We start from the raw sequence: 72,089 nt of genomic DNA, 5'->3' as shown, positions 1-72,089 counted from the left end.
GTTCCGGCGCAAGGTCGCTGCCACCGGGTTGGGTCGCCTCAAAGTCTCTGTCCCCCAACCCGGAGGCCTCGGTGGTCGGCAATGAAGGAAAGTCAGGTGTGCCGACTTGGCCTGTTGCTCGCTCCCTCAGTTCGGGTGGTGGTGACAGGTTTCTCTGATGATCGCCGATTGGACTCTGGAGAGGTGACTGGAGATTCACCGGAGTCCTTGAATCTGCGTTGGTGTGGACGCTCCGTCGCCGCCTTATCTGGTCCAGGTGTCTGCGCCAAACGCGTCCGTCTTCCAATTGGACCCGATAAGATCTCGGACCTGTGACGGCGATGATCTTCCCTGGAACCCACAATGGATCTCCGGCGTAGTTCCTAGTGAACACTGGGTCCTGCAACACAAAATCCCTGACCAAACTGTCAGAATTTAGAGGGGTATCAGGGCAGTAGTGGGGGTGTAGCCTGTCTAGCACAGTTCTGAGGCGTCTACCCATTAGGAGTTCTGCTGGTGATTTGTTTGTGACCGTACAGGGAGTCGTGTGTTGGCTTAGAAGGAAACGGGAGAGTCTCGAATGCCAGTCTTCCTGGTTGAACCTGGCCAACGCCTCTTTCGCTGACCTAACGGCTCTCTCCGCTAACCCGTTGCTGGCAGGGTGAAAGGGGGCCGTGAGGATGTGCCTGATACCCAGGTTGGTGGCGAACCTGCTGAACTCTGCCGATGCAAATTGTGGGCCATTATCTGACACCAGGGTATCTGGTAGGCCGTGTGTCACGAACAGACAGGTCAGGGCTTTGGCAACTGCCTGGGTGGTGGTCGTGGGTAGGAGGGCCACATCAATCCATTTTGAATACGAATCCACGACCACCAAGAAAGTCTTGCCGTGCATTGGTCCGGCCAAGTCAATATGTAGCCGTGACCAAGGTGCGTTGGCACTTTCCCACTTAGTGGGTGTGGTGATTGGCGGTGATGGTCTGGATTCCTGACAGGGGCGACAAGAGCTTACCCACTTGATGATCTCGTCATCCATGCCGGGCCACCAGACGTAGCTACGGGCCAACGCTTTCATCCGGACGATGCCCGGGTGGCCCTCGTGCAGTGCTCTTAGGACGGCCGTTCGCAGTGTGGTTGGAATGACGACTCTGGTCCCCCACAGCAGGCAACCCTGTAAACTGGAAAACTCCTGTTGGCGAGTCTTAAAGGGAGTGAATTCGGTTGCAAAGTTAGTGGCCGGCCACCCCCTCCTTACCCAGTCCAGGACCTGGGCGATTGTTCTGTCCTTCTTGGAGTGGGAGGCAATGTCGCTAGCGGTAACAGGTAGATTAGGTTCGGTAACGTCAAAGATGGCATGGACCGGTGTGGGGTCCTCCACGGGAGCAGGCAGAGGGCAGCGGCTGAGGGCATCGGCATGGCTCAGAGTTTTTCCCGGGCGGTGGACGAGTTTGTAGGAGTAAGCCGCCAGGAACAAAGTCCATCTCGTCATCCTGGGTGACAATACTTGAGGGGTTTGTTTGTCCCTGGATAAAAGTCCCAGAAGTGGTTTATGATCTGTGACTAGTTCGAAATTGTGACCAAAAAGGAATTCGTGAAATTTTTTTACCGCAGCAACTGCGGCTAGGGCCTCCTTATCAATTTGGCTGTAATTACGCTCGGTAGATGAAAAGGTTCTGGAAAAGAAGGCGATTGGTGCCTCGGAGCCGTTGGGCAATCTGTGGCTTAAAACAGCTCCTATCCCAAAAGGGGATGCATCTGTGGCCAAGACTAAAGGAAGGCGTTGGTCAAATTGTATTAAGACTGCGTCTGAGGTAAGTAGAGATTTGACAGCTTTGAAAGCATAATCTTTTTTCGGTCCCCAGTGCCATGGTGCCTTATTGTCTAGGAGCCTGTGCAAGGGTTCCGCTACTGTGGCTTTGTGGGGTAGGAATGACACGTAGAAATTTAATAAACCCAAGAAGGCTTGTAGCTCTGATTTTGTAGATGGCGTGGGCGCCTCGTGAATAGCTTTGACTTTCGATTCCAGTGGGTGGATGCCAGAGGCGTCAATTCTATATCCCAGAAAGTCCACCTGCTTAATGGCGATGGCACACTTCTCCCTTTTTAGTTTGAGGCCATGCTGTCTGAACCTGTCTAATACCGCTCTGACTCTTCGGAATAGTTGGGGTCTGTCCCTGGCTGAGACCAATATGTCATCAAAATAAGATACCACGCCAGGGAGGCCCTGAAGAATTCGTTCCATTAGTGACTGGAAGATACCTGGGGCGACACTAACGCCAAATTGGAGACGCTTGCACCTGAACGCCCCCCTGTGAGTCATGATAGTTTGTAGGTCGGCTGTTTGACTGTCAACAGGGAACTGCTGATATGCTTGTGACATGTCCAATTTGGCGAAAATGGTGCCAGGCTCAAATGTGTGTAGAAGGTGCTGAATGACCGGGACTGGGTAAGCGCTAACCTGTAGGTAGCGGTTAATTGTGGTCTTATAGTCTGAGCAAATTCTCAGACTGCCATCTTTTTTGAGAGGCGTGACAATAGGGGTCTCCCATTTAGCAAAATCCGTGGGCTCAATTACTCCTTGCTTGAGTAATTTGTCTAGCTCCGCGTCCAGCTTAGGGCGTATAGCAAAAGGGACTCTACGTGGTTTTAAACAGACGGGAACTGCTTGGGGGTCTACAGAGAAAGAAATGGGTGTGCCATTGTAACAGCCTAATTCACTGCTAAATACACCAGAGTAGTCAGAAAATAGGGAGTCGATATCAGAAGCTGAGACAGCATGGATACCCATTATACTAAGGCCGAGATAGGGGAACCAATCCAACCCCAAAAGACTAGGGAGGGTACCGTCAACAACCACTAAAGGCAAATGGCCTTCGAAGGTTTTGAATTTAACGAGGAACTTGCCTTTGCCGAGTAGAGGGATGTTCTTCCCTTGATAATCCCTCAAGGTGAGATGGCACTTTTGAAGTTGTTTCTTCGATAGGCTGGGTTGGATTTTCTTGAGCGTGCCCCACGAGATGATTGAGAGCGCTGACCCCGTGTCCACTTCCATGCGGCAAGGTTTACCTTCTAAATGGATAGAAAGTGTGATTTTATTAGTGGTATGAAAAGTGTGATTGGCGTGATAGCAAGTGTAACAGCTTTCTACTTGCCTTTGGGGCCTAGAAGGAGAATAAAAAGATGACCTTTGTGGCGTGTTGTGTGTTGCTTGGCAGGCCCTGGCGATATGGCCCTTCTTGTGGCAGTTGTTGCAGGTAGCGTTCCGGAACCTGCAAGTTGTCCGGGAGTGGGAACCTCCGCAGGATAGGCACAACAGAATGTGTTTTGGAGCGTTGCTGTTATCCTGCCTGGCCCCTACCTGTGGCTGCCTCGATGAACTTCCGAGTGTTCAGTAGGGTCGTCCTCACTCACCACCTCCTCGGAGTGAACAGTGGTGGTACCGGTTTTGGGTATCATGCCCTGGATCTCGGCGGCTGACTGGGATGCTAGCTCTGCTGCTAAGGCTTCCTCAACGGCTTGGGAAAGGCTGAGGTCTTTTCTGGCCAGCAAACGCCTCTGGAGCCTTAGATCCTTGACCCCGCAGACGAGTTGGTCAAGCAACATGTCATCTAGGTAATTCTTGAACTCACAGTGGAGAGCTGCTGTCCTCAGGGCGGCCATGTATTGATTGATGGACTCCCCTTCGGCTTGTTTCCTCATTCGAAAAGCAAAACGCCTCGCGATCCGCGATGGTTTAGGGGAGTAATGATTAGAAAGTGTTTCCAGCAGCTCTGGCCACGGAACGTTCTTGATTTCTCGTGGAGCAAAAAGAGCTGTTGCGGTATTGAAGACTGCAGCCCCGCAGTAGCTGAGGAAATATGACTTTATCCGGTGTTCCGCTGCATCAGCCAGACCGATGGCATCAATATAGTGATTGAAGCAGTTTCTGTAAGAGTCCCACTTTTCTTCATCCGGCTTAAAGGGCGGAAATGCTGGGTTAGTGTTCATAATGGTGCCTCAGTCTTGGGTAGACTGCTCTCTCTCTCTGGGTATACGAGGCCCAATATGCGCTAGCGTGAGCGCAGGCGGCTGTGGCTGCAGCAACTCACCTGGCTCAATGACTTCAGCTCTGTGCTTGTGAGCGTTAGAGGCTATTGCTGTAATGTCGTGACTGTCAGCAATTTTGAATCTCGCACTCCCGGAGAGCATTGGCGGCTGCAACTGACAGAGATTCAAATTTCGCGCTCTCTGGGCACGTTGGCGGCTGTGGACACAGCGCCGAGCTTTGCTTGATTTTTCGAATTCAAACGACAGCAGTTTGAATTTCGCGCTCTTTTCAGAGCAGGGCGGCTGTAGCTTCAGCGCCTGACTTCACTCTCACTCTGTAGCTTCCTGTGCGAGCGGCTACAGACGCTTCACTTTCACTTAGCTAACTAGCGAACTGACCGAGCTCTCTGCTTCGCGGCTGCGGTTCAGTTGCCGATCGTGACTTTCAGCTCAATTGAATGCTTCTGGTTAGCCGATCCCACCTTCGTCGCCAGTGTTATGGTTCAAGAAATGAGAGGCTAGACCAGAGCATTAACAAGGAATGGCTTTATTCAACGGAATAAAGGGCTGTTGCGTCTGCAGGCTAACAAGCAGACATGCTCAGTGAACAGCGGCTGGCTCAACCTTGCAGCCGGCTTTTATAACCGGCTGTCGAAGGGAGCCAGCCAATGGGAGCTGCAAACGCCCCCGCAATAGGAACGGACCTGGTTGGGAACTTCGGTCAGTCTTAAGGACATAACAGTAAGTTTAATTATTTATCTTTTTTAGAATTATTGAATTCTGAGGCTCATCTAATATTTAGAAGGTTTTTGTTTTGTTTTTGTTATTTTCTTCTATATTTCTCAGCACCAATAAAAAAAAATGAATATCAGACTACTTCTGTAAGTAAAGTAAAATAGTTAATAGTTGCATTTAATCTTTTCACTAGCTACACTACTGGAAGGATCTAGTTTAGTATTTCTGAATATCAGCAACTTTAAGATGTGTGGACATCAACTCCCCAACACTTCGGGCTGGAAAGTTCACACATTTTAAAATTGCTGAGATTCAGGAACACCGATCCAATTGAATGGCAGTTAAGACTTCATATCATCAGGAGAGTTATCCTAAAGCCCTAATGGTGAACCTATGGCACGCAGGCCCAAAATGGCCTGCAAAGCCATGTCGCCTGGCATCCACGGCCTTGCCTGTTAGTCTTCTGGTTTTCTGGTGTGCATGTGCGTGTGATGATCAGCTGTCCTTTGTGTGCATGGCAGTGTCAAAATCGGTGTGCACATGCACGCTGGCCATCTGATTGTTGGTGCACATGCATGTCAGAACCTGGAAGTTTGGCTTTTCCAGAACACAACCCCTTCACACACATGGCAGTGCCGAAAACTGGCCTGCGCATGCATGCCAGCCATGCATGCTTGCTAGAACCTGGAAATTCAGCTTTTCTGGAGCATGGCCCCAACAAGCGTGCGTGTGCCATGTTTTCGTGTTTGTCATCACTGTCCTAAAGCAATAGGAGGTTTGCCTTGTGCTGCACTTATCATCTCTTCCTTGGAATCAGTGGTGTCTACTGCTTGCAACTTGAAGCCCAGTTACACCCAGTAGCAAAATGCAATACCTTAAATCTCTGCCCTATTTGGCAGTACAATCCAGAGTTATTGTTTGCCCAAATGGCAGAAACAAAATGTGACAAGTTCACCCTGCCAAAATACACTAAGCTGTATTGGCTGATGATTTAACATCCCCTCCCTGATATGCCACTTTTAAAAAGGTGCCAATTCCCACCCTTTGGTTGAATTTATCTCAGCTTTCATTAAGTTGCACCTAAACTATTCTTTACATTCTTTTGAATGCATATCAACACCTCACCACACCCATCCCAGTACAGACTTATCAAATGAAGCATGACAGAGTCCAAATTTTTGAAATAATGTCTTTTTTCTGTGGAACGTCTCCCAACTGAAGTACAAACTTTCTGTACACATTTCCATTTTCTTTGTCTTGTTCTTGTTTGTTCCATTGCACAGCTGAGCACTGAAGTTAAATGTTGGATCATATTGAACCCATGGAGATGGTAAATGGTTTTCCATAGCACTAAGTTTTGTAGCAAACATAGGCTGTGCTTTCATAGTCTGAATTCAACCAAGAGATCCCTATCTTGAGCAAGAGTTTATCAAGAAGAAAGGGAAAGCAAGTTGTAAAAAAAAATAATAAATGTGAGCAACAGTATTTTCAAAGATTTCAACTTGTTTGCACATGAGGATGAAGTCTATGTGGATTAATAACAGATTCTTGGAAAAGGAGGGAGGAACAGAGAGAGGTTGTACAATCTTGTTTGCATTTCATGGAGATTTGGACTGATTTCTGAATTATTTTTGCCCTTGAGGAAGAATTAAAGCACGTGAGAGACAAGCAGCTGTGTTTAGCCATTGCCAGCTGATTATTTTACTTTTCCCCATCTGATATACCATGCATGAAAGCCATTCCTGCTGATGACAGGCAATCAAAGAAGCTTCTATATAATTTTAAATCCTCCTAGAGTAGAGGCCTATAGCTTCTACAATAAGAGTGGCAGTATATACATTATATCTCCATCTCTATCATATCTATCTATCTATCTATCTATCTATCTATCTATCTATCTATCTATCTATCTATCATCTATCTATCTATCTATCTATCGACACATACCCAAGCACACACAAATCATTTCCAGTCTATCCAAATCATACTGAACTCTGGATAATCTTGAAACACAATGAACATTATGATCTAACCAGAGTTCTCTTTTCACACTATCAATTGGAGCCTGCAGAAAGCATAATTTAATCAGTGCCAGATATGGAGCAAGAAATAATCCCTCATCTCCAAATTACACAAAAAAGGAAATGAAGTATTCCTTTCTTCAGGCTTCAATATATTCCTTCTTTAAGGCTTCAATATATATTATGTGTATTGTGTGCTCATTTAGTTAAAGAGCTGAGAGTTTGTAACATTTATGCAACTTTTTATGCCTCAATCCCTTTTAACCCTTTACAGTTTACAGCCAGCCATACATATTTCACAATGCATAATAAAATAATATGTTATAAAATGACCACAATAAATAATTGTAATTTCATTAAATATTGGTTTGATGTTCAAGACATTATTGTGCTTTACCACAATAATGTAATTGCCTAATGTCTTACTAAATATCTAGACATTTACTGATTTTGGAGGGCTTTAAGGAAAGGGATCATTGTTGCCTCTAGGGTAGGCTGTTCTATAAGAGGGGAAGTCCCATAGATTTCAGAACTGAAAAAGCTTCTTGGATGAAAAGCAAAATATTTCCAAGGGAAAATACCAAGAAACTTCACTTTTTTGGAAGAACTATCTTTGGCACAAACATCACCTGGATGATTGAGAATCTCCATAGACATTCTCCCAAAGAGAAAGCCAATTTTCATGCTTCCGCTTCCACTGAACATCTCAATAGGTAGGGACCCTCAGCAGGATTTCTCTCCTTATGGATATTGAATAGGAAGATTCTCCCAGCAAGGGTAGTCTCAAAAATAGCTAGGTGCCTAACTCTATAGGCTTTTAAAGTAATGACCAACATTTTGAATTGGATTGCCATAGCACCGGTGGGATATGACAAAAATGGATCTGAATTGTAACCATATGATTGGCCACATTTTGTATTAGTTGAATTTCCTGAATGCATTTAAGAGCAGTTCAAACAATCTGGGACCCTCAAGATCTGGAACTGTTTTTGAACTAAGAGAGTCCTCTTCAGAAAATGCCAAGAACCTCAAAAATATTTTTTTTCCAGATATGATAATGAATTTTAGACTAAAATACAGTTATGATAGCATAAATAAAAGATGATGATGATGATGATTATTATTATTATTACTATTATTATTATCCCCCAAAACTTTAACCTTAGACTGTCTACTATTGACCTCACCCCTTTCCTAAGAGGTCTGTAGGGGGCGTGCATAAGTGCACCAACGTGCCTACCATCCCTGTCCTATTGTTTCTTTTATTTTTCTTATATGTACCCATTTCATGTATTCATAACTATGTATATACTTATACCTATTATCTTGTAAGCAATTGACAAATCAAATAAATAAATAAATAAATAAATATTCCTTCAGCTGTTGATGATGGAGTTGTAATGATATCCAAAATCATCCTCAATTTAGTACCTTTCAGAATTCTTAATCTTCCAGCAGAAAACTGAAAGGTTACAGAAATTAATATCTTCATTAGAGGATGAGTATAAAGGACTTGAAAAAGAGCTACAGAAAATGCCACAGAAAAAGGACATTAAGTTAAAAATAGGTCTAATGGAAAATGGGTCTAATAGAAAAAGAAGAATTAGCACAGAAAATTAGAGGTGCTAAACAGAACTACTTTGAAGATGCAAATAAACCAGGTAGATGGTTAGCATATAAATTGAGAAAGGAGAAAGAATCAAGGAAAATATTTCAATTAATAGATGACCAAGGCCAAGTTTGCTATGGTAGTAAAGAGAAGAAGGAAATCATTCGAGACTATTATGGGAAACTATACACACAAGGGAATATTGATGAGGAAAGAGTCAAACAGTAGCTACAGAATGCTAAGTTACCTCAGATACCTAAAGAGATTGAAACAATTTTAGAAAGCAATATAACGATGATGGAGTTAACTGAAGCACTCAAGAAGCAAAATAATGGAAAGACACCAGGGCCAGATGGACTTCCGGCAGAATTTTACAAAACATTACAAGAATCATTGAATCTTCCATTGCTAGAAGCTATGAATGAAGTTATGTTAAAGAAGAAGATACCTAAATCATGGTCAGAAGCCTATATTACACTTATTCCAAAAGAGGAGACCGACCCATTACAAATTAAGAACTATAGACCCATTTCTCTACTAAATGCAGATTATAAAATTTTTGTTTCAATATTGGCAGAAAGACTTCAAAAATATTTAAATAATTTTATCCATCCTGACCAAAATGGATTGCTGCCAAAGAGACAAATTAAAGACAATATGAAAGTAATCTTGGACACTTTGGAATACTACGAGGCACATCCTGAAAAACAAATAGCTTTGATATTTCTAGATGCACAGAAGGCATTTGATAATGTGAATTGGCGACTCATGTTATTACTGCTGGAACAGATGGGGTTTGCTAGAAAATTTATTCAAGAAATAGAAGCTATATATCATAAGCAAACGGCAAAGGTAATGATAGAGGGAAAACTGACAGACTCTATTGATATAAGAAAAGGAACAAGACAAGGGTGTCCATTATCACCTCTGTTGTTTGTGTTAACTTTGGAAGTGCTAAATAGAAATATTAGAGATGAAAAGAATATAAAAGGGTTAAAAATTAAAAAGGAAGAATTTAAGTTGCAAGCATTTGCAGATGATCTGCTTTTTATCTTAGAAGACCCACTAGAAATAGCATCAAAATTGATAGAAAAGATAGAGGCATATGGAAAGGTGACTGGTTTGAAAATAAATAAAGATAAGACAAAGATCTTGACAAAGAATATGCTATCAAGACAAAAGGAAGAACTGGCAGATCTATTGAGGTCACAAATAAGATCAAGTACTTGGGGATAGACTTGACAGCAAGATTCAGGACACTAAAAGAGAATAATTATATCAAACTTAAAAAGCAGATAGCGCTAGATTTGGCAAATTGGGAAAATTTACAACTGTCATTAATAGGGAGAATATCAACAATCAAGATGAATACATTACCCAGAATTTTATATGTGTTTCAAACAATTCCAATTAGGCTTGGAAAAGACTATTTTGAAGATTTAAATAAAATTGTGTTGAAATATATATGGCAAGGTAAGAAAGCGAGAATAAAGTTAAAACTTTTGCAAGATGCCAGAATAAGAGGAGGATTTGGTTTGCCTAATTGGGAGTTGTATTACCAAGCTACAAATTTGATGTGGGTTAAGGAATGGATAACATTAAGAAATACTAGATTGTTGACATTAGAAGGACATTATTTGTTGTTGGGGTGGCATGCTTTTTTATGGTATAAAGGAACTAAAACACAGGGTTATTTTAGAAGACATTATATACGGGAGTCTCTGTGGTTAAACTGGGAGAAGATTAAAAGACAATGTTATTTGAAAATTCCAGTCTGGCTATCGACTATTGAAGCATTTTCTTATCCTATAATATACAAAAAGGAACAAACAGTTAGATATGATGAAATATTGAATGAAAAGAGTGAACTTAAATCTATACAAAAACTAGAGGAACAAGGTATAAAGATGAATTGGTTTTCATATGAGCAAATACATTCAAGGTATGATAAAGATTCTAAAACAGAAGGTTTCTCTGATAAACTGAGTGATTTAGATAAGATTTTGACAGGTACTGATGAAAAGGTGATTAAAACATTGTATGGATATTTATTAGAAATTAAACTAGAAGAAGAACAAGTTAAAGAAACTATGATTGCTTGGGAGAAGAATTTTGGATATGGGATTGATCTAGAGAAATGGCAAAAATTGTGGTCTCAAAATTATAAAATGACAATGTCAATAGCATATAAAGAAAATTTGTATAAGATGTTTTACTGATGGCATTTTCCCCCAACAAGAATAGCAAGAATGTTCAAGAATAAATCCGAAAAATGTTGGAAATGTCATCAGACACCTGGCTCATATTTCCATATGTGGTGGACTTGTGTGGATGCTAAAACAATACTGGACTAAAATCCACACCTGGTTGGAAAAAATGACAAAAAAACATATAGATTTGAAACCAGAGATATTTTTATTGGGAATTTTACCTGAAATATATAGTAAAGATTTGAAATACCTGATTGTAAATGTATTAACAGCGGCTAGGATTGTATTTGCTAAAAACTGGAAAAATGAGAAAACACCATAACAGGAGGAAATTATTAAGAAAATATTGGAATGTGCTGAAATGAGCAGATTGACATTTGAAATTAGATAACAGGATGATAAACAATTTTATAAAGTTTGGGATCTATTCTGTCAATGGTTAGATAATAAAGTATAGTAATGAAATATGTAGACTTTTAGAAAATACTAAATATATAAAGATGTATTCTTTCCTTATTATATCTACAAAATGATTTTAGGATAGATTTGGGATGATAATATGAATTGTCACAAAACAAATTAAGTAAAATATGATTATTTCCTAAAGCATGAATGAATAAAAGTATAGTCAAATGATTGATTAATAATGATACCAATGCATTTAATACTGGATTGAAAATATGAGATCATATAAATGTAATTGTAATTGAAGTCTACAAAATGGAAGCACAAAACAATTTGTAAACCAACCAGCACACTGTATGTACATATACGGAAGATGGCCTGATGTTTTTATATTTTGTTTGTTTATGTTTGTTTTAAAAACCAATAAAAATTTAATAAAGAAAGAAAGAAATTAATATCTGAATTACCTCTACTTTTAAGAGAGATTCATCTAAGGGAGATTTTTTTAAAACGTGAGCTTGAAATTCTAAAGGAAGCATATTACTTTTGATTACTTTCTGTGGATCAAGGTTTCTATTGAGGAATAAGCTGGTTTGACCTCAGACTGTTATTCCAAGATCCTTATGGCTGTGGCATTTTTACCTGTGTCTTCAGGCACCTGGACCATCTATCAATGCCAGCAAATTTTGCCTCCCATCATCTCAAACTAGGTTTCCACAAAGGTTCACTTTAAATAATAATGATTTTCTTGCATAATCAATGTACGCTGCATTTAAACCACTGACCTAGTAATTACATTTCTGTACCCAGACTCTCCTCCAGAACTTTATACAGATAAAGAATTATAGATTTACAAATTACTATTGACTTGTCCTAAGAAGGAATTACAGATGTGTATTGTACAGTAACCTCTTTCAATCACACACTCACAAGATCGTAGAAGGGTAATGAAATGTTGTGCCTTGTTCCAATTTTGATGGGTTTCTTCCAAATTAGGAACTTGCTTCTTAACAGTATTGTAATTGTGTAATTTCTTGTGTAATTCATAGGAAGCACTCTTTATTTTATTATAGGGTTTTCATCAGTGGTGGGATTCAAATATTTTTACTACCAGTTCTGTGGGCATGGCAGGGGAATGATACTGAAAAATCTCTAGTCAGAGGTGGTATTTGCCGGTTCTCTGAACTATTCAAAATTTCTGCTACTGGTTCTCCAGAACTGGTCAGAACCTGTTGAATACCACTTCTGGTTTTCATAGAATGTATTTAATAGTTTGTATTTCACTTTTCTATCCCTAAGTACTCAAGGAGGCTAAAATGAATGCAAAACAATTTTAGCAATTAAAATCCATAAATGAAGGTGAATGAATGTACATGTCCCAGGATAATATTGCAGAAGCCAATCTTGACTGGTTGCCAGGGCCAGAAGTTTTGTCTTCCAAGGAGACTCAAACTCATTGACACTGTAATGTCATCACACTGCAATGAACAAGGACATACATTCAATTTTGCAGCCACTAAGATTGTTGGATGAGCAGGCACAAAAACAGCCAGGGAAGTGATTGAAGCCTGGGAAACAGGCCCCTTGCCAGTCAACATGAGTGCTGATTTACCACCAGCCTATTAAGTACTTAGAAGGTGAGGGCTGGGCAGTACAAGCAAAAGATAGCTAATGACTTAAAAGCCAGCCATCCACACACTCCAATCAACATCTAAAAAGCCACTTACAACAGGCACTATAAACACCAAACACAGAACAGCACATACTCTGTTCCTGAAGATGGGTTCTAGCACGAGTCCAAAAACTCAGAAAACAAAACCTCTGCTCCTGGTGATTGGCCCAGATTGGATTGTGCAATTAAAATCCAATTGAAATCGCAGTTAAAAATCACTAATTCAAAAGTTTTAGGGTGAAGAGGAAGTTTTGTAAAAGTTGAAGGAATCAAAGGACCTTCTATGAGAATGTGTCCTAAACCTTGGGAGGCACATAGGAAAACATCCTTTTCCATGTGCCAGTTGGTGGAAACAGAAACATGTTTAGACATTCATAAATTTTCATGCTGACATGAGTGGTTTTTTTTATTTATTTAATCACTGTCTAAAAACACTTTAACTTTTAAAGTTGAAGGAACCTAAATTTTACCTGGAAAGCAATTGGTGATCCTAGGAACAATATTAATCCAATTCTGTACACTAGCTAAAGGCCTAGCTGACACACACAATAATTAAGCTTTTCATAAAACGTGAAGAATATATTGTATCCTGATTTCTTTCCAATTGTTCTGGTTATTTTTTCAGAAAACTGAGGGTTGAAGTAACCTATGTTAATGAAGTCTCCAGAACCTTGGGAATCATACATTTTCTACATGTATTTTGCTAACCCGGTTCATATATAAATATGATTATTTGACTTTAATAAAACCTATGAAACCAATAAATCTCAATATTACTACACATTTTTGACTGGAAGATATTTTGACAGATGTTATTAAACTGCATTAAAAGATGTATTCAACTGCCTTAGTTTGAAAAAGAGAGTTTCTGTTTTACAGTCCTTGTGAATCATTAACTGTCATTTGACCTTAATTTTGTCTTTAGAATAAGCTTTAAAAACCTGTTCAAATCTACATTTGTATCATCAATTCTGAATTCACATACATTTTTCAGCTTCTTTGAACACAGAACTTGCCTAATATTTTTTGACCTTTGAGAAGACTAACATGGAACATTGGTTTTTCTTGTGACAGATAATCAATCTTATTTTTTTTCTTTTAAAAACTATTGTGCTTATACAAAGTTGCTGTTTAATAGATTTCTGCCCCTGCTCCAAAACAACATTTTACTGATGTGGGGATCAGTGCACTTTGATTTGCACATAATCAGTAGGAATACAGGGAAAATTCATAACATGACGCAAACCTATTTTAAACAGAAACACTGTTTTACTTTGAAATTTAGTTTTTCTTCAACTTTTGAATAAAAAATATGCTTACAAAATGAATATTAAAAGCAAGTACACACAATCTCTGTGATATTAAAATTTAAAAATTCTCCCTTTTTACGGCCATGTAATCCCTTAATTTTGGTAATATATCAAAATAGGAAAATTCTTTGCAATATATTTTCAATATCAGAAATGAATATAAGCTTGGATTAGTGAGAAAATGTTTGAATTAATTGTTAAAATGTTGGAAGAGTGATACAGCAACACAATTTATATAAGGTATAAAGTATATAAGGTTGGACAAATTCAAACAATTTCAGAAATGTGAAATTATTTGCGATACATGGTAAAGCAGTTTATTATTAGGAAAACTATTTTAAAGTATATCTTCAGACAGAAGGGATAAGTGATACAGAATGAATTAATACAATATGAATTAATACAATGAAGTTTTTTAGCAGTGCACATTTCTTTTTTGCTTTTCATAATTGGACTGCCAAAATCTAAACAACTACTCAACCAGCAGATGGCAAAAAAGAGTTAGAAAGGTTCATATTTCTGCTGCCAACTAATAATAATTTCAAAGTTGGCAGTCAGATCAGCCATCATGTTACCTTGATCTAAAACAGATCTCTTCATCAGGTATCAGAGCACAATGCAATTTACCTTGGATAAAATTTTTTAGTCATTCCTTTTCTCAACATGATTTTTAAGAGCCAATTATTGGAAAAACTTTGATTTTTCAAGCTTATACTGTAGGATTAATGAACAACTACAGCTTCTATTGATTGTAACTCAAAAGGTGATGGTAACCTGACATTAACTAACAAGCTTGACGCTGAAATAATCTTGGCCTCTGACTTCAAATGAGCCTATAATAAGATCAGGTGTTTGAAAACTGGAATCTCTTGCCTTCATAAAGCTTAGAAGGCAGGCTCAAGATGGATTAAAATGGTACCTTGCTCTGCATATTGATTTTATCCCTTTGAAGTCAGTGGGATAAGCCTAAATACATGTACTCTAGTTGATGTAATTTGGAGTAAACCATCAATCTTCCTCAAAATAATACATCGTCTTAAAAGAATGAATTGTTTTCACCTACCCTTTTCCAAAAACAAATCATTGTGCAAACTTAATCAGAATAGCTATGGAAAAGATATTTTTGAAAATACATTTCCATGTTTGAAATGGTCAACATACTCCCTGATTAATCTTGATTAAATTTAATGCAACTATTTCTTGCAGTCCATTGTGGTATATTGCCTTTTAAAAAAACATTTCTTTTGAACTTTCTCCAACTTCACTGCTATGTACAGCAATACTATAATTCAACAAGATTTGAAATATGATTGTTGGTGATATTCCTTAAATGATACTATCTCTGCTTCCAACCATTCAACAGTGTAGTAGGACATTGCTGGTGAAATAGTTCATCTTCATCTGTAATGGTCTGTGGGAAAAGTCCTTGGAAGAAGGACAGAAAAGATGCTTCTAGAGAATAGTTAAATAAGAGACATATAGCATGAAATTGAATAGAGGGCAGGGCAAGGGGCTTAAAATGGATCCTCTCTAAGCCTGCAAAGTTGACAGGATGCAAAGTTGACAGGATGAGAACTTCACTTTCATACTTTGCAATATTATGATACTGTGGCTTCACTATAAAATAGAATTACCTTATCTCAGGGGTGTCAACTCAATTTCATTGAGGGCCGCATCAGGGTTCTGGTTGACCTTGGGGCAGGGCAGATGGGCATGGCTGGTGATCATGTCTGGGTGATTGCAGCGACTAGGTAGTCATGGCCAGCTCGACATTGCTCATGTCGGGGAGCACCTGTAGTGTCCCAGGTGGGATGGGGGGATCCATTGTCTCCAGCACGTACCCGGGGGGTGCTCACTGACTCCAGGGTGGCCCTGTGGATCTAAGGCTGACCATGTTTCATCCCAGATGGCTGTCACCAAGTTTTATATCAGTGCCCAGACAACCTGGGTCAGGGCTGGGCACCAACAGCCAATCCTTCACTGTTTCCCAGGGCAGCCTCATTGGCCAGATCTAACCACATTGCGGTCTGGATCTGACCCTTGGATCTTGAGTTTGACATCCCTGTCTTATCTGCTTGTGTTTCCTGTCTGGTCTACCTCATCAAAAGCTAGGCACAAAATGAAGCATTATTTAAAGGAACTAAAGCAATACTGTAAATAAACGATTATTTAACTTAGGCTACACTTTTGTTTATAAAAGTTCTGACTGCACATCATGCATTAAACTTTGCTTCGCATCATGTACTTTGGAAATATTTTTCAAAGCACGCTCACACTGTCTTCTCCAATGAAATGTATCCATTAAAATTATTTATTCCCCCATGAATGGTTCCCATTTAGTTCAAGCTCCTTCCTTCCTTCCTCTGGCAGTTATTAAAGCAATTGTTTTATAAATTCATTATTAGATGTCATTGGTCTTTAATTATAATGTGGTTTACATCCCTGAAGTTTTCTTTCTTGAAAAAATGACCAGTCTATCAGGCTAGTCCAATATATCATTCTGTCAAGTTAGAGAGCAAGGTCTGTTAAGGAGCACATAAGGATATAATGTCAACAGCAGTGGCTGTAGAAATGAAATAATACATAGTTGTTATTTCCCAGCTGCTGTACTAGATATTTTTTAAAAGTAAAGCAAGGAACTTATTTACTATGAAACATAGCACTGTGGAAATAAAAATACTTCATTCAACAAATATTGAACTACCATTCATGGCATGGGTGAGACGTATGGCAAATAAAGACAGTATACCAGGAAAAACAGAATCTAAACATCTTTGGGCAATAGCAAATATTAATAGCACGCAAGCAACTTGTGTTTATTCACCTTTCATGCCTTGGATATTTGCTTACTCATCAAGGTCAACTCTTTTTCAAAGAGGCTTTAACCTCTTTATTTTTCAGAATCGCTAATCAATGAAGAGGATGGGCATGTCAACAATAAGATTCTTAGGTATCACATGAAGAAAAATGCATTTGTGTAGAATCATGGCATTTGTTAATTTAAATTTAATTTAATAATACACGCACAGTATTTGGTAGGGCTCTGGTCATTTTGAATTTGTAGAAAACAATAGCTGTGCCTTTTACTCTGGTTTAAAGATTTAAATGATACACTTGTTTCTTCCAAGGCCCCCAAAAGCTATTCATTCAAACGTGTCTTACTAACTGTAGTGAAACTAGAATGTGTTGGACTTGTTTTTTTAGGCAATCTGAGAGTTATCTTAGTGCATTTGAAGAGCACTAGGATAAGATTGACTTTAAAAGTAACCATGTCATAAAGTCATGGTATATAGATGTAAAGGCTTAATTGTTTAGCAGCTTGAAGTTCCAAATAAATGATTTTGTACAATGCTGAAATATTGTACCCTATGTCAATGTGAATGAATACCAAACCAAAGCTGAACACATTTGGTGTCAATGTGAATGAATTCCAAGCCAAAGCTATCAAACACCAGAAAAATGGGTCCTTGCAAGCAAATTTCTTACAGCCTGGTCAGCTATTCCCTGTTTCAACAAGATACACTATTTTTTGTGTTTGCCAAAGAATTCATTCTATCTTAATCTCTAGCTTCCTTGCTGTACCATTTTCTTGTTTTATTTTTGTTTTCCTCTTAACAGATTGTTAAAGATATAAGTGTGTATTGTATGTATATCTAAATTCTATTACATTTTTTAAAATGAAGTAATGGAAACTTCTCTGTTTTCTCTTTTTCTCTCTCTCTCTCTCTCTTTTTCCCCACCCCACATTTCCCCCCCTAGCAGTGCCTCTTCCATTTTGTTGAACAGGTCAAATAAACATGTGTCTCTTGAAATCAGGGTTTCATAAACACATCCGGTGCTGCCTGACTGAAAACACCTTTCCTCTTGTTCTGAGGTATTTATACAGTTTATAGCAAGATGTCTTGGAAAGTTGACTGACATTCTCCAGCATAGCCAGGAGCATCTGTGTGCTCTGTGTATAAAATTAAAAATTTCTCCCAACAGCCTCCGTCTCTTATTTCTTACAAGTTCTTACAGGTCAGCAACATTATTCCAGAGTCTTTTGCCTCCAGTATAGTAGAAGAGATTATCCTTCATAATTTGGTGCCACTTCTCAGTGTATGCTTTTAATAACATACCACAACATTGTAGATATAAATAATTACCTGTTCTTTCTTCTTTAACACAATGTCAGCAGTATATCTCTTTCTGTTGAACTATAACTAAAAAAGCTTTATTTTTAATTAATTAAATTAATTAATATTAACTTAATTAAAAATAAAGCTTTTTTACACAATTAATATACACAATTAATATTGTTTTCTTGTGTATGTATATATATGTATATGTGTGTGTGTGTGTGTGCGTGTGCATGCTTTCACACACACACACACACACACACACACACACACACACAAATAATAAATTATCATTTTATCAATTGTCTATCCACTGCAGGATGAAGGCCTCTACTGCATGTTTCTAACCAATACGGTCAGCCCTGAACTTTCTTTTGCCAATTGGGCCCGTAATGCTTGCTGATGTCATCGATCCAGTTTGTTTTAGGTCTCTTTCATGGATACTTTTTATCAAGTGAGATCAATTCTATGACTGCCTTGGTCCACCTACCATCAGTTCTTCTTGCTATGCAATCATCTTATTTCCATTTCTATTCTTTTATTTTCTTAATGATATCCTATATTTTCATTCACTCTCTAATCCATGTACAGGTTTTTCTATCTTGTAATTCTTGGCCAATAAAGAATTCTATTCTATTCTAATGCCGAGCATATCTCTTTCCATGGCTCACTCATGGCTTTTGTATTGATTGTGAGGTTAGTGTCCATGTTTAACCAGAATATGGTAATGCACACTGATAAATAACTTTTCTCTTCCTGCAAAGGGGGAAGTTGTTCTTGTAGCTTGCCAAATGTCTGCCAACCACATTAACATGATGTTCAATTTCTTTTATTGTATCACCTTCCATTGAGATCCGTTGGCCAACAATTTTCTTTCTCTGGTGAATTTATTAAACAGACCCAGAAGAGCTACAAAGACACAAACAAGAGCTACACAAACCATCGATCAATAAAGAGCATTTTATGAACTGCTTTTTAGCATAATTGAATGCAGATTAAATTTTCTGTGTAAGTGGCTTCTAAATGAAGCATAGCCAGTTTGGTGTAGTGATTAAGGTGCTTAGAAATCAGGAAACTGTTCTGGTCTCATCATAAGCATGAAAGCCAGCTGGATGACTTTGTACCAGTCACCGTCTTTTAGCCCCTGACAGAGTTTTCATGTGGAGAAAATAGAAAGAAAAGTATTAAATATATTCTCTGCCTTTGAGTTACTTATAAAATAATAAAGATGGAATAAAAATCTAATAAATTAATAATATGTATTGATGTATATAGACATATACATAGATATATTAAACAAGATGCTAGAACAGAATTATAGTATTAAAGTAAATAAGTCATGAAGGAGAGGGATTATAAATTTGTAAGGGCAAAAATTGCTTTGTGTTTAAAATACTGATTACTCTTTGACTTGACTTTAGCATTGCATTGTATTTTAAATGATAGACATTTCTTTTCAAACTTGACTTGGCAAATGAATCATCTAATAAGGGAGCTGGACATTTGCTTTTTAAAGCAAAATCCTGCTGATACCCTTGGCTATTCTGTTCTGTAACATTTTATGTGACAGTCAAAGCTTACATTCCAAGCAAGGTTTCCAAAGAAAAGTGGCCAATTGATGAAGTTAGATAGCAGCCAGAGGCAGAGATTAAGAGAAAGAGAACCTCAGTGGGGTAGAAAGACCTGTTTCCTCATTATGACTTACTGCATTGTCAGTGATATAGGGGATGCTGTCCCAGTTAAATCCCTAGATCCATCATAGGGCTGTCTTGGATCTGAGTAGGAATGAAGAATAAGGGCTTTTAAAAATTTATTTCCCATAGAGTGGACATTGTCCCCTTATCAAATCCTACATTAATTTAACCACTCTATGCATCTAATTAATAAGCTACGGCTTATGAAAGTTAATGAGTCTTAATAAAAATGTATTATGCAGAAAAAAAAGTGCTTCTGGTACACATTTTCCTTAGGAACTAATATTGAAATTAAATCAAATTTTACACATGTGAAACTGTAAAATCTAAACCATCTATTAGTTTTCTATTGATCTCCCTATCAAAATTTGGAAGCAACAGTCCAGTGAAATTTTAAGCACATTTTAGTGTTCATACAGATGTGTCCTGTATGGTGCCCAAGGTAATACTTTTCTGTTGTGGGGAAGGTAAGCTCTATTTGACCAACTTGTATACCATGTATGTATAAAGTTCAACACACATAATAAAAATGACAATTAAAAGTAGTTAAAAGAATTACAAAGGAAAGGACATAGTGGGCAAGGATAAAAATTTGAAGGCATCAAAGAAATGCAATTTTATTGGCAAACATTTACTGCCTTGTTCTCAGGCCAGTGCCAAAATCTGGCTACATTATGGGTAGCAGTGGCCTTTACAGTTTGCTAGAAGAAAGGGGAAAAGGGGAAGATGTAGAGAAGAACAGAACAGGATATGCAAGCCAACTAAGAAAGGCTTCTGTTTTTATTATCCTTCATATCTTCATATCTTCCCTCTTGAAACATTCCCCATGAGGTCGGAATTAATAGCCCCAACATGAGCATTGTTCATTTAATTCAGTAACTATTATTTAAAAACCAAAACAATTGCTGACAAATCACAGTGACAAACTTCCTTGCTACTCCCTAGAAAGCCTTCACTTCATTTTAAACTGTTCCCGGCTTTAAGAGCAAGCAATATATTGTTCTAAAGCTACAATCCTTTATATACATTTCAGACTTATCTTACTGACACATAGAATCTCATAATACTGGCTGTTTATGATAATTATATTCTGTTGATATCGACATGTTGTTAGATTTTTGCCATTATCTACTTCCAGAAATGTTATCCATTGTTCTAACAGCTTTTTGTAATTCTCTCTAATGTGTTTGAAAGTAGTTATTTATTGAACTTATTGATAAGGTATGGCCACATACCTTATCTGCAATAATCTAAGATGGTTCACAACAAGCTATGAAAACAGAACATTTTAGAGTGATATACAAATGTAAATGGTGCTACTGGCTGAAAATCTGTGTCTCCCATCCCTTTTCATAACAAGATTTTTTAAACTAATATATAAGTGACAATATAAATTGGAATTAGATTTGTGTGCCAGTTCTATTTAAGTTTAGTTAGCTCCATATCCTTTCAGTATGAAGACTACATTATTGGTAGTATCAATATTTTATCTCGACCTGAAATTCTCAGTGATATAGTTAGGTGTCAATTTCCTGCTTCGTACTTAGTCAATAACTATTCAGGTACTGATGATGTGGTCTTGAAGAAGATTGATGAGGTTTCAAACAGAAGTTTTTCAGTCCTATCTAGTCTGGTTGTGGGTTCACCAGAGACTCTCCATGTCCAAGTTTGGGCTCACCTTCAGCAAGAGAGAGATTACATAAAGAAGAAATAGTTTCAGAATATGCAATGGTTATGTGGAAAACATAGTGATCCTGGAATGAACCATATCAAGGTTGCATAAAACAGTCTCTTATTATAGTCCTTGTTCTTTGGGTGCTGGTGAGAGCTGTAAAAACAGTAAACTCAACTGCCAGCCATCTGTAAAGCCACCGAAGCTTATAGATTGGACTTGGCTATCATGTTTTCTATATACAAGATAATAAAGCAATAAAGAGGCAAAGCAGCTGCTGGTTTCTCTGTTCTCCAGGTGTTGTTTATAGGTAGGTAGGTATACACATAGTTCGGAATACTTTGTGTTTTAAGGTCAATGTGAGTGCAGACAGTTGTAGGAGATTAAAAGCAGGCTGAGTATTGATGAATATGAACAAATTGTGAGTGTGTGCGTTCACGTATGTGTTGTAGAGACACAGTTTCTTATCAGTTCCATGAAGCCATAGGTCATCATGTATGATTAAAGAATTTATCGAAGTATTTATTTAAAAATGGGAAGTTTTTGATCTGTGGAAAATAACACAGCAATGTCTTTTTTTTTTTTTTTTTTGGCATACTGGAAGGAACATACCAAAGAACTAGCCATATTAGCCCCTTTACAGTAAAAACAACCCGGAAAATTTTTGCAACTTATAAACTTACATTTTTATTTGAGCTTATTCTGTTGATTATAGACCAATCTACCCTACCTATCTCATGAAATAGGCTATGATATATAATATAAAAAATATTTTAGTGTACTGCCTGCAAACCAGCAGTCAGAAAAATGACTGTATTTAGTAATGTTTGAATTTTACCACCTATGATTCTATGTTTCTAAAAATTCTTTAATATTGAAGACACTTTACTCAGAAATAAGAAATCAGGATACCTTGATTTTCTCCATGCCATTATGTTAATTGGGAAGAAAGTTTCTGAACAAATCAAAGCCACATATTATTCAAAAACTAGTTTTTAACAATGATCCTTTTCTCTGATGGGTTAATTTATAAAAAGGTCCCCTTAATAAATAAATAGCTAAATTCTGTAGATGTACTGCTTTGGAAATAAAGAATTTAAGTCACATGTAATTCAAAACATCGAATTATATAGCCATGAAAAATTAGGATTTTTGAACTGAATTGACAACTGATGATCAACTAAAAGCAATAATGGCAATGTAGCCATAGAACATGATACATCAGTCTTTGCAGCCTGCTGCATATTGGTGGTATAAATCACCCAGTTAAGTCAGAGAGGAAATGATGGCTCTAATCCAAAATAGCTTTTCACAAGACCAGTTATAGGAGATTCTGTTGGAATTGGCTCATTAATAATATAGTCTTACCAATGTCAGTACATTCATGTTTTTTTTTAAAAAAAAAGAACCTAAAGGTTATTTAATGTTAATATACATGGATATATTCCTTAACAAAGCTCTTATATTTATATTTCTATCAAAACAATTACACCATTGTTTTGTTGGTGAAAGTTCAAGCAATTTCTTATGCTTCTTTGTTCTGGAAAGAAAAATAGAAAATAACATGACAAATGAAAGACACATCTCCTAGGGAAGATTGAGATTGTAACACAGCCCATATCTTGTGAACAGAACCTACCACACAGCCCCATGACAAGCAGACAGGTAATAGTAATGGTGTCACACCTCCCTGCTTTTTTCTTGTTGTTCTTGCAACCTTCATACCAAATACAAAGAAAATGACACAATACTCCTAAACCCTTGGTAGCATATCTGTAAGACACACACTTAGGAAACCGCATATCAAAGTTTAGACTGTAGTGCAGGAAATATTATGTTTCTATCCTTTTAGTGGGATAGGAGGATGCTACACTGAAAAGTCAAATTACAAGAAGAGATGCATCCACTATTTCTCTTATTTCATCTGAGAAAGCAACATACACAGTTTAAACCATTTATAGCATAAAACTCACAGATTCTGACTTTTTTTTTTCAGAAAAAAATTCCAGGTTCTCAGTTATGGCAAATCATTATTTAGAAAATATTTTTATTTAAAACTGAAAACAACTTGTTTTTAAATTATGGAAAAACCAATTAATATTAATTTAAATGTAACAAGAAATAAAAAGCAGTTGATTGAAAATGCTAAACACCCAACAATGAGGGAAAAATACTACTATTAATTCACTAGCTTCAAAGGTCTTTGAAATGGAGAAAACTTTTTTAATTTTCTAAAAGCCAAAGCGAATAAACCTTGAAGACCTTATGAATACTAATGCTCACTTCCATCATGGAAACAAATTCAAGAATGAGGTTACTAAAACATATAAATTCCTTCTTCTATGGTCACAAATAAAGCCTTGCTTCTTATAATACCCTTTAGAAAATGAGGCTACCATGGAATGTGATGGACCCTCTTCTATGTAAGAACTAGTTGCGAGGAGATATGGAAATAGTAGCATCTATATTTTTGAAATGTCATAATAAAATTAATGACAACAGCCACAAGAGAAATCGAAATACAGCTGCTGTCACTTTGTCTCCGGTATAACCCAACTCCTAAAATTATATTATCATACTGACTATTTTTCTATCCCTACCACTGAAACTCATTCAAGTGAAGCAAACCCAAGAAAATATATCCATAATAATCTTGTCATGAGGCTTTGGGATACACCACATGTTATGAAGAAGAGGAGAATATGAGATGGGCAGTTATGTCTCAATTGCAGGTGGTTCTCAACTTATGACCACAATTGAGCCCAACATTTCTATTGCTATGTGAAACATTTGTAAAGTGAATTTTGCCCCATTTTATGACCTTTCTTTATGACCTTTCACAGTTGTTAAGGGAGCCACCACAGTTGTTAAGTTAATAACCCAGTTGTTAAGTGAATCTGGCTTCCCCATTGACTTTGCTTGACGGAAGGTTGCAAAAGGGGATCACATGACCCCGGGATACTACAACGGTCATAACAATGAGCTCGTTGTCATGTGTCTGAATTTTGATTCCATGACCATGGGGATGCTGCAATGAGCTTAAGTGTGAAAAATGGTCATGTCACTTTTTTCAATGCCATTGTAACTTTGAACGGTCACTAACTGAACTGTTGTAAGTTGAAGACTATCTGTATATGTGGGGAAATATGTCAAGCATGGTGCCTATCAAATTATAGTTTATCTGATGTTGACTTCATTTCTGCCTGCTTCCATGTCATTTACAAATAAGAGTGTACATTGTTGCATGCTTTCCCCTAGTACATGCATTTTGTACATACACATTCTTGGGAACATCTCCCTACCACCAATGTGGGGGCAGCTGAGATAAGTAATTACCATTATGAGCATTTAAGTTTATACTCCTGTAAAGACGGCATATTTAGGAACACCATATCTCCTCCAATGAGACAGAGCTACAGAACAACTGAAGATAACTATTCCAGGTACTGGAAGATTTTGACTTCCCAATTCACTTCTGGACTGCCTTAATTCTACATCGGTATAGAGAAAAGTGAGGAGCACTAGACTCTCATCCATCTGGCATGGAGCACGGTTGTTGTTTTACTTCCAGGAATAAATTGGGAGTCATCTTCCTTAGCTCTTTAAAACACAAAGAAGAGTTTACACCATTAAGCTCTATCATCATTTGACCTGCGGGATCTGATTCTTGATCTGGCATTTTCTCCCCTAATCTATGCCCGACTGTCATTGTGCCAATGTAGTGGGGGTTGGAGGGTTGTCTTATTCCTTTGACCTTCTGAAATAACCTCACTGGTCCCAGTTGAGGAGGAAAAGGAGAGGAGGAGATAAAGGAGAGGAGGAGGAGGAGGAGGAGGAGGAGGAGGAGGAGGGAGGAGGAGGAGGAGGAGGAGGAGGAGGGAGGAGGAGGAGGAGGAGGAGGAGGAGAGGTAGAGGTAGAGGAGAAAGATGGGGAGGATAACTAGTGTTCTCTCTGTGGAAACCTTCTTGCAAATTAGAAAAAAAATCTGCATTATCAATTTTCTTTAAATTCCTGGGAAAAATTCCCTTTTTGTCTCTCTTCCATAGCAACAAAGCCACAATGACGCAATGAAGGAGATTCCAAGGACCAAACTGCAGGCCCCTTCTTTTGAGGGCAGAGATTTCTATACCCCTTTGACACTCTCTCCAAATCCATACAAATCCATCCTAAGACCACAGTCTTGCCAACATAGAAGAACCTACCTAAATGCCCAAATGCAAACAAAATAAAAATACTCTTTTTTTCTCTCCAAATACTTTCTAAAGTTGCTTAAAAGGAGCATTTATTTAGTGTGCCTTAAACCTTGTATAGTGCATTTTACCATACTGTAATAAAGATACTGAAGATAATGTACATTTTAAAGAATTGATAAGTGATGTATCACTTCAAGGAGAGTTAGAATGGGAAAAGAGAGAGCCCGCCATATGCAGAGGGTAGATGTATGTCACAAGTGCTTTGTCCCTGACCATCCTCACTTGTAGATTTTCAGTCTATCTCTCTGGTATCAAAGCTAAACCTGTTTTCAGAAACTTTTTACAAAATAATGTTAAGTTTTATTTATAAAATAAAATAAATTATTTTTATAAAATAAAATATTAAGCTTGTCCTTGGAAATTGTGGGAGCATCATCACTTGAGACTTTTCAAGAAGAGATTGGAGTACCATTTGTCAGAAATGGTGTATGGTCTCCTGCTTAGGTGGGGGGAAGGTTGGACTAGATGACCTACAAGGTCCCTTCCAATTCTGTATCTGTATTCATAATAATCTAGGATACTACCATTTGAACTCCTTGTCATTCACTATACAAATTGGGACTTCTTTATTATGTACACGATAGACAGAAAATGTGGATTAGTTTCTTTTATTAAATTTCATTATAGGATGAACCAGGAAGACTGAGAGGAATCTGGGACTTTTTCTGTATACTGTTAACCTGGATAAATAGTTTTCTCAAACAAAGTGGGAGGAAGGGACAAGCTTGTTAATAAATGATTGCGAGGTCAATAGTTCTAGGATAAGCACTAGATAAGCCAGAAGTGAATGTCTGCTTTGATCTGTCAAAGCCTCTCACACATAAAGAAGTGTCATGATGTTCCAAGGGCTTTCTTAACATGGAAACCAGGAATGCTTAGGCCAAGAGGTTTTAAGAAAGCCTTCCACTTCTCTTTGACTACTCAGTGTTGAAATAAAAAGTCTGATCTTCGTTTTAAAGAAAAACTTGTATACTTGTATTTTTTTTTTACAAAATCTATTGACAACTCTTTGAAATAAGAATTTTGCATAGCATCTTGCCTTGCAGTCCTTTCTGAATTTACAATGTGAATAATATCTTAAAAAGAACTACTAAGGTTATAAAAAACTCTAGTCTATGGTTAATTTCTATCGGTGATCCTTAGTTTTGCACATTAGAACTGGTGCCTTCCTATCCCAATAATCTTTTGCCTATAATACTAGACAGATTCCCATGTCAATTGTGAGTAGGCTCTAGGAGATTTAGAAAAAAAAGGATTCTGTCCTACCTTTCTATCTTCAACAGTAGAAAACTGGAATTATTTTCTTCATCACTTGACCAGATTGTATAGATGATCAGATTACTAGATTGTTTTATGGTGTTTGTGTTATATATTTTTTGTTAATGAGTGTTACATTCATTCAAATCATATAGTAATGCTGTAGTAGATTATCAGTGTTTTCTCAATGAAATAGTCCTACCTAATTGATTTGTTAACTTGTCAACAATTAAATTGTTGCAGGTAATTTGCCTGGTTCAATGTATCTTGAACATTTCAAAAAGATATATAAATTATCAGAGGGAGAACTGATAATTATAATACATAGCAGTTCCAAGAAATGACATTATAGCATTTTCTGAGTAAATACAATTGACTAGCACTGTGTTCCCATTTCTTCTATTTTCACCCATTCATCATCATTTCTTTCTAATGTTCTTTTGCTGTTGAATTCCCAGCATAATTTTTCTAGTTCTGTTGCTTTATTCTTACTTTTCTGTTGATCCTCAAAATTGTATTTCCTTTCTTTGTACTGTATTAAAACTCTCTCATTTTTCTAAATGCTGTTCTCATATTTTCCAATCTATATCTCTCTGCCTTGACCTCTCTGATATCTCTGACATAGTTAACCATTCCCTCTTCCTTGACTTTTTTGACACGCTAGATATTTCTAATTCAGGTAGTGTTTTCTTCTGATTGTCTTTCCATATTTCCCCCTTTTTTACTGGAATTCCCAAGGATTTGTTCTTGCCTATCTTTAGCTCTTTTCTGCATATGGTTCTCAGTGTCCTCAACAACTCCTGTGATTTTCACAGCCCTCTATAATGGCAATCATATAGAGACACTCATTCCTTTGAAACTTCCTGCTTTCATCCAATTTCATCTAAGTACTTCTGTTCATTCTCATTTGAGCTTTACTACCTGCAGAATTTAACTGACACATTTTCTTTCTAAACCTTTTTATGTTCATAAATTCATAATGTCCTATAAGAACATCATCTTCCTTCCCAGAGCCTGGGAAAAATGTTGTATTTGTGTTTTGGTCATGTATTTAGTTCATCCTCTATAATATTATAACAATACAACCTTCTTTCATTAATTCCTTATCCAAACATATGGTCTCTATGTTGGTCATCTCTATTATCTTGGCTTGTTTTCCTCTCTGTTGCACTATCTCCACTTATCTCCACTATAACCTTTGTGACCCAAATCATTCATATTCTTTTTAGTCTGTAAACTTATACACTAATTTCCAGTCTAGTTCTGTATTAATCCCTTTCCTCTTTATGCCAAAGCTCCTTTTTGTGAGCTTTCTCTTTAGCTTTCTACTCTCGCATGATCTTTCTCTATCACTTCCACAATCTTTATATGTACAGAGAAGTTTCTTTCATCCCATTAAACCACACAAATGTATAAAAATGCTCTTCAGAAGCTTCTGTGATGATTTTGGAACAATATTTTCAGATCCTATTAGAGCCAAGCTAAATGCAAACAACTAAAATCAGGACCATTTTTTCAAATATTCTTTTTTGCTTCTTAAACTCTTTTGATTCTCTTATGTCAATTTTAGATATCAAATCTCTTGAGCTATAAACCTGTGCTGTTTAAATTGCTATGTAGCACCACTATCGTAAAACAAATATGACCTTTATTGATGATAAGTTTCATAAAGTTCCATTAAAAAAACTATTTGTACTGAAAGTCATCTGTTGTCTAAAGACATCTGATACAAGTGAATATTTATAGCTCAGGGTTGAACTTGGTGTTCTCTGAGCTTGGTGGTTTTCTTGCAGACATTTTATTACTAAACTAGATAGTATCATTTTGATGTTAATGAATGATATTAGGATGATGTAAGCTAGTTTGGTAATGAAATGTTTGCAAGAACACCATCAAGCTCAGAGAACACCAAGGACCCAATTAAAGATATGTATCAGAAGGCTATACCAACAAATTCCTCTTCACCTCAACCTGTCATAGTTAGAAAAGGATAACTTTCCCTGTCAGGGTTTCTGATACCACTCCCAGAACTTGTAGCTAAAAATGAAATTAAACCAGCAGGCAAAAAGCGAGGTTTTCTGCACTTAAGCAATATCCTGCCTTGTTTCTGGTGACAGTTGGTTTTCTGGTTCTTATAGAAAATGAAATGTTTAGGTTGACTTTGCACTTCCTGTGTATGTGGGGTTTCTTCTTGTCTGAAGATATATTTCTCAGAATCCGCTTTCACCCACCACCCAGGAATGTTTAGAAATGTTTATTTGTCTGCGTATGTATCAGCATGTCCCTGACATATGGACTCGTGTTTGTAAGTTTAACTAAGTTTAAGTAAACTTTTAGTCTGAAGCTGATAAGGGTCTGGTGAAAGTGATCAATGAAAGGGATGCTTTAAGCACTAAATTGGAATTGTTGCACCTCACATTTTCTCTTTAAATAATGCTACATTTAATTTTTAAGTATCAGTTACAGAGCTGCAATATACATTTAACAACCAATTGCAACTGGAACAGAATGTTATGCTTGAAAGGATTAATCCTAGTAAGTAAAACCTTCAGGAAAATATTTTCACAGTTATAAATTTAAAGCAGAATACTGAATGGGTTTACGTTGCAAAAGACCTCTGGATAAATTGAAATGTTTGATAAGCTTGTAGTAGTGGCAAAGTATGTGTATTTTATTTTCGTACTATAATACCCACCTTCTTTTCAGTATCGCTAGAAAAGAAAAGAATGCACCAGCAACAATATCATTGACACTTATACCATTTTTGGAAAAAAAGTTATTCTTACTACTCTCTGTAAGCCAGATATTCCAACAAAATGCTTGGCATGAAACACTCATTGTGAAATTAGCACTTAGCACTTAGCATTTTAGACTTATATACCACTTCATAATGCTTTACATCCCTCTCTAAGCGGTTTAGAGAGTCAGCATATTGCCCCCAAGAATCAGGATCCTCATTTCACTGACTTCAGAAGAATAGAAGGTTGAGTCAACCTTAAACTGGCAAAAATCGAACCTCGCAGTCAGCAGAATTAGCCTGCAGTACTGCATTCTAATCAATACACCAGCACCCAAGATGCTGAACTTTGGGCTAGTAGCAGTTTATACACTGACATGTAGTTGCAGAACTGCTTTATGAGTAGATATGAACGCCTGAAAAAAATTGGCCTCTTTTTTTCAAAATAACATTTTCACAGAACCCTAAGGATGCAGATTTTTTTTAAAGAATGAAACCACAACTGAAAAGATGCTGAACTTTGGGCTAGTAGCAGTTTATACACTGACATGTAGTTGCAGAACTGCTTTATGAGTAGATATGAACGCCTGAAAAAAATTGGCCTCTTTTTTTCAAAATAACATTTTCACAGAACCCTAAGGATGCAGATTTTTTTTTAAGAATGAAACCACAACTGAAAATATATATCTATATCTATATCTATATCTATATCTATATCTATATCTATATCTATATCTATATCTATATCTATCTATCTATCTATCTATCTATCTATCTATCTATCTATCTATCTATCTATCTATCTATCTATGGTATTCAGCTTTGTAGGGGTATTTTCCCATGTCATTATAGTTGTGCTTTTAAAGTTGTAGCAACGTTTTGGCAGAATCTCATCTGCCATTATCAGGCTTCTGTATTGTGTTTATCTGTGAGTCAGACTTTTTGAGATTCTGCCGAAACGTTGCTACAATTTTAAAAGCATAACTATAATGACGTGGGAAAATACCCAAACAAAGCTGAATACCATACATGTAAGTACCCATGAAAACTTAGGAATAGGATTCGAATCTTATGCGGGAGAAAACCCGAACAACCAAAGATCCACATACAAATACCCACGAGAACCTCAGAAAACACACACACACACACACACACACACACACACACACATATATATATATATATATATATATATATATATATATATATATATATATATGTTATGTCTCCTCTTGGAGATTCAAACGAATAAACACAAAGCAGCCGTTTCACAATCAAATCAAACTGAAGGTAAATAACAAGATAACGGCTGGCAAAAACTGTTAGAACTTCCCTTCAAAATTCAAACAAACAGAGATCTCTTTGCAGTAACGTCCTCATTCAAAATAGACATTTTGTTTCTGGCAAAAGGCACCAGCTCAGCTGTGTCCTTTTATACCCATTAAGGCAACGTGCTAATTAACTGGCTTGCCCTTCAGATTAACGTTTCCTGGTTCTGACGTCAATCCACGATTTAACAGTCATCAGATTCAAAACTCCTAACAGGTCCCGATCCTTCCAATCACAACATATATATATATATATATATATGTGGATCTTTGTTGTTGGATCTTTGGTTTTCTCCGCGTAAGATTCGCAGTATTTAGGCAACGTTTCGATGAAGTCTCATTCATCATCTTCAGGCTTCTGTCTCCGGCTCTGTGCTTCTCAGAGTAATGTGAGATTGCAGCTGCTTCCTCCTTTTAACTGCCAGTGGGGGTGGGACTTGATTGGGTGGGGGCTTGGCTGTGTTCTGATTGGGTGGGGGTGTGTTCTCATTGGTAGGGGTTTGGCTGTGTTCTGATTGGTTGGGGGTTAGCTGTGTTCTGATTGGTTGGAGGCGTGTTCTGTTCAGGTGGGGGCTTGGTTGTGCTCAGGTTAGTCTTAGTTGCTGGGGATTTGAGCTGGTGAGTTGTGATCTTGCTGTTTGGCTTGAGTTCGTGGTCCTTCTGCATCTTCATAGTGGGTGTCGGTTTGCTTCTTGTATGGCTCGGAGGGGTTTGAAGTGGGTAGTGATGCAGCTGCCGTGCAGCTTCTGGTCCATGGTCGTGTCTCATCTTCTGAGTGGGTGGGAGTCTGTTTTCTACATGGAAGTGTGGTGGTGGCATCTTGTGTGGCTCTCATGGGTGTGGGTCTGGTGTCCTTCTTCATGTTAGGTACTCGTCTGTTCATGAGGGCGGGTTTCCAAATGGCTGGAAGGCGGGAGGTGTCATCTCGTTTGTTCATGCTGTGTGGGCATTTTTCTATCTCTATGGCTTCTCTGATTATTCTGCTGTTGAAGTGTTCGGTTTTGGCGATAGTTCTGGTATTTTTAAAATCAATTTCATGTTCTGTGGCTTTGAGGTGTTGGACCAGGGAAGAGGTCGTTTCTTCTTTTTTGATTGAGTTCTTATGTTCTTCAATGCATGCACTTATTCTTCTCTTAGTTTGTCCAATGTATGTGGTAGGGCAGGCAGTGCAGGGGATTTCATATACTCCTTGGTTTTCTAATTCGATTTTGTCTTTGGGGTTTCTTAGGATGGTGGATATTTTTCTGTTTGTGCAGAATGCTGTTTTGATGTTGTGTTTTTGGAGGATCTTGCTAATTTTGTCTGTAGTGCCTTTTATATATGGGAGGAGGGCTTTGCCGTTTTCTTGTTCTCTGTCTTGGATTTTGGTTGGGGTTTCTTTTTGGATTAGGTGGGTAATCTTCTTTCTTTGGAATCCATTGGCTGCAAGTACGTTGGTGAGAGTGTGTAGTTCGGTTTTTTGGTGTTGTTCATCGGCTAAGCATTTTGTTCTGGAGATGAGTGTCTTGGCTACGGAATTGATCTGTGCTGGGTGGTGGTGTGAGAGTGCATGTAGATAGCGGTTAGTATGTGTTTTCTTCTGGTAGATGGTGTGTCCTAGGGAGCCATTGGATCTTTTGTATACCAAGACATCTAGGAAGGGAAGTTGGTTGTTGGCTTCTGTTTCCATGGTGAATTGTATTTTGGGGTGTAGGCTGTTGAGGTGTGTGAGGAAGTTGTTCAGTTTTTCTTTCCCATGTGGCCAGATTATGAAGGTGTCATCTACGTATCTGAGCCAGAGTTTGGGTTTGTGGTCGTATTTTTCTAGAGCTTGTGTTTCAAAGTGTTCCATGTAGAGGTTTGCAATGACAGGTGAGAGGGGTGATCCCATGGGTGCTCCTTCTATTTGTTTGTATTTTTGTCCATTGTAGGTGAAGTATGTATTGGATAGGCAGTGGTTGGTTAGATCTAGGATGTGCTTGGGGGGGTTGTATTTGTTTTGGATGGCTGTCAAGGCTTCTTTTATTGGCACTTGGGTGAAGAGGGATATGAAATCCCCTGCACTGCCTGCCCTACCACATACATTGGACAAACTAACAGAAGAATAAGTGCATGCATTGAAGAACATAAGAACTCAATCAAAAAAGAAGAAACGACCTCTTCCCTGGTCCAACACCTCAAAGCCACAGAACATGAAATTGATTTTAAAAATACCAGAACTATCGCCAAAACCGAACACTTCAACAGCAGAATAATCAGAGAAGCCATAGAGATAGAAAAATGCCCACACAGCATGAACAAACGAGATGACACCTCCCGCCTTCCAGCCATTTGGAAACCCGCCCTCATGAACAGACGAGTACCTAACATGAAGAAGGACACCAGACCCACACCCATGAGAGCCACACAAGATGCCACCAGCACACTTCCATGTAGAAAACAGACCCACACCCACTCAGAAGATGAGACACGACCACGGACCAGAAGCCACACTGCAGCTTCATCACTACCCACTTCATACCCCTCCGAGCCATACATGAAGCAAACCGACACCCACTATGAAGATGCAGCACGACCAGCACGAAGCCAAACAGCAAGATCACAGCTCACCAACTCAAATCCCCCAGCAACTAAGACCAACCTGAGCACAACCAAGCCCCCACCTGAACAGAGCACGCCTCCAGCCAATCAGAACACGGCCAACCCCCCAACCAATCAGAACACAGCCAAGCCCCCACCCAATCAAGTCACACCCCCACTAGCAGTTAAAAGGAAGAAGCAGCTGCAATCTCACATCACTCTGAGAAGCACAGAGCTGAAGAAAGAAGCCTGAAGATGATGAATGAGACTTCATCGAAACGTTGCCTAGATACTTTGAATCTTATGCGGGAGAAAACCCGAACAACCAAAGATCCACATACAAAGACCCGCAAGAACCTCAGAAAACATCTATCTATCTATCTATCTATCTATCATCTATCTATCTATCTATCTATCTATCTATCTATCTATCTATCTATCTATCTATATATATATATATATATATATATATATATATATATATATATATATATATATATATATATATATATATATATATATATATATATTCTAATATATATATATTCCTAATATATATATATTCCTAATATATATATATTCCTAATATATATATATTCCTAATATATATATATTCCAGGTTCGAGTGATGAGGAGGGTTTGGCATTGGGATTTGAGCCTGCTTTAATGGGAGATGCAGACATGAGCCAGGAGGATGAGGAAGTGTCGGAATCACCATCCTCTCCAGAACCTTCCTCATCAATTATGCCTCAGGTGTCAGCAGATGATCGACAGAATGTGCCGGAGTCCTTGGGTGATGATCAAGCCAATGAATGTTGGGTAGATGTAAGGACTAGACATAGGCTGATACGTCAAGCACAAATTGAAAGGAAACGTCAAATCAGGGACTGAGTAGAGAGACTGACACGCCCCTTTAAGGAATATAAGGAGGCGTGTTAGCTTGGAATTCCCATTCGGGTCAAACTTTGTTATTTACGTTCGCAGTTTGGAAAAAGTTTTCTGTTTGCTGCTCGGCTCTGATTTATAGTGCTGCTCGTTATCTGGATTTGCAGACAGCGTCTGGGAAAGCTGCCAACGACGACTTCAGCCAGAGGAAAGTTAACTCTATTGTTCCTGATATTGTCTGTTCGTGTTTTTTCCTTTGGACATTTGGACTCTCACCTTGTGGCCACAGGTGAAACAGAATATATATATATATATATATATGTGTGTGTGTGTGTGTGTGTGTGTGTGTGTGTGTGTGTGTGTGTGAAAGGCATGTTGAAGTCATTTAATTGGTTCAGTATTAATGTGTCTAGTTACAATATTCTTTATTATGACTGATGGATTCAGCCAATAAAATGCAATCCATGAATATTCCCAAATATTATACATGCACAATGCATTTCAAATGAGTTGTATAAGCAGTAACAAATTGGAGAAACGCGCTAAACTTGGAAAGTTATTTGCTTCAGTTCCAAAGGGATGATTGTTTGAGCTACCATATGTTTGCTCTGAAATGCATGTTTATCTTTTCCTTAAGGCAGCTTTTTTTTACATATATGCATATATTTAAGTCCTTGTTTACTTTTTAATGATTTTATCCTCCTGCTTATTCCATGCAACAGAGTTCAATGCTTTCAATAGATCAGCCTGAATTGTTCTGGAATTTGAGTGTTGATGTTTGCCTACAGGATGTGTTTTCAAGTCCATATGTAAGAAAATGTAAATATGTAATGTTTAATTATGAAGGGGACAAACACTTGTACAAATGTTTTCTCCTAGGCTATACTTCAATAGGAAGAGAAAATCCCCAGTTTGTTTTGAGATCTGGATATAATACTGAAAAGTGTCAATATTTGAGTTATGGGCTGGAAAGAAAAAATAAAATAAGCGATCAGTTCATTGAACTGAAAAGATTTGCACATTATATAGCTGATTTCTATGCTCAAGTAAGGGTTAATTTCCAGAATCTTTAGCAAGGATCATCTCAGTTAGAGAATAATAATAATAATTATCAAAATCCACGGTTTTGGAGGGTCCCTAAATTGATGGCACCCTAGGCTCACCTAGGTAATAGGCATTATCCAGCTTTGACTCATTATTACATCCCAATGCCTACATGAGGAATAGACAGCTATGTTTTTCAACCTTGGCAACTTTGAAAAGTGTGGATCTTAGCTCAATCAATCATTCAGTTTGAATAGAGCTTGGAAGGGACTTTGGAGGTCTTCTGGTCCAGACCATTGCTCAAGCAGGAGATCCTACACCATTTCAGACACGTGATTGTTCAGTCTCTTCTTAAAAACCTCCAGTGACAAAGCACCCACAACTTCTGATGGCAAGCTGTTCCATTGGTTAATTGTCCTCACTGTCAGCAACTCCCAGAATACCCTAGAAACTTTGGGAGTTAAAAGCCATCAATCTTAAATTAGCCAAAGTTAAGAAACACTATCTGTTCATTTGAGAAAACTGATCATCTCCTTTCTGAATTGAAACATTAGTGCTTCTTTGCCCAGGTTGCTACATAGCACAGATGAAGGAGGCACAATTCTCTACCCCAGTAAGTACCATGGATCAGCATTTAGAACAGCCTCGATGCTGCTACAACTTCTAAGATAAGGAAAGCAGAAATGTAAATGAATTCTGTTGTGAATTTCCTGGGAGGCTATCCAAAAGGAGATGGCATTAATGATATGTGAAACTCTAGTTTTCTCTCTTCTTTCTCTCTCTCAAAAAAAATCAAACTAAATCTATAGAGGGACCATGGGAGAATTGTACTATTTTAAATAGATGGGAGTGGTCAAAGGACATTTCCATTTTCAGTAACTTTTAAAATCCTAATATCTGTTGTAAATTATTTGCGCGTTGGCTTCTTTCTCTCCCTGCAGCATATTTTAAAGTTTAACGAACATGAAAGAAATCTCTTGGCTTTTAAAAAATTAAATATAATCTTTAATCTTCAGATTTATAACCATCAATCTTCAGATTTACTATATATTTTATTTCTTATTTTAAATTTTTTTTAGGAAAATGTTAGACCAGAGATTATATTATAACAGGAGACAATAGAATAATGAAGACTATTGTGGCGGAGTATTGCATACCAGAAATTACTAGTAAATGGATTCTCCACACACACCCTTATCATCTCTCCAGATCTGTCAGAAGAACTTCTGTCTTATCTTGCACAGTTTACATTATATTTATGATGTACTTATTTTTAATCATTATCAGTATGTTAAATATATATGAAATAAAGCTATTTTGATCCTACCACATCACCATTCAATCTTTGAGTAGTTTGAGTAAAAAAGAGGTTTTAGCAAACTCCCTATCTATTCCTACTGCTGATTGCCCAGAGACAAGAAAGGAAAAAAATTGATATATTTGGAAACACGCAGAGCGCAACTTTAGAAACATAGGAAGCATAACATGAAAATAAATGGTAGAATGTATATTTTTGTCAAAGGCAAGTTAAAGCAGATCTGGTTTTTAAGCCCGTAATGATAAATTGGAAAGAAAAGATGTTCTTGTATAGCCACTTAAATGCAAGATAACAAAGAAACTTGCAGAAATGTCAAGGGGAAAGTGCTTATCAAATTGTGATTACAATATCAGTTGTGTTTCTTGAAAAGAGGAATCGTTGTTTTTTGGTATAGTCAGAAAAATGACATTCTAGCTCTTGCTTCCATCCTTTCTCTCCACTGATAATAGCTTTGCAATGTTTTCCCGATGAAAGTTATTTAGTATAATGAAACTCAGGAATTTCAGGAATGTGAAAAAATATGGTTTCAAAATCTGACTTTGAGTGAAATAATCACACAGAACAAGAGCTAGCATATAGATCAAGTTTAAGTCTACCTTCATTGAATAATTTTGGCCATCACTATTATTCAGTGCAACATATACCACAAAGCTATTGTGGGAAAGATTGAAAGAGTGAATAGTACATAGTGACAGTACCACCAGCTCCTGAAAGAAAGATGAAATGTAATTAACACAATACACACACAAAGTAGACAATTTCAGTGATTAAAAACCAATGCAACATTAAATTGATGCAGGCATCCATATACTAATATGTATTATACATGTTAGCCTCACATCACTCAGTTCAAATACTGAATTATAATTGGGGAGCTGTTATAATTTGAATGACACCATCTACTACATACGATTCCCTCCTTCAATCTTTCCAACAACAGTTTTGTGATATATGTTGGACTGAGTGATAGTGATGGCCATAGTCATTCAATAAAGGTAAATATAAACTTGATTTATCTGTATAAGGGGTGTCAAACTCGCAGGCACTGGCCATGCCCAGCCCTGGTTTATCAAAGGAGAAAAAAGTCGCAATACGTCACATGATGACAATGTGACAATGAGAGTTTGACACCCCGATCTATATGCTAGCTCACAGTCTTAACGATTAGAGTAATACTGGTTTATAATCCAGGGTACCTTCTGAAATGTCCATATTAGCTGTAATAGAGAGTTATAAGTTTTGAAGGTCAAAACACTTATTTTAAAATTAATTATTTGTGCAGTATTTTGTAATGTTTCTACAGATCTTGCACTAGGTCAAATCTATTTTCTGACTTACTGCTGCCTGAAAGATTCTTTGCGGACCTGCCTTTTTGGTAAACATTACATCATCCTTTCAGGTCTTAAATCTCCTACTTCAGAACAAGAATCAACTAGTTTCCAGGGGCACTAGCAATTTCACATAAAGTTAAAAGCTTTTTTCTAAACTAAGATGCACAAATGTCTACTACACTTTAAATGCATTCATTCAGCACATAGTGATAAAAAAATGAAGACTTGTAAAGACAGCTTTGGTTAATAAATAATGCAAAGTTATTTTCATTATTATTCTTGTTAATGTACAAATTCATCTGAAGAATGGTGAATGCAAAAGGTAGGGAAAAGATAGATTTAAGATTTAATGGTTCCTTTTGCTTTCTTACCACTATCATTTTCACATATTACAAGCACAACGGAATGATATTTATCCTTATACAAAACCCTAAGAAGCTCAAAAGCAATGCACTAATCTTGGAAGTGAAATGGAAATGGGAGTTGAGTTTATTCTTTCACTATTACTTAGAATGGCCATATGCCTTTATTTTTAATGGTCCTTTACATGAAAGATTTTAAAAAAGACTTCTTTCAGTTATGTTCAGGTGCAAAATAAAGAATCTTAAGAAGGATTTTGAAAAGATCTAGTAATAGCATATTAACACTCAACATGGGTAAAGTATGGTTGGGTTTTTCAAGTACAGGTAGCCTTCAACTTATAACAGTTCACTTAATGACCGTTCAAAGTTACAATGGCACTGAAAAAAGTGACTTATGACTGTTTTCCATACTTATGACTGTTAAAGCATCCCTATGGTCATTTGATCAAAATTCAGATGTTTGGAGCTGACTCAACTGACTCATATTTATGTTGTGATGTGGTCACCTTTTGTGGCTTTCTGACAAGGAAAGTCAATGGGGAAGTCAGATTCACTTAACAGCCATGTTATTAACAACTGCTATGATTCACTTAACAACTCTGGCAAGGAAGGTTGTAAACTGAGGCCAAACTCACTTAATAATTGTCTCACTTAGCAACAGAAATTTTGTGCTTCATTGTGGATGTAAGTCAAGGATTACCTTTTTGTTTGATAGCCAAATAAAACTTAAGGGCTTCCTTAACTCTTATATCTTGCTGCACATGGCTTCTTACTAAAATTGAATGTTACTATTAACCTCACCCCATTCCTAAGAGGTCTGTAAGGGGTGTACATAAGTGCATTATCTTGCCTACCGTCCCTGTCCTATTGTCCCATTTATTCGTACCTATTTCCTGTATTCTTACTCATGTTTATACTTATATCTATTATCTTGTAAGCAATTGGCAAATAAATAAAATAAATAAATAAATAAATTAGAAGTTTTGGTATGGGCAGTATAACAGGTAGAACATGCAAAACTCGGGGCAAGCTTAAATTTATGTCTGCTGAAACAAGGCATGTATAAGATAATTTGTTTTTAAAATGTGCATTAAACTAACTGAAATCTACAAAGGATATGCATAATTACATGGGGTTAATATCAAACTGCCTAGAAACCAGTTATTTTCAGATAGCCTTGGGTCTTGCACGTAACACACCCAATTGTTCCTCCTTGTAGTCAAAATAGTACATCTGATTATATAGGTTGTGTGTGCAGCCATAATTCATTTTCAAAAAATAATGTGCTTTACTCAAATGTTATGTTTCCAGGTGCAGAATTCTTTTTCCTATCCCTATTTTTATTCATAAGGTATTTCAGAGAGGGGCAAAAGATTTAGTTCAGTTGGCGGTGCTTCTAAAAAAATCTATGAAAAAATCTATCTATCTATCTTCCAATCAATCACTTCCCCTTTTCATAAAAAAATAAACATTGATGCCAATAACAATTGACCATATGAATCTTATTCATTCAAAATATGTGTGATTGAAGAATTAAAATGGTAGTCCTGAGAAACCAAAAAATATTCCCATATATTATATGTATATTAGCAACTAAGATGATTAAAGGCCTGGAAATTAAAACATATGAAGAATGGTTGCAAGAACTGAATATGGCTAGTCTAGAGAAAAGAAGGACTGGGGTGACATCAGAGCAGTATTTCAATATTTGAGGGGCTGCCACATAGAAAAGGGGCACTTATTATTATTTTTCCAAAGCACCAGAGGGCAGGACAAGAAACAATGAACCTAATCATGGAGAGAAGCAATCTGGAATTAATGAGAAACTTCCTTATTGTAAGATCAACTGACGACTGGAATAGTTTGCCTTCAGAAGTGCTTCATCACTGGATGTTTTAAGAGACTGAGCAGCCATTTATCTGAAATGGTATAGAACAGGGCTGTTGTCACAGCTGCATCATGTGATGTATCAGGAGTTTCCCCCACTTTGCTAAACTGGGTATGGGTGTGGCCAGCCTGTGACGCATCTGGCCCATGGGCCAGGAGTTTGACAGCCCTGATATAGAGTCTCTTCTTTGAACAGGAGTTGGAATAGGACCTCTGAGGTCCCTTCCAGATCTTGTTCTGTTCTGTTCTATTCACATCAAAGCACACAAACATTAGATTTAAAGATACAGCCTCCACTTCGGGATTCTTCCTTTTTATTTTATTTATATATTTATTTTTGCTTTTCTTCTTTGAAAAATGACCTTGAAACAATTGTGGACATTTCCTGCTATAAACTTTCTGTTTTACTTATGTTAGTCTATAAAAGGCATTTCTCCCATGAAATGTGGCCAACATTCTCCCTTGTATGAGACAGACCAACACCACAGAGTGTAGAAAATTAGTGAGCTTTGGTGGTAATCCAAGTAGCATCATTTGTTTACAGCATCCTACAACAAAGTTTATTTTGGTTTCCCAAAGACATCTAAGTTCAATTTTTTTAAAGCTGTGCCATGTTATATTGTTTAATAAAACAAGTACATTGAACTATTTAGTTTACAGTCAAGTCAGCACTATTGCAAGATGCAGTTAGATAATACAGTCTTGACCTAGGTCAGTGTCTCTGATACCCAGCAATACAAATTCTGATTCTAATTGCAAAGCAAATTAATGTGGAAAAAATAAGAATATGTACAGCCATTTCCTCTAAATTTCGCTGCTCCATTTTTCTGCCCCTGTTATTATAGTTGTTTTCAGAGAAATCAAGCAAAGTTTGTGGGAGACAAATTATTGCCAAAAGAGATCACTTCTAAGAAAAGATGTTTTTCTGGCTTCAAGGACCTGTCCTCAAATTTCCTAAAGTTTTGCATGCATGGCTGCTAGCCTGCTGAATTAACACATCTAATCTCAAGGCTGAGGCTTGGTTTGTTCAGACAGAAACTGAAGAGACAATATTCACAGAGGTCAGTGCAACTATTTTATGCTGGAACAATTTGCTTTGGTTTAAAATAGGAAAAACATCTCAGAATCACATTAAAAAGCTATCAAACTTCACTTGTGTTCATGCTCATGTTAAAAAAAAATATAATTTAGAAATAAACTATGCATTGTTTGGAGAATGAGAAGTCCAAAAAAATCCTCTTTTCCCCTTATACATTTCTTATTCAATAGATTATAGAAGATTTTGATTGGCTAACAAGAGGATGGGCTGTAGAAGATTTGGGCAAATTAAATAGTAAAGAGAATGTGTCTCCTTTACTTTAATAGTTGTCTAGAAGACAGAATCAGTAAACAACTATGTGGGACTACCTTTTCTCTTCTTGGTTTGTGATGTGCCATCCAAGGAAAGAAAATCGAGAATCTTATATCTTGAGTAGACATGACTGTGAACAGAGTGATGTTGAGTGATTGTAACATGGGGAGGAGGTAAAAAAGCTGATTTGTTGTTGGGTATCCCTAGAAGTAAATAAATTGTATCTGTAAAGACACAAGGTTATCAGTAGATAGAAACATATTATTATTACCATACCATATCTGGGCTGCAGAAAATTCAGAAGACTACTAGGCAGCGACAAAGAGATTTTGAGTATCTAACTCTTTCTTCACATCTAGTAAGTGCATAAATTTTGTATGGAGAGTTTTTTTTAAAAAAAGTCAAAACTCTTCCTCCTACTGTGATAGCATGCCTAATAGACCACAGGATTATAGAAGGAGCAGAAAGACAATTAAGGGAGGAAATAGATCTATTATAGAAGATATTTTTTAACAAGAACTTGAGCAGATTCAAAGTAATTCTGCTTTAATTAAGCTAGGCAAAGGATGTGCGGGAAAATTACTTTGTTATGTTTTCAAGACTAAATGACATTATCTATTTTCATAAAAATCCAACTGTTTTTTTAAAATCTCCTCTTGATATCTACCCTGTCAATTTAACCTGGTTGCACTTAATCATGGTATAAACATGCTATGACATGGTGGAATCTCTGTGGATAATGTGTGTGTGTGTGTGTGTGTGTGTGTGTGTGTTTATTTGGTCCACTGAATTAAAATGGGTTCACATCTTGCAATGAAGAAAGCAGGAGGCAACATATGAACACCAGAAACCTTCCCTAGAATTAGATCAAGTACTCACCCTTTCCTAAATGAGTATAATAAATCATTGACTACATTGTTTATAAAGACTGCATTCAGATGAATTTAATCAGCAGCAATAGGTTAAATAGGAGATATTTCCTATCATTTCAGGCAACCTAGGTTATCTATATTCTTAATATCTGGATAAGTTGCCCAAAGTGTCATGACCAAACAAAAGAGGACGTATGAATGGAAATAATTAAGAATGGAACAAATTTTCCATAGAGAATCAGTAGTAACCTGACCGGGAACTAGGGGACAAAAAGACTTTAACACTGCATGGAAGTCTCTATCCTATGACAATAAGATATTTCTTTGCTTTGTCACATCTTTTTTCCTTAATAGTTCTTTGACAGGACTCTGAGAGATATTCATTCAAATTAATGCTGTATTTCTTTCCTCTAGACTCTTAGTTCTTTAGTTTTGTTGTTCTTGTTTCTTGGAAATCCAGTGACTGAGTTCACTTGGAGGGTAATTAGGTAACACCAACTTTTGCAGCCTTTCTTCATGTTCAACAGATCAATTAGAGTAGACCTAGTGAAGATTAGGAAAACCATTCATCAGCCTTTGAATAATGCAGATACCAATACCAACACAAGCTGTTGTTGCACTGTAGGAGGTCAGGGCAACTGTGATTTGCTTAAAGTCAGCCCACTGAAGTGAAGAGTGTCCAGCAGGGTTCATTAATTTGATAACTCAGAAAATGGGAGTGAATGAGTTGGATATGACTTGGACTAACTAGACCTGAGTCATCAAATTCTTCTCTCCAGATCAGTGATAAGGTTTGCAATTCTTGAGGAATCATATTCACAGTACATATTTTTAGTTTTAAAAAACCCTTAATTTAAAAACATTTAAATAACTGATGGGACATGTGCTGTCCAGTCAGTGTATGGGAACTGGATAGTTAGGTAGCAATTGTGAGTTGTCCCCTAGCCGCCTCTGCAGATATCTTGTAACCCTCCTTCGGACAAGGAGCCTCAACGTAACACAGAAGCATGCAGGGCTCCTCGGTAGACTGACAAACTGCAACCAAAACCAAGGATGAGTGTCAACTGCACAGCACTGTGCACCGACTCACCATGCTCTCGTTCGTGTCTTCCCATCTGTTTAACCAAAGTGTACCCTGAAGGATGCCCTGAAGATGCCATGAAAATGTATGTGCGGATAGACACTCAAAGCACCTGCACCCTGGCCAGACCTGCATTCTTCGACCTTTTTGAGGTGCGAAGGACGAATTTCCCTTCACTGTATCAACGTGCCATGGACCAAGAAGCACAGCAGGGAGGAGAGCTACTGGATTCTGCATCGAGTCATTGGATGGAAGTTCCCAATTCCCACTACTGCCTGTATTTGAATGAGATGGGGTACCGAACAACCGCAGTCAGATTGCAACACCTGAGATCATAAGTAGCATGCCTCACCTACAGCACCTGGCTCATCACTTTCCCACTCTAGATACGGTGGCTGAGATCCTATTCTTGCTGGGAAATAATGCCCCATGTGCCTTTCTCTTCTCCGAGTCAGTCAGTGGCCCTGTAGATGGCCCAGTGGCCATCAAATCTCCACTAGGATGGGGGATCTTAGGAATTGTCAGTGATGATCGGATGTAGGCTCCAATCCAGGCAAATGCTTTAGCACCACCCATTCCAACTTTCTGATGCCCTTTAGCACCATCAAAAACAGAAGAATCATATTCCAGCCTAAAAGGCCACCAGTGATCACTACACTTTTGCTAGGACACCCTAAATGGATGCCAACAACCACCAGACATCTACTAAGACGCTCTACACGGGCATATGCCTCCACAGCTTTCCAACAGCTTCCCGATGCCCTTTGACACAGTGGAAGCAAGAGTCCTGTTCCAACCTTAAAAGTCCACCAGAAGTAACCTCTAGACTTTCACGATTGGCACCAAGCTTTCCTGTCAACCCTAAAAGGCCACCAGAGGTGACCAGCAGACTTGCACCTAGAGGCCGAACTTGAAGATTGAACCTTAAGCTTTCCATGCTTTGCTTTGTTTGATGCTTTATGGCTACTGTTTTTCTTACTTATCTAGCTAACTGTTTATCTTAGTTATATAGTTATCTGCTATTCAGTTAGTATTACTGTCTACTGCTTATCTTAGTTTATAGTTAATTTTTTTTCTTCTTTTAATAGTGGAATTTACAATTCCAGATGGGGAGTGTGCTGTCCAGCCAGTGTATGGTAATTGGATAGTTAGGTAGCAATTGTGAGCTGTCACCTTAAGGGAATGCATCATGGTAAATGTAATTAAGGTATCCTGGGAAATGTAGTCCATATCACGTGACCACATCTGTAATCCTGATTGGTCACTAAATTGACCCTCGAGGGGTTGGGGGAAGTTTTCCTCATTCTTGCCTGAACTCATGGACTCGTGGTAACTCTTCTACTTCTATCGCTACAACATGAAGGAAAAAGGATAGAAGATAAATCATCTTTTTACCTACAAAACAGATATACAAAGGATTGGTCATTAAAGAAGAACTTCATCATAAAAGTGAGTTATGAGGATACCTGATGAACCAATAAAAGTACTTTGTTATGGATGTTTTGTTGAGTTATCTATCTGCATCTGTACAGGATACAGAATAGGACGTGTCATTTATCATTGAAAGTTTTTTTTTCAAAGAGATGTAACACAATCTTGCAACATTCCTTTTAACTTACACAGTTATGGTGTCACTATAGTAATTTGCTTAATAAAAGTAACGAGAAGGCCCAGTTTTAGATAGCCTTTGGAAATTCAGAGAACTATTTTTTTTAAAAAAATGTCATTTTTATAAAAAAAGAATTAACCAGGAGGCATCGTTTATCTTGTCATTGTGGAAAGGTGTCTTTCCAAGTAACCTGAACGTCTTCCTTAGATGGACTACTTATGATATTATAGCTTGGAAAATAGCCATTGACACACAGGGTAAAAATATTTTATTTTATAGGAAACTTTTGGAATGTGCTTTCTGCATAGGTGTAATCTATTTTAAGGGACAGTCAATTGAAAATAGAGTTAAGCAGTGGCTCAGATCTTCCTATTTCATCTTTTATTTCCTTCCTTCCTTCCTTCCTTCCTTCCTTCCTTCCTTCCTTCCTTCCTTCCTTCTTCCTTAGAGTCTAAACATACCGTCTTAGTGAACATGACCTAAAATAAGCAGGCTGAAATTCTGCTTTATTTTAACCATTTTGTAACCAACTATCCTTACACAAAAATCCAATTTTATTTTTCAATTCATGGATTTACAAAATAAATGCATTTTATTCAATCAATAATCCTTACTCTGGCTATGTAAGATTCCAAGAACTGCTTGTTTAGACATGCTTATACTAGGGGAAAATTACTACATGGTTTCAAATCAGACCTAAGATATAGATGAGGAACTGGAAGCCTTCCAAATTCTGCTCAACTGCATCTTCCAATATCTCTTCTGTTGTCCACATTACTTCAAAAAACAAAAACAAAAAAACACCCTGTATTAGGAGTCAGCAACCTGTATATCAGGACCTAATTTCTTCCATTTCTCTAATTTCTAATTGAAATCCATCAGGCAAAAGAAAACAAGGATACAGAGAAACCAAAAGATGGGTATAACTATCCACAAGATAAAGAGGCTTGTTTAAAAGAAAGGATTCCATATTTCTATCCTATGAAGGACAGACTAAAAGTATTTTCCATCCCTGAGAGGCTGTAACAGCATATAGTCAGCCCCTGTCACTGAAGTTCTTTTTTCTGGAACATTCGTATCAGGAAAGCAAAACACAGAAGAATCTTACTAATTAAGTTAATTGTGTCAAAAAGACAGGGTTTTACATGACCTTATCATTAATAGAGGGCATTTCTTCTTATTAAGTGTTGTACCTTATGATTCTTGATGAATGTATTTTTTCTTTTATGTACACTGAGGGTATTTGTACCAAGACAAATTCCCTGTGAGTCCAATCACACTTGGCCAATAAAGAATTCTATTCTATTCTATTCTATTCTATTCTATTCTATTCTATTCTATTCTATTCTATTCTATTCTATTCTATTCTGACAAGGATCCATGCCTGAACTTGGAAGTATTAGTTTTTCTGGACAACCTCTTTTCTGCCTGTACATCTTTTACATTCAACCAACCATCTACACAAGAATTTACATTGTTCGTATACTGAAAAGAGAATCAACTCTCTCTCTCCCTTCCTCCCTCTCTCTCTCCCTCCCTCCCTCCCTCCCCCCTCTCTCCCTCCCCCTCCTCTCCCTCCCCTGTCTCTCCCCTCTCTCCCTTTCTTTCTCTCATTTTTTATATAATATATAACATATAATATATAATTCAGGGATAGATGAGAAATCCCTGAACCGGAACCCATCTCTGATTAATGCTTTACATACAATCTATTGCAAACTTCTACTAAAAAGCCAATTTAAAAGAAATGGAACATGTTTTAAATAAAAATTAAAGCCATCTTGGTCTTTAGACTGAGGAGAAATAAAATGTTTGTCATATGGTGGAAATATGTTAAACTTCAAAGAAGGAACTAGAAATGTTAAAGATGGCAACAAGTTTCTGATTTTTCTGAGGTTTCAATGTTATGCCAGCTTTAACATTATGAAAGATTAATATGTCATTCTATTGGATAGTTAAGGGGGAAGGGAATAAAAAGTTTTCAATTTTTCCCATAACATTGGATCATTCTTTGGAAGGATAGCTCCTAACTAAAATTGCATTGCTGGAGCTTAATGCATGCCTCTATTTAACTTAATCAACCTATTTTATATTCTTTTTCCTAAGGGAACCACTTTCTTATGGATAGTTAAGGGAGAAGGGAATTAAATACTGGATAGTTAAGGAGGAAGGGAATGAAAAGTTTTCAATTTTCCCCATAACGTTGGATCATTCTTTGGAAGGATAGCTCCTTACTAAAATTGCAAAGCTGGAGATTAATGCATGCCTCCATTTAATTTAATCAACCTACTTTATATTCTTTTTCCTAAGGGAACCACTTTCTTTGAGGTGAAGCCCCACCCTAACACTTTATGAAGTGGAATGTGTGTGGCCTCCACAGTAGGAAATCAAGCCTCAAGGTAGATTGTGTTGCTTCCACTATATGAAACAGCCTTAAAGCAGAACAGGCAAGCTGTTTTGCTCTTTTACCTTCTCCTACTGTTTTTATGCTTTTCAAAAAGCATAATATATAGCATAATAATAAGCATAATATATAGCATAATAATAAGCATAATATATAGCATAATAATAAGCATAATAAGCATAATAATATATTAGGCAGTTGAAATGACAACTGTCATGCACAAAAAGAACGTACTTGTAGACTAAAAACCAGGAACAGAGGTTTCTATGTTTGAGTGGAGCAGATATAAAAAAGAAAGAAGAAGAAATACATAACAATAAAAAGTAAGAGCTCTCATTTTCTTGTAATATAATATCCTAGTTTTACTGTACTCTGACAATCCATTTTAAATATCCTCAGAGCATAATAAGAGCTGCCAGGTGAATAAACAATGATTTTAATATAAAAATAGGATAATGACATTTTCTTGGTTTAATTCAATTCTCCCTCTCCTTCTCCCTTTCTTCTTCTCCTCCATTTTCTTTTTTAAATTCTCCTACTAATGAAAACCCAAAAATGTTGCATTTGCACTGAAAAAGGATGAAGTTGAGAAAATGATTTCTGAAGGTCCTGTATTGTATGGTAAGTTATAAAGACACATGGAGTTCATATGTCTGACTGTAACACATAGCTAATCTAGATCAGATGAAATGTTACTTAAATAGCCACCAAAGATTTCTTCCTTGGCCAAAATGAAGCACCCAACTGCATCAGAACCTTTGTGCTTTATTAACTTGCAGGCAAATACAATGAACATTGAAATAGTCTAAATTAATTTAAGAAAATGACTACAAATAATTAGATTTAGGTTACAGTGGGAACTCATGTCTTTCGAGTTAGCATTTATTTTAAGACTCTCAACAGGTTTCAGTGATATATTATAGATATTTGATCAAAGAGCTCTGGTGCCACACTGGGTAGACAGTAGTATTGCAGGCTAATTCTGCCAACTGCCAAGAATTCGATTTTCACTGACTCAAGGTCAATTCAGCCTTCCATACTTCTGAGATCGGTAAAATGAGGACCCAGATTTTGTGTGTGTGTGGGGCGGGCAATATGCTGATGTTGTAAACCTCTTAGAGACTGCTGTAAAGCACTATGAAGTGGTATATAAATCTAAGTGGTATTGCTATTGTTATCAAACTGGGTTCAGTTGTGCACATATTAATGAATCAGTAGAAGGGCCTGAATTACTTATATGCAAGGAAAGCATGGGGGATGGAAGTAGGAGTTGAAGTACTAAACAGAATTCTTCTTCTCTGCAACATTTTGTTGCAAAATTCTGCTTCTTTTTAATAGTCTTTTTTCATAAACACACCCCAATCCAGATAACAGATAATCAGAATTGGAAGGGACCTTGTAGATCATCTAGTCCAACCACCCCACCCCACCGCCCAAGCAGGAGACCCTACACCATTTCTGACAAATGACAGTCCAATTACTTCTTGAAAGTATCAAGTGATGATGCTCCCACAACTTCCGAGGGCAAGCTGTGCCATTGGTTGATGGTTCTCACTGTCAAAAAGTTTCTCCTTATTTCCAGGTTAAATCTCTCCTTGTTCAGTTTTCATTATTCCTTGTCTGGTCTTCATGCTTTGGAAAATAGCTTGATCTCTTCCATTTTGTGGCAGCTCCTCAAATATTGGAACACTGCTATGTCTCCCCTGGTCTTTCTCTTCACTAGACTAGCCATGCCCAGTTCCTGTAACTGTTCTTCATCCATTTTAGTTTAAGTTGTTTGTTCTCAACACCTTGTTATTATAGTTGTGAAGTTTTCCCCACCCTAGTTTTCCATTTCCTTTTTGGGGATTACTACTACTATCCCACACATATTTTCCACATAGTATCAACCCATCCCTAATTCAGCTTTTAGTCAGGCCTACGGCTATCTAAATTTTCCACTCTTCCTCTTTGTTTCTTTTGAAAGAAAGAAAAATATGCTATGCTATATATCAAATTTTGATATAAATATAAGCTTGGAGTTTCATTACTTTCCATTGATTGGCTTAAATCCAAGAAACAAACTGCACACTATACAGGCAAAGTGATGGCAGGAAACTGAGCATAGATAGATCAAATCTGCTGTATGTCTTTGCTTGTGCCATTATCTCCTGATCAGAATTTCTCTTGCTTCTAATGCACTCATAACACACAGTATTTAAAGATTGTAAGAGGAGAAGAGAATGTTTCTTTAAATGCTCCCTTCAGACACATATCTAATTCTCCTTGTCCTGTATGCTTCGTTATTATGCTCTTCCCTCGTGGCATTTTATCTTTTCAACAGAGGTTCTAGTACAAAGGACCATACAGAGAAACTCCGCATTTTAAAAGCATTCTTGGGATCTGGTTTAATGTAAAAGTTTTACAGTCTAAAATACACATATTTTCTTGTGAGCTCAGCATTAAACCATAACTTAGATGAAACTAGGGCAACCGCCCTCACTTCAGTAGACTTGGCATAGTATGCTATTTATAATGTAAGGGTATTTATAATGTAATTCAGTTCTAGGGTTATATCTTTTACTTGTCTAGCAAAGTCCTTATTTCTGCTGAATCCTCTTCAGTAAAAGTTAGTTCTATTCCCTATTCCCATAGTGTCATTGGATTATAACGGGATACTGATAGAATGAATGAATGTGTGAATTAAATAAGTCACAGTCACAATCATTGTAAATCCATCGTTTAAGCACAATTTTGCTAATTATAGGAATGAATCAATTTTAAATTTATTTGCTTCATCTTTGCAGGGGTCTGTTTTCTAATGATATGGGCTGTAGCTTCCCTCTCTTTGCTGGTGCCCAATAATCAGTGGCACACTTTATTTCAAGAGTTTTCAAAGATACCTTCATTTGTCTAATCCTATCTTATTCATTTATCCTATTTATTATTTTATTCATTTCTTTGTACAGTTTATAGGTATTCTGATTTCCGATGACTCTGAAAGTTAAAATTACGATTTTAATACAATAATATTCTTTTAATACAATTAAAAAGTAAGAAAAACAAATCACACAGGTAAATGAAGAAGAAAGGAGTGGTCCCAAAAGCAACAAATAACAAAGCAAACCCTATCCAGTAGAAGTTCAACCTTCACTCCCAAACCTCGAAAAACAGCCATCATTTTAGTTGCTTCCTAAATGTCATAGGTCGGCAGCCATCCTGATGGATATCATTCCAGAAAAGTCACACTTCCTGGGTGCCATAAGCTTGATTTAATTAATGAAATAAAGTGTATCAAATTTGTTATAGTTTCCCACTCCTTTAGGCTCTGGACAGCTTACAAAATCCAAAAAATAATTAAAACAAACAGAGGTAAACAGACAGGACTAAAAACAACAGACAGAACAATAAGCCAAACAAATGTGAGAGAGGCTTCACAAATACAACATTAAACCCAGTAAGTCCAGGCCTGGGAACACAGCCAGGTTTAAAGGCTTTCCGGAACCCCAGGAGAGTGAATGCCATTGGTATCTCTGGGAAATGTTGTTCCAGAGGGCAGGGACAGTGACATAGATGGCATGCTTTCTTGGTCCCACAAGCTGGCAGTGCTTCTTTATTGGCCAAGTGTGATTGGACGCAAAAGGAATTTATCTTGGTGCAAATGCTCTCGGTGTACATAAAAGAAAAGATACATTTGTCAAGAGTCAAGAATTATCAGGTACAACACTTAATAATAGTCTTAGAATAAAATGAGCAATCAAATCAAACTAGGAATAGTCAATAAAAATTGTTAGGATACAAGCAATAAGGTTACAGTCATACAGTCATAAGTGGGAGTTCTGATCAAGGATCTTTTCCCAAAACAGAAATTCCAGAGAAGTCAAGGAAAATGAAAAAAATGTGGTATAAAAATGTGGTAAAACTAGGAATGCTTTGTTTGAAATCACTTTTAATTATATAAGCTAATGATATATTTTCAAGTTACTGATTCAAAAATATAAATTTTATTTTTTTATTTTTTTATTTTGTTAGATTCTTTTATTACTTTTTATTCAAGTCAGTTTAATTTCTGCAGTTTATTTGGTAAGATTTTGAAGTGGTTTGCCATTGCTTCCTATCAAGGGCTGAGACAGAGTGACTGGTCCAAGGTCACCCAGCTTGCTTTGTGCCTAAGGCAAAATTTAGAAACCAGTCTGCTGGTTACCAGAGCGCATACTAAGGAGATTAATAATGAATTTACTGCCCACATCATTATCTTGGATTTTAGGCATATAATTATATGTCTGTACATTTACTATATAGGTGCAACACTGACAGCTTTTCACCCTTTCCTTTACTTCTATTTATTTTTTCCAAGTATCTCATGTAGTTCTTCAAAATGATGACATCAGCTAATATGTTCCCAAGAATTCAGACTTAATTATTCAGCTTTAATGCATGATAGATGTAATCTCCAAAGCATTTTCTCTACAATGCTAAATATATACAAAGGAAGTAAGTACACACTGAAACATGAAAGTAATCTCCTAAAATTCCTGCTTTTTAGAAATGTGTGATTAGTCCTGGTGAACTTTTCTATTTTGTTTGGTTTTTGTCCATGATTCCACTTCAGTTTCTTAGAAAAAAAATTATTTCTATATTTTTTACAAAGGAGAAGAAAAGGTCAGTGAAATTCTTAAGGATGAAGTATGATAAGTATTTAGTTATGAGATGACAAAAGATATGTGTGATTGTTCTGCAAAACATCTCTCTAGTAGCCTTCAACTTATTTGGCTTCTTATAATTGCTAAATGCCTACAGGGAAGACAAGATGTGTCATCCTCTCATTGCTTTCTTCATAATTAAGAAGAAAGAGTCACCTGAAAAGCCTAAGAGGGATTGGGAGATGTTTAAAAAGAAACCCCTATTACCAATAGTTTCAGACACCTCACAAAGTATTGTCAAAAACCACTAAAAGTAATGAGATAGAAATGTTAAAGCTGAAGAAATGTTTAAGCAAGTTAAAAGATGTAGTTTTATGGTATAATATTATCTTTCTGCTGCATAAGCCAAGAAAAAATTCAGGGAAATTCCCCAGTGGTGGGATTCAAATTTTTTTACTACCAGTTCTGTGGGCATGGCAGGGAAAGGATACTGTAAAATCCCCATTCTATTCCCACCCCACTAACCTGCTTTCCAGCTCCATTCTCTTGTGCAGGGCAACAAAAGAAGACCCAGCCGGTCAGCTGGGACTCAGGAGGAAGAGACTAGATGGGGGCAGGGTCAGTCAGAGGTGGTATTCCAAATTACTCAAAATTTCTGCTACCAGTTCTCCGAACTACTCAAAATTTCTGCTACCGGTTCTCCAGAACTGGTCAGAACCTGCTGAATACCACCTCTGATATTCCAACTCCTGTCCATTTTGAAATACCTCTTCCCAATACATTGGGAAGCAGAATCCTTGGTGCTCGCTGAGCTTGGTAGTTTTGTTGCAGACATTTCATTACCAAACCAGGTAACATCATCAGTGCAACCCTAAGTTACAAATATTGTCTTCTAACGGAACATTCAAAAGCGCTATACCACCCTGTTATTTAGTAACATTGCAAAGTCATGTGGTTCACAAGAGTTTTTATTTCTTTTGACTTGTCTCCATTTGTATACTACCACCTTTGGAGAGAAGCATCACAGCTTAGCAGAAGCCAAAGATTAGTTGAATAACAGAGCCAAAGGATTTATAGAAAATAAAAGAAAGCAGAACAAAACTTCAGGTGCTTCCACCTACGACCTCATTAATAGTTGAAATCAAGAGTTCAGTGTTCAGAGTACTCAAATACAGTAAACAATATATGTAATTCTGACTCTCATCTTATAATGAACGCTCATTTCAGTAAAAAAGAAATGAAGTAGTATTCTATGTTATAGTTCGACAGAGGTCTGAGTAGAAATGCCTAAAGCATAATTACAAATATACTAAACAGCTCTTTGTTATTCTGTAACCTTCAACGAAATCCATAAGGAAAATGCATCTTAAGCATATGTGGTAAACAAAGACTCAAAGTATTTGGAATTGTAAAATAAGGAACCAACTTGCAGGAAGTTCAGTAATATTCCTAGCTTTACTAGAGGGCTTTTCAAACATATCTCAAGTATGCTTGCATGGGTGGTCTACCTACCACAGCATTTCCAACAGTGTAAGCTAGTTTGTTTACCAATGAAAGTATGATAACAAAGTGCATCAACAGGGCCCAAACAGATTTTATTTTGTTAGTAGAATGAAACAAACCCTGTATGTATCTGTCTTGCACAAAATACATTGTTCTTTTGCATGTATAAAAAGCTGTTCTTTTAAGCTGAGTAATTTTTGTGGAAAGACAGATGTGTACCAGTAATTATCCTCTTTGAATCAAACAAATCTGCCTGCCTCTTAATTGCAAAATAAATAACAATTCATAGCCATATGTGGGCAAGTGTGCATACTCTAATAGCTAGTTGTGATAGAAAGGAACAGAATGAAAAAAGTCATAGTGTCCTTAAAATGCTGTGGATACAAGCAGTAAATACCTGAGGGTGTACAGATGGATAAAAAGTCTACTTTACTGTAGTAGAATCTTTGTTTTTTACATTCTGCTATTTTTCATAGATTTACAACTTGCTCTGATATAGAGCTTTGAGGCACATAAGGTGTACCATCTACCTTAAAGCAACAGCAGCAGTTCAGAAAGACAACCTGTCAGACATGTCCCAATCCGATCCCTTAGGAAAGAGAAGCCCACGACTCCAGTTGGTTAAAGCAAAGGATTCTTTTACTAAGGATGTTGGTTACAGTAAAGTCAAGTCAACTCCAAAATCTCCTACACTTACTAGATACAAAAATAAGGTGTAGGTTTGCCTACAGCTCATCCCTCCCCCTATGATCAGTCCATTTCCAGACAAAAGGAGCTCACCAAGATGTTTTGAGAACTCAGAGATATTTGGAGGTTAAGCGCATATTTTTCATGGTGCCTGGCCTTGGAGTGCTAGTACAAACAGGATCCGGCTGCTCTGTTCCTTATCACCTATCATTCTGCCTTCCAATTTCCTGTCACATACACAAAAAGCTTTATTTCCCTTTATCCTTCCCCCTTTCATCCTTCCTCCCCTTCTTCCCACTTCTAGCTTTTGATGGCAGGATGCCTATGAGGCACCAAGCTCAACCAGGCAGAGGTGACTCAATTTATCTCACTTCTTAGGTTTCTACAACTCATTCTGTCACACTTTTTCTTTCTGGGAACCCCAGTTTTGTTAAGTAGCTATTTCCTTTGCTTCTTTTCATTCTTCCCACATTGCCAATGACTCCAAGCAGTGGTGAAATAAAAAAAAAGAAGCTCTGACAATCAGCTGAGAGGAGAAAGAAGAGGAAAGTGCAGCATTGGCCCTCCCATCTGGCCCTGAGCTTTCTGTTCTTTATCCTCTCAGCTGATTGGCATGGCAGAACCTCAGCTGATGTTTGGAAAGCTGCGTGTGAGCACGACGTGCGTGATGACTGATCAGTGATCAGTGTAGGGAAACTGGTAGAACCCCACCACTGACTCCAAGGTATGACATGACCTCTATGTTTGTCTCTCCTTCATTCTAGGCTTTGTTAATGTAAATGTTTGTGACATGTGGGTGCTGATTTTTGTTCAGATATGTACAGGTAACCCTAAACTTACAACAGTTACAATGGCTTTCTGAAAAAAGTAGCTTATGACTGTTTTTCACACTTGTGACCACTTATGACCATTGTGGCCTCCCCATAGTCATGTGATCAAAATTCAAATGCTTGGCAACTGAGTCATATTTATGATGATTGCAGTGCCCTGGGGTCAAGCGAGCACTTTTTGTGACCTTCTGAGAAGCAAAATCAATGGGGAAGCCAGATTCACTTACTAACTTAACAACTGCAGTGATTCACTTAATAACTGTGGCAAGAAGGATAATAAAATGCAGCAAAACTCACATAACAAATGTCTTGCTTAGCAAGAGAAATTTTGGGCTCAATTGTGGCCATAAGTCAAGGACTGCTTTTAGATGTTGTTGGAGTCAAATAGTATTGGTATCCAGATTCAGCAGAATACCTTTTGAAATAATTCATGGATCTACCCCTTTCGAAGTCTCTGTAAGATATGTTCCTCTCTAAAGACCTTTGAAGAAACCAGAGAGTATTATAATGCTCAGAGAAACTTGGATGTAAAGTTTCATATTTCTATGAAGCTGTTGATCATTGCCTTTTTCCAAGGTTTAGCTATTTTCTTCTTGAACTGGACTGTTCACAGAGCTGCAAACTATCTTGTCCATTAAGAGTTGCAGAAGAACAATTTTTCAAGGTTTGAAAATATTTGGATTTTATTTTATTTATTTTGTCAAGTGATTATAAGATAACAGGCATAAGTATAAACAAAGTTATGAATACATGAAATGGATACATATAAGAAAAATAAAACAAAAAATAAATGAAACAATAGGACAGGGATGGTAGGCACATTGGTGCGCTTACGCACGCCCCCTACAGACCTCTTAGGAAAGGGGTGAGGTCAATAGTAGACAGTCTAAGGTTAAAGTTTTTGGGGTTTGAGGAAGAAACCACAGAGTCAGGTAGAGTGTTCCAGACATTGATCATTCTGTTGCTGAAGTCGTTTGTCCTGCAATCAAGTTTAGTGTGGTTTACCTTGAGTTTGTATCTATTGTGTGCTCTTGTATTGTTATGGTTGAAGCTGAAGTATTCATTGATAGGTAGGACATTGCAATGTATGATTTATATAGTATACTTAGATCGGACTGAAGGCAGCATAGTTCTAGGTTTTCTAGGTCTAGAATTTCAAGTCTGGTGGCATAAGGTTTTCTGCAACTAGGAGAGGAGTGGAGAATTCTTCTTGTGAAATATTTCTGGACTTTCTCAACTGTATTAATATCAGATAGGGTCACAAAAGACATGGTTTTATTTTAACTGTTTTCCCTGTCCTACCCCTACCCCTCTATCCTCCCTTCTCTTCTCCCATTCTTTTGCCCTTCTTTCTTTCCTGGCCTCTGTCAAGGCCTGTTTGTTCCTTTGTGTATATAGTTTGTAGATGTGTTGGTTTTAATGGTAAAATCAATAAAGTTTCTTTAAAAAAAATAATATCAGATAGATAATGCGGGTTCCAGACTGATGAGCTTTATTCAAGTATTGGTCTAGCAAATGTTTTGTATGCTCTAATTCAGTGGTCCCCAACCTTTTTTGTGCCATGGCCCGGTACCGGCATCACAAAATGATCTGCGGCCTGATACCGGCATCAGCACGCATGACAAGGCAAGGCGAGCCGAGCGACCAGCCAGCCAGCTGTCCCCCGCTTCTCCCCGCCACCTTCAACTCCTCCTTTGTGCCTTTGTTGATGGGCTTCGCTTTGGGATGGCTTCGGGACAGTCGCTCAGCTCACCTTGCCTTGGGTGCTGAAAGAATCCTCGTGCCTTAGTTTTGTTCGAAGCCCCCTCCCTTCGATGAAACTAAGGTGTGAGGATTCCTTCAGGACCCAAACACCACTTTCCAACTGGAAAAGCTCACCCGGAAGCACTTTCTCATCAAACAAAATGGCGGTGCCCAGCAAACCGGCGGCCCGGTAGGAAATGTTCCACGGACCGATACCGGTCCGCGGCCCGGTGGTTGGGGACCCCTGCTCTAATTAGTAGTGTGATATTACCAGAGAAAAAGCTACATAGGATTAGGTTAACAACTCTTAATGCTTTTTTGGCTGTGCAGTTACAGTGGGTTCTAGCACTTAGATCATTTGAGATGAGTATTCCAAGGTCCTTTACAGAGTTTGGATCATCAACAAGGTCTTGACTATTCAGCTTGTATTTTATTTTCTGATTTTTTTGCCAATATGTAAGACAGAACATTTATTTCTTGAGATTTGAAGTTGCCATTTGTTTGACCATTTTGATACATAGTCGAGATCTTTTTGAAGGGTAGCAGTATTGTCAGTGGTATTGAATAGCTTTACATCATCAGCGAAGACAACACAGTTGCTCTTAATATGATCACAGAGGTAATTTATGTAGAGTATGAAGAGAGTTGGTCCTCAAACACTGCCTTGGGGGACACCACTATTGACAGGTACAGAATTTGATAGGACACTCCCAATTTTGACCATTTGTTGTCTGTTTGACAGGAATGCTTCTATCCAGTTATGCAGGTGTCCAGAGATACCATAAGATTTTAGTTTTAGGAGTAGTTTGTCATGGATGGATTTAAATCTTTTGTTCTGTGAAAGGAATATGCATCTTCTATCTGTAATTTTGGATACAGACCACTTTTCCATTAAGAAAGATGCCATTATCTTTTAAAGCAATGTTAATATACTTGTTATAGTACAAATGGAAGAACTCTTGAAAACTAAGGACCACACTCATCTTCTGAGTGGAAATTCAGGAAATCTAATCCAAAATAGCGGTGGGTGGGTTAAGACAACCCTTTTTATTTTAATACATTATATATTTTTCATCATGTATATAATACTTTTTTCATTCTGTTACAGTAAGAATGGCAGAACAGTAATAATTTGTGGTTGCCAAAATATGTCCTTCTGGTAGTTATATGGCAGTTAGAGCACAATATATTCTATAAATAAAAAAAGATCCATAAAAAATAGTTCATATGATTCTTAGACTTTTAAATCCCATTTATAGTATTTATATGCAGGAGTGAAGTGACATAAATCCTTAAATAACTAAAATAAGATAAACAAATAAATAACATACATTGTGTTACTGACAATAGTTTTTGCAGTGAAATTAAATATATTAATTATGATGGGAATTTTTAAAAAATTACAGCTGTGAAGTGCAGAGCTAGATGCAGAATTAAACAAAACCTTTAGGGAACATTGTGATGGTTGTTAGAGAATTTCTGAAGTAGTCATTTGTTCTAATTTCCCTTTTCCATAAACTACTATTAACTGACAAATGGCATTTGGTCCCAAAGCATTTCTTCTTCACTCAGGAGAGATTTAATATCTTTTATTTCCTGTATGCACAATATAAAAATTGAAAAATATTTCTGTGTGTGTCACTTTGTATGTATTAGCTGATCAACTTGAAATGTATACACTAATGAATTTGGCAGAATATTTATACAAGTGAAATGTGGTGAAAAGGTCAGGCAATATCTTAATATCTCTAAATATGGAAGTACCTGCCAAACCTTTGACAGCAATATTGTGAACGCATTTTACAGTAATGTCTAAAATATACAACAGGAGAGGTAAAGTTCACTAATAATACCACTTTACCATTTTTTCCCTTCTTTTTGTTTTATCTTTTCTCACACCTGAAAAGTAAGGTAGGCTTTCCTCAGGACATACCAAGGGACTAACATTCATAAAGGAAAAAGAGAATGATAAAACATGAAATTTATTTTATAACTGAATACAATTCAAGAATAAAACTTCTTCATCAAATAGTAACATACATTGCTCCAATTCAGCCTGAAAGCTTTGATTTACTTATGTAAAAATCAAGTTACTGAAATCTGTAGAATTTACTTCTGAGTAGACAAGTGTAGGGAGCTAGTTTTGTGCAGTGGTTAAGGCCCCAGGCTTGAAAATGGTAGACCAGGAGTTCTAGTCCTGCCTTAGGAGAAATTCAGTAAGATGACCCATTACTCTCTGTCAGATTCATGAGAAGACATACATGTAGATCATCACTTGTATCTCCATCACTGATCTCCTTCTTTTCCTTAACGAAGTTCAAGGTAGCTAAGAGCAATCAGTCAAAACAAAATCAAGCAAACTTTCAAAAGGTGGTCAGAATGTAAAAAGATATATAGCAGAATGTCTGGCTGGTTGTAAATTAAGGAAACTACTCATCACACATCAGGTGGCTGACACATTGTGGAAAGATGAAGTTGAATATCTGGGAGCTGAAACATGGCAGCTGAGATCTCGAGTTCCCTCCAGGCAAGATGGGTAGCATATACATTGAACAAATAACAAATAAATATAAATATAAAAATCTGGTTTCAAATATGATCAAGGGAATTCATAATACTGTATCTCCAATTATATTAAAAAAAGCATTTAAAGAAAAAGCTTCAAATCTTGTAAAACAAGGATTCCCCTCCCCTTATCCATTTGACCCAGTGAAAGCATTTTCATAATTCTACATGCATCTAAGACCCCAAGTTGCATAAGATTCTTTTATATTTCTTAAGTTTCAAACTTTAGAAATCTTTCTATTTATTTATCTCTCTGTCTACATATGGAACGCACATGCATGTTGTAATCATGGAGAAACTGACTTCCCTCAGAATGATTCATGGAACTCTTCTTCTTAGTAGACAATGGCTAGGCTACTTACATGTGCCACAAAACATATGGAACTCTTGTCCCTATTTAGTTTGGTTGTTAGCCTTCTTTTGAACCCGATCCTCTCAGAGTTCTCTTTGCCTGCTCCTTCCTTGCTGTTTGGAGGAAAGAATTAAACTTTTCAGAAAAGAGTTAAAGGAAAAAGAAAAGAGGAACAAATCAAGCTTCACATTCATTTACAGTCAGCTCTTTCCTGTAGATCATGATATGAAGCAGAAAATGCAAGGACTACTGACTAGTACTGACAAGGACTATGAACTTCAATTTATTGCTATAACAAAATCTGGAAAGCCTTGTAGAGTTTCTTTCAAATAACAAAGAAAATCTAAGTGTCTTGATTCTCTTTCTCACATCCCTTCTTTCCTCAGGACTGAATTGCCATTTCAAAATGGTTCTTTCACTTATTCTTCCAAAAATCTCCAAATCTTCTGCACTTACTGCTGACTTCATCCCCCTCTCATTTTTGTATTTTGTATTTTAACAGGCTAACTCTCAAAAAGTGGGCTGCTCAACAGCAGTGATAGAGGTTCTTAGGTCTAAAGAAATGCTGATGCTTATGAGATGCTGTTTCTCTACCAGGTTTTGAAAGAAGAAGATGCAAGCATCCTGTCAATAGTTTTTCATGCATGTGGTATATGTAATTTTATAATAGCCCAGGAAGAGCTGTGTGATAGAGAAGATTTAAAATAGTACATCCTCTGTCCATTCCCTGCCCCTTCTTTTTTTCCTTCATGTCTTCCTGGGCTTCATCATTAAGCCAATCCATCCCTTGAATGTTTAGCAGCTGGCATCAGAACCTGCAGAATCTCAGAGTTTCATGAGAAGGGGAGCAAATACCGAAGGGGGGCAGTCAAGGGAGCATGCTTACCAGGTGTTAGGCAGAGTCATAATCTTCTCCATATGCAAGCATGTGTTCACAATTGAAGAGATTCTGAATAATTGCATGTGTGAGACATCTTCTCTTTAATGTCTCCAGCATGTTCAAAGGCATCCTTTCTACCCAATCCTCATGAAAACACCCCCAGTGACATTGGTGTTGTGACCTTTGTTTGCACTTAGGTGGGCACTGCTTCTTGCCATAAATATAATTAGAATCACTTGCACAGTCTTGTTCACTGACAAACATTATTTGTAGCTCATTTTCCATTGGCTGATCTGGCCCTTGGAATTGCTGAATCCTAGGATAAAAGAGGCAGGTATATTAATTCTATCCTGCAGAGATTATCATCTGCTTTTCATTATTGAATTATTTCTTAAGGCAAGGAGGCTAGACTACATCCATGAACATCAATAATTTAATGTAACCTCATGATTTTTCTTACCATTGTTACTCTTGCTTATGATTAAGCATACACTTCATTATACCATCCATATACCTGGTGGACATCAAAGTACTGAAATTTTTTCACTAGCAACTAGTAACAGTTCAATAAGTAAAAGCTCACTAGCAACTTTTCCAAACCTATCAGGACATCTTGTGTGCAAAATATCTGCTGCATTAAAATTATTGGTGTTATTTTTAAAATTACTACTTCAGATTGCTCATCACTAGTATTTTTCAGTTATATGGAGAGTGAGTCACAAAACTTGAAAGAAAGCAATCCATCCGAAAATGCCCTTCCAATATAAAAATCACATTTTAGGTCACAGATAATTCTGCTAAAAGAAAGAAGAGTTTCTATTTAGACAATAAGGTGTTTTTTTTCTCCCTTCACTATGATATATACTTTTTCTGTCTATACTTGCAATTTACATTTATCACTTACATTGATAAATATACTAACAGGAAATAGTTTTCCTGCAATAAATCAATCCTGATTTGCAGTCAATTTGAACAAAATAAGCCAATTGTTGTCACGCAAAAACCTTGTTTTTTTAATGTATTGACCAGTAATATATTTTCAATCACTGGTACTAATGCAAGATATTCTGCATGGATGATGTGTTTCAGTACAACCATTCAGAGTTTTGGAGATAGGGAACATCAGCATGTTGACGACACTCTAACTTGTGCAAAATCGAAAGATTATATGATCTCTGTACTGAAATATCTACAATAGTTGCCCATTAATTACTGAGTATAATTTAAGGTACAGGGATTGGTCTTAAAGCCCTAAACTAATTAATTTTTCCTCAGTAAGAGAAACATTGAATTATTGGAAATATATTTATTTTTTTCTGTGTTTGGTTTGACAATTTGAACTAGTTTTACTTCTATGTTTACATTTATAGGCCTACTTGACAAAAAGTTTAGGGTAAACAGATTTTGAAATAAAATAAAACAAATCCACTGTTTAGGATTTTCTGGAATAATTACTTCACTTTTCATTTTATATGAAAAAAGTGTATATCATCAAGGTTACTACAGTGCATATAAACAATTTTGACTTATGCAACCGAGTTTATCCAAAGAAAACATATGAAAACATCTGGATATTTTTTCTATTTCTTGATGTCCCTTTCACCTGTATTTCATGTCATTACATTTTAAAACGTTGTTCCTAATGGAGATGACTTTATCAATTTTCTAGCCACAGGAATAAGATTTAGAGAAGCTTTTAATTAAAATAATTGACTTGGGGGGCTTTTACATTGATTTGGGGTTCCTTGAGCTTTTACAAAGGCTTTGCTTGCTTGGCAAGGATTTTTCAGTCTTATCCCCAACCCCAAATGTTTAAAAAAAAGCATTTTTCTTTTTCCCAGTCTCTTACTAATTGGACTTTTTTTTAAAAGAACAATGTTTCATGACAACAATCACTTCAGAAGAATTAGGAATTCTGAAAACAAAGCAAAAAATGCACAACTGAAATTATTTTTAAATGTGTTGCTTAACTTCTCCTTGAATTTCTCTTCAAAGTAATCTCCCTACACAGGTCATTCTTGTTTGACTATAGAGGACAGTACAGGTAAAGAGTTGAACTTCAATTACACTAACAACAATTTAGGGTACTAAGTAAAGTAATAGTCCTATATATCACCCTATTTGTTACAAACTCAAACATCCTGCAAAAACACAGATCAATACGGAAGGGCTGATTTCTCAGCATGCTAATTAAAAAATAAAAGTTATCAAACAGTACATTTTCATTTCAAAAGCTTTTTTGATTTTTCATTGCTGAGCAGAAACTAATTTACTGGTGTTATAGAAAAGGAAGGAATAGTAAGAGCAATTAGTTTTCATTTTTAATTATGGAACAGCTCCGGAATGAAGAAATATATGATGTGCCTTGAGGCTGCCTGCATATTTGACTCTCAGATTACCTCTAATATTGCTACCGAGACACAGGAAAGGAACTCTTGCAGAAAGGGGTATGTTAAATCTGTCTCACTTATCATTCTACTGGCTGTGCTCCACAGAACAAGGAGGGTTTTTCATTCAGATGAGTTTGAGATGGGCATACCTGAGCTGATATTAGGAGCTCCTTAATACTTTAGAGTGATGATATGATAAGCCATGAAAAGGTTACTTCTTATTTTTCTGCCTTTTTAAATTATCACCATCTTCTTTAGCAGCTGTTACATTATTGTGGATTGAAACTTACCTGTGAGGCAAAGTAGACACAAACATAAGGTCAAAATGCTCATCAGTTATTAATTATGGCTTTCATCAAGAGATGAAAAGCAAAACATTTCAAATAAAAGAAAAATATTTGTAGATCAGGGTTGAAATGAGTGGCCCTTGGTGCTCTGTGAGCTTGGTCATTTTCTTGGAGATATTTCATTACCCAAACTAGGTAACATCATCAATGCATTTCCTATGGTTGGTTGGGTCCTTGTTAATTGATAACAGTATTGTTCAAACAGCAGAACAATCCCAGTTCCTTTTCAAAATCCTATTTTCCGGGGAATAAGCCTTTATGACAGTGTTTCTCAAACTTGACAGTTTTAAGATGTAAGGATTTAAAAACCCAGAATTCTAGGAGTTGAAATCTATACACCGTAAAGCCGTCAAGGTTGAGAAACACTGCTCTATGGTTTGAATGGGATCTAGTTCAGAAGAAACAGGCAGAAGACATATTCATTGGTAAACTATTTCTGCAAGGATAGAAATGACTAATGAGCTTATTAAGATGAATACATGACCTGTAGCTGAGGGACACATGTGTCTCCTAAAGCTTTTTTCATTCAGCAGTCCTGTTCTCAGCATATGGAAAAGGTGGGAAATGATCAATGAGTAGGGATCAACTTATTAAAAGGAAAGAAAAATATTTGAATGAATTGACTTTCCTTCTTGTCCTGCTGTCATGTGAGTTCTGATATACCCATTAGGACATGTGCTGAATCAAAAGGGTGTATATCCCTGTTCTTAAAGAAGCTCTGGAGATACTGGGGGAAAGTACTCAGCTTATGACATGCTCAATGAAACTAGCCGGATTCAGAAAAGCTCCTCTTTTGAAAGTTATAGAAGTATGATAGCAATAGGAAAAAGTGCAATAGCTCCTTCATTGCTCTCACCCTTCTCTGTGAGTGGAAGGAGGTTCTCTTCAGTAGAGAACCAGCTTGCTTTGTGGAGGGTCTCTTAATATGTTAGAATTTGAGATGTGAGAACTCAGTTACTTATTATGGGCAGGCAAGGCATTTCCATTTGTTCAAAAGAGTTCAGTCTATTTCATTTTCACTCCACAATAAACCCTGCTGGCTTTTAGGACTCAGATTCAGCTCTCCTGCTGGCTTGCTTTGATAATATCAATAGAAAGGCCACTATATGGAGTACTTAGATAGGATGGACAGTGTTCTCTCTCCCTTGCTAGCTTTCTCTTTATGGGGTTGTGATAACATCTGTGTTCAGGATAAGAAATAATACAAAATGTGATGAAGTCCATTCTAAAACAAAACTTATCCCAAATCCTACAGTTTCCAGGCACTCCTCTTTCCAAAGCACATACAGTTCAGATAAAAGCTTTCTTTACAGTGCCACCCATTTTGCTTTTGATTTGGATTCCTGTGTTTTCCAAATTCCTGTAACAGTATGTCCCCAACAGTGCATCTGTAGTTCATGACGTTCACACATATTAGGCCCAGCAGTATATTTTCCTTTTATGTAAAAAAAAGGAACCTCCTAGTATTTAAATTTATTTCAATAATAATAAAGCATTAATCCAGTCTTTAAAATATACAGTAACCATGGATTCAGATCTGATTAAGGTGAAATATAAGCATTTTTGCACCTGCACTTTGTATACTTCCCAGATGGCATTAATAAATATCTATGACAACTCTGAGCAAAACAGAATCTGTCTTTTTGGCATTGATAAATTTTATGTACACCATTAAATGTACATATGAATGCACAATAGGAAATTATGAGGAAAGAAAGACGAGATGTAAGTCACAATAATTATTGTTTTTCTTTTGTAGCCTGGAAATTACAATAGGGCAGCATTCATACCTTCAGACAGATGGCTCTTTAGAACTTTCCAATCAACCCTAACTCAACATTTTTCAATGCAATTAATTAACACATCTATATTCTAAAGCTATAATTTATATTAAAAAAAAATCTCTCAACATAATGTGTATTTTTATTTGAATCAAGCTTTTCTCTAGAAAACTTTGTTGTCAGACCTTTTCTCTGTAATATAGGTAAGGAAGACTGTCTTTGCAAATTTGCAGAGATTTTTCTGCTTCTCTGACCTTCCCACATGGACACATTCTTCAAGATATGCAATTGTCACTACTGGAAGAATTTTCTGATTGTATTAAATAACTTCATAATAAATCAGTTGTTACATTCATCAATTTAACATATACTGAGAGCTTACGCACCAGAGACAAATTCCTTGTGTGTCCAATCATATTTGGCCAATAAATAATTCTATTCTGTTCTATCCTGTCCTGTCCTGTCCTGTCCTGTCCTATCCTATCCTATCCTATCCTATCCTATCCTATCCTATCCTGTCCTGTCCTGTCCTGTCCTGTCCTGTCCTATCCTATCCTATCCTATCCTATCCTATCCTATCCTATTCTATTCTATTATCATAAAGTTGTGAGATATGAGATATGAAAAAGAAAAAGAAGTTTCTAATATCAAGCTGGACACCCAAAACAATAAGGAAGAAGTTTGCATTATTTTCATCCAGATATTGTTATTCCCAGTCTACCTTACAGCTCTGTGATTTTCTGATCATCTCCCACTGTAGACAATTATGCAGATAACTTTGAAGAAACAATGCAAAAATGGTTACATAAATATCAGCTTATCCCTGATAAGAGATAAGATGAGGAAGAATCTCAAAATAGCTACAGCTTGATTCTTTTTCGGGATTCTCTTATTATGCTATATAACAATAATGTGATCGTTGCATTGTCCGTTCACAGTCAAGTCTACTTCAAAGGGCTGAAATCTGTAAAGTCTAATTCTGCAATTTTTCTCATTAGCCAAGGTTTTTAATTATGATAATTGTATTGTAAAATAAATATTCTCATATGCCCTGTGCTCTCATATGTAAGAGCATATTTCTTTCATTTAGCATTCAGTATAAAAATAATACCTGTATGGTGAAACTTCACATTGTTTCTATCATCTCTAATTTTTATAAATTATCATATTAAATGAAGTACTATAATGTTAAATAGATAATTAGAGATACATTTTAATCACAAAATTTAGTTTAATTTAACAAAGAACTCTGTTATATAATTCTGTCATTGACAGTTGCAGTTTTATAAAACATCAGATGTCATAGGGAAAAACTAGCACATCCAGTCTAGAATTTTGAGATATGAAAATTTTCTATAAAAAACTTAATAATATATTATTTTCTTAAGAGGAGGAGAACAAGAAGTATGAATATGAGATTTGTTAAGTGATATAATGAATCTTCTAGTAAGGCACAGAAATGGTAGTAAGAAAAAAACAGAAAATGGAAGAGCTAAACATTTAAAGCAAAGAGTGACTCTGCATTGATTCTTCATTGTATATTACTGCATAATAAATGTAATGGACAGTTGCAGATTTTGCTAAGAAGAAGTTTCTCAAATAAGTAAGAAAACTACCCATTTAATTTAATTTCCAGACATCTGGAAATTGAAAGATAATTAAAATAACATATATAATGTTGATCTCCACAGCACTTTTCTTTGGGTACAAAAAGGCCTTCCTGTATTTTATAGAGTGACAAAGCATGTTATTTTCCTTGAAGGCACATATAAACTACCTTGCTATATTGTCACAGCTAAATTCACATCTCAGAAGAACCACGGCATGGTGGGATTCAAAAAATTTTACTACCAGTTCTGTGGGTGTGGCTTGGTGGGCATGGCAGGAGAAGGATACTGTAAAATCTCCAGTCAGAGATGGTATTTACCAGTTCTCTGAACTACTCAAAATTTCCACTACTGGAACTGGTCAGAACCTGCTGAATACCACCTCTGAACCATGGACTTCTTTTTTTTTTTTTTTTTGCTACAGATGCTTATCCCAATTGACACAAAATCTCACTTTCTCTTTAACAAAAACAGAAGTTTATATTCTTTGCTGACAACACTATTGCCTGCTACATTATTCTATAGTTCTATAAGTCTTCAAGCTTAGCTGGGCAATGGTTTCTAAATAAATGATCACTCAATTATTACTTTATGAAACAATGCAATGAGACAAACAACCTCTATCTTAAGTTCTTTAACTCCTTTCTCTGCTATTCCTAGCAGTTTTGTTGTTTAAGAAATGTGTAACTCAATTTTTTCAAAGTGACATACAATTAAGATGCTAAATATATGACAAGATAAAAATACTGGTAATAACCAAAAGTGTGCACACACACACACACACACACCAATTAGCTACCTGGGAGAAAGAGGAAGGTGACCTAAACTGTTGGAGAGAACAGTTCTATAGAAGTGACATTGCCACTAAGAAAATCGTCTTGAATTTGCTTGAATAAATCCACATGGGGAAATTTTCCTCCTATTCATCAGACCATACACTCTAATGTTGTTATAGATAAACTCTTACTCAGTTTGTTTTCTTAGGTGCACTTTTTATGCCTTGATAAAAACGCTTTTCCCTTACAGCTGATGTTATCAAAGTAATAGAAAGATAGTGTCATTTGGCCATGCCTTTCCATCCTGTCTTATCTTCCTATCTTTCCAATTTTCCTGTCCCTTCCTATCTCCTTAGATGTCTCACTGCCAAAATGACACTGAGTGATTTATCTTCGTTCCTAAGCCTTCTCTCCCCTTAATCCCTTTCCATATCAGTTGAAAACCCCATCATTGACCTTGTTTATCAGGCATGCAACTTTTCTGTATCTCTAATGCATTCCATTCTCTTCTCTTCTCTTTCATGTTCAGTTTATTGCCAAGTTGTATCACTTTCTCTCTTTCTTTTAAACTTGCTCATCTAAAACTTAGTTCATCTCTGATTGTCTCAAGCTTCTCTGGTCTTCCTCCTTTCTCCCATTACTCAGAATTTTGATATCTGTCCCAAAGCCTGCTGATCCACTTTCAAACCTTTGCACTGGCTTTCCAGTCTCCCCCATCTACAATACAGGTTCTTACAGAATTTTAAAAAATAATAGAAAAATATATTTCCCATTTCTTCATCTCTTCCACCACTTGCCACCTAAAAAGTTATTTATGACTCTGTTCTTACTCCCTTGCAGTCAAAATGGTTGCCTGTTTATGTTCTTATCAATCAACAGATATAGTCATCTGGGATGAAAAAGGCGATATTGTGGCCCAGTGGCTAAGACACTGAGCTTGCCGATCTGAAAAATAGGGAACACTTTGGTGGGAAGGGAACAGCATTCTGGGCACCTTCAACATTTAGTCATGCTGGCCACATGACCACGGAGATGTCTTCGGACAGCGCTTGGCTCTTTGTCTTTGTAACAGAGATGAGCCCCGCCCCCTAGAGCTGGAAACAACTAGCACATATGTGCGAGGGGAATCTTTACCTTTACCTAGGATGAAAAGAAAAAGTGAACTGGTCATAATGTACAGATTAGTATATCCACATTACAATAAACTTTTTTTTAGAAAAGGGGGTGAGAAATCCAGTCCTTTAATTGTCAATCTCAGAATTCAAATGCAGAAAAACCATGGGGCAGTCCTCCTGAAGTATCTAGTTTGCCTGAATGCTCCACTATCAAAGATATAACTGAATGAAACTGCTCTATTATATAGAAGGAACATAATCTATGCCTCCTTTGTAACATACAATTATCAACATATGAGCAAGTTGTCATATACAGAACATCCCAATATATCACTAATTTACATTCTGAAATGGCATTCTTAATGAAGAAAACAATGGAATGGGGAAATTTTCACCTTCACATATCTTCTGAATGTATACATTGCATGCTGGTAATATATTCAGTCATTCATAACTATTCTTTCACATTCATCTTTTGATATTATAAAATAATAACTTCAAACTTAAGTATTCTACTCCATGCATAAAATAAAGAAAATAATTATAAAATTCAATGGGACATCTTTTGCTCATATCCATACTGGCTAATATTGATTGACTGACTGACTGATGACTGATTGATCATGTGCTATCAAGCTGTTTCCAACTCCTAGTAACCACGTATATTTTTTCCATGAACTGGATGTATGAATGCATAAAAGAAGTTTTTTTAAAAAAAATTAACTGTAACATTTTTATATCAATTCTACAAACATCTTCTTTGAGACTTTCATTCTTTCACCATTCTTCAGAATTGCTATATGGATACTATAATCCCTCAGAAGAATACTTATTGCAATATGCACATGTGTTGATCTTTCTTGTTAATCTTAGTTTACCTTACCAACTAAGGCCACAGAATACCTAACTAGAAACATGTTTCCTATGGATTAAATTGGGTAGTAAGCAGGGTAGTAAATAACCATTTACATGTTTACAGATCAGACAAGATTACAGATAAAAGCACGCCATGTTTATATTCTGTTCTATATAAATAATGTAGAATTAAAATTCTTCCTTCTTCAGAAAAGGTTTAGAAGATTAACCATAGATTTCAGAATGAGAAAATTGTATTTGATTACAGAAAAACTTTGTTCAGTTTAACAGCAAGAAAAGAGATATGTTTCTGACACTCAGTGCCAAGGAGATAATTTTAATTACTGTGAGTTCTTTAATTGTATGTATTTGGTTTTGGGTGTGTGTGTTGTAATTCTTATATTTCAGTATTCTGTAACTGATATTATGTCAAATCCTCTTCACAAACAACAATCTTTGACATGTCTTGGTAAAATGATTTAGTAGTTGATTTAAATGATGGAACAAAACCAGACAGCAAGGGTGTAAGATTTATATGTTGTTCTAAATCCTGAAACATGCACATTTGTTTACCTATTTATAAAATGTGCTTTTTGCCTACCAGGTGCCTGGAGAAAATAGGACAATTTCAGAATAAATTATAATACAACCAAGAAATACATGATGAAATCCTCATCACAAATAAGAAAATGAAAAACCGGATTAAATTTGTCAAGTTACATACTGGAAGCATTTCACACATTAAAGTAAACAAGAAAACAATGTCATCTTTCTTTCAGGTCTTCCAATGGCATCCATCATTACTGTAATTAAATCAATCCACCTTACTTGCTGATTGTTTTGTTTTTCTCTTACTTTCTATCTTTCTCAGTATTTGAATAAAGTACGATTCAAATTATTTTCACGTAGAATGAAACTGTGGATGGATTTGTTCTAGTATCCATTAATTTATTTTCTTAGTTGTCCAAGACATTTTCAGAAGTCTTCTCCAACTTCAGACTTTAAGGGGTAATGTCTCTACCCTACTTCTTCAAAGTGGAACTTTTTTCTTCCTTAGAATGTCACAGGGAAAACCATGCCCTAGATAATTTAGATCTATGCAGATACAACATAGCTTATGAGAAATCCCAAAGCCTTTAATGTAGTCATGTGATAAGCATTATTGAAAATCCAAATGATCTTCAGATCTTCTGTACAAGCAGTCCTCCATTTACGAACACAATTGAACCCAAAATTTATGTTGCTAAGTGAGAAATTTGTGAAATGAGTTATCTTATGACTTTTCACATTTGTGAAGTGAATCACTGCAATTGTTAAATTAGTAACACCATTGATAGTAACCCATTTACTTTGTTTGTCAGAAGGTCACAAAAGGTAATCACATGATCCTGGGACACTGAAACCATCATAAATATGAACCAGTTATCCAGCATCTGAATGTAAATCACATTACTGTGGGGATGCTGCAACAGTTATAAGTGTGAAAAATGATCATAGGTCACTTTTTTCCAGTGCTGTTGTCACTTCAAACAGTTACAAAAGGACTCCCTGAAATAGCATGTTTGTTGAATGCCATCCAACCAGAGGGACTTATATGAACAACTTCCACTCCTGCCACAATGTCTTAGCACAGCGAGACTTGGGAGAGGCCTGTATTCCAATCCATGTATTAATTTTAGGAGATACTGATTAAGTTAGTTTGCATTAAAATTCATTGGATTCCTCAAATATCCTTAATAAGGTAAGAAATACAAAAATACCCAAAATCACTTTATATGACTAGGGCACTAAATTTTCAATAATATTGTTTTTAGTGCTATATATTGCTACCGTGTTTCTCATATAATAAGGCCGGGTCTTTTTTTTTTTTTTTTTTTTTGAGCCCCGAAAAAATGGCTAGGCCGTCTTTTTGGGGGTGACTTAATTCTCCCCCCTTGGATCTTCGGGCGGGCGGCGACGGCTTGGATATTGACCTCGGCATTGGTGGGGCACTTCGTATCGGGGTCAATGCAGGCAGCACCATATCCGTGTGTGCAACAAAAGTACTTCCTAACAGCAAGCCACCCCACCATTCCCCCCATTTTGCATGTTTTAATATAGGCCTTAATTTGGGGGGGAGGGGCTTAATTTCATTTCATGCCTATAAAACATTCTGGGACTTCCTATTGGGGGAGGCCGTATTGTTGGAGAAACAGGGTATTTTCATGTGGGTACATACAGACACAGAGAAGGATTCACTTTTTATACAGATTGGGGAATCATTTCAAAAATGGTTTCATTCAAAATGGCATGGCACATGACTTTCT

The 72,089-nt window shown here is 36.8% G+C and overlaps 1 long non-coding RNA gene across 2 annotated transcripts; it reads left to right on the top strand.

Moving 5' to 3' along the window:
• Nucleotides 1–35,548: 35,548 nt before the first annotated feature.
• Nucleotides 35,549–70,636, top strand: LOC148125797 (uncharacterized). Of its 2 annotated transcripts, XR_015743474.1 has the most exons (6): nucleotides 35,549–36,128; nucleotides 36,595–36,684; nucleotides 41,259–41,474; nucleotides 45,081–45,166; nucleotides 55,949–56,036; nucleotides 70,388–70,636. It is a non-coding gene; the product is annotated as an uncharacterized LOC148125797 (long non-coding RNA). The 2 variants fall into 2 exon arrangements; XR_015743475.1 differs by lacking the exons at nucleotides 45,081–45,166; nucleotides 55,949–56,036 and having other exon boundaries at nucleotides 35,570–36,128.
• Nucleotides 70,637–72,089: the final 1,453 nt, after the last annotated feature.

Source organism: Pseudonaja textilis, chromosome 4 (assembly GCF_049901715.1).
Source record: "Pseudonaja textilis isolate UNSWEBS1 chromosome 4, rPseTex1.2, whole genome shotgun sequence".
In the NCBI taxonomy this organism is placed as follows: Eukaryota; Metazoa; Chordata; class Lepidosauria; order Squamata; family Elapidae; genus Pseudonaja; species Pseudonaja textilis.
The sequence above is the reverse complement of the archived record's forward strand: the minus strand, read 5'-3'. Positions and strand labels throughout refer to the sequence as shown.